At 39.7% G+C, this 56,762-nt stretch overlaps 2 protein-coding genes and 1 non-coding gene across 3 annotated transcripts; 1 reads left to right on the top strand and 2 right to left on the bottom strand.

Annotated features, from left to right (window-relative positions):
* Nucleotides 1–1,282: 1,282 nt before the first annotated feature.
* RPL21 (ribosomal protein L21) lies at nucleotides 1,283–6,075 on the bottom strand. Its single transcript, XM_038148853.1, has 6 exons — nucleotides 5,999–6,075; nucleotides 4,550–4,628; nucleotides 3,939–4,000; nucleotides 2,847–2,959; nucleotides 2,032–2,182; nucleotides 1,283–1,418 (listed from the first exon to the last, which is right to left on the bottom strand). The coding sequence occupies exons 2-6, from the start codon at nucleotides 4,614–4,616 to the stop codon at nucleotides 1,329–1,331; spliced, it is 483 nt and encodes a 160-aa protein (XP_038004781.1). The 5' UTR covers nucleotides 4,617–4,628; nucleotides 5,999–6,075; the 3' UTR covers nucleotides 1,283–1,328.
* Nucleotides 2,655–2,787, bottom strand: LOC119710706. Its single transcript, XR_005259615.1, has one exon. It is a non-coding gene; the product is annotated as a small nucleolar RNA SNORA27 (small nucleolar RNA).
* Nucleotides 6,076–19,387: 13,312 nt separating the features above from the next.
* USP12 (ubiquitin specific peptidase 12) lies at nucleotides 19,388–52,112 on the top strand. The gene is made up of 9 exons (XM_038147612.1): nucleotides 19,388–19,521; nucleotides 30,248–30,328; nucleotides 35,784–35,997; nucleotides 38,980–39,206; nucleotides 44,207–44,283; nucleotides 44,467–44,550; nucleotides 46,903–47,100; nucleotides 48,851–48,929; nucleotides 49,463–52,112. Exons 1-9 carry the CDS (start codon nucleotides 19,474–19,476, stop codon nucleotides 49,562–49,564), a joined length of 1,110 nt encoding a protein of 369 aa, XP_038003540.1. The 5' UTR covers nucleotides 19,388–19,473; the 3' UTR covers nucleotides 49,565–52,112.
* The last annotated feature ends 4,650 nt before the right edge of the window (nucleotides 52,113–56,762 follow it).

Below are 56,762 nucleotides of genomic sequence, written 5' to 3'. Positions count from 1 at the left end.
AGATGGGAGCTTGGAGAACCTCAAACATAGCAATCTGCTCACCGGAACTTGGAAACGCCAGCCCATCCAACCTAAAGCTCATCACCCTTAAATACCAGCCCAAACCAGACTCTGAATTCAAGGTCCAAAACCTACACTCCATGAGAATGGGAACACCCACGACTGAGAGTTAGGTAAACGCAAACCTCATCATCTCTGTGCTTCTTACTCCCACACTTACAAGCCACCCTGCAATTCACTGTTCAGTAACTCTCAACAGTGAACACCTACAAGCAGCTTGAGGTCACTTGCTTCTCTAGCACTTCTCTCTCTCTACACGTAGACATTAGTTTTACATCACTTACTGAAGGCAGCTGAGCAATGCCTGACATGACACTTCAAGGTAAACTATTATCTACCTGCAACTACAAAACAAGCCTGAGACTGCGCGCTTCCAAGGCTAACCAAGCAGATTCCCTTCAGCAGTCTCTAGCAGGCTGCACACTGCTGCAAGCAAAGCTGACTAAACCAGCACTGGTTGGTAAACAGTCAGCTGAAGACCATCTTCCACTTAAGAACTGCACAGGTGGCACTGGGCTTTTGTGAGACATAGGTAAATCTGGGATGAGAGGAATTCACTGCGACATTCATCAGGCATGCAATGACCGTATAAAATGCAAGTGTTTAGCAGTTACGCCAGCCAATTAAATTGTTAAAAGTCATAACACAAAGGCTGGCAGTTTTGGAATGAAACCCTCGTTTCTAAACTACTACTATTTTGTAAAAATGCTTATTGGCATGGAGATGCTGTAAACGTTATTTTGCAGGTTACAATGGTGGCAGACCAAAATTTGCCTACAGACGTTTCCCTAGAGGTTGTTTTTAAAAATGGTTTAGACAATTCTTTGGTATTCATGAGGCCCCTTAACTAAAACCTTGCATCAATGAAATCTGAAACACCTTATCACTTTTCCTACCAAAAAAACAAAAAAAAGAAAAAAAATCAAGCCTTCAAGTGGCACTGGGCAGTTCTTGATACAAGTTCTTAGTTTGCTGGTGAAATATTCCACGGCCCCTCATAATAGCTCATGATCATTACTAAGCACTAGCAAATATCAGTGTTCCTAGCATTTATCATCTATATGAATGACGGAACTTGTCAGCAAAAGCTGCGGATGATTTAAATGACTAAGCATCATGGTAAATGCAAGCTAAATAAATAAACTTCAATAAAAGGTTTCTAAAGCATCTGTTCAAACAAAAAAAGCCCCAAACCCAACTAAATGAATCAGCCACAATCACATACACTTGTCCAAAACCATATCTTTACTTTATTTTTTAAACATACATTATGCCATGAATTCGTAAGGAATTGGCTCCAGCAACTCTGGATCCTTGCCATTAGTTCTCACAAAGTGTGCTTCTCTTGGTGGAGCAGGCTGTAAACAGAAAAATAAAAAAAAATGAAAACTATGACATTACAGCTCACAGGCATCTTTTCAAAAAATAACATTTTGTCAACCATTTAGCACCTTATTATGTAAACATTACAGCAATTTTACCATTCCTAGTCTCATAAATTTGATTCAAGGAGTAGCAGTAAGTAAACGATCTGCCACAAAATGTGCCTGACTCTTGCTACTGAATTAAAAAACCTACGCTTTACTCTCTGCAGCTCACCAACCCAATGACCACGGAGTGATGTATCCTGCAGCTCCAGAAGCAATAGCCATTACCTCTTCTCTGAAGGCTGGTTATTAATGTTTCCTTCAAAGGTTACAACAGAACCTGTTGCAACTAAAAATTCACCTAAACCAAAGACTCTACTGACCCTAAAACCATCCAGAGCTGCTGCTGCAGACAAGCAACAGCACAGGAAGCACCCAAGCCTTTGTTCAGGCCTACAAGTACAATTTTCATCCGGCACAGAGCTGTTCTGCTCAGGCACCAAACATCCCAGACAGCCCAGATGCCAATACACTGCATGAGACCACTACTCCAAGAATTAAGTAATCTCCTGCTCGAGGACTGTGACCTCAAGAGAAACATTACCTGACGTTTCAGCTGAACCCAAATGCCTTTTTCTTTTGCTTCCTTTTTCTTCCTTTCATTTTCCTTCACACGCTGCAGAAAGCTGTCTCTGCTCTTGGAATGTTTAATATGCTCTATACGCACATTAATTCTCTTGGCCAGAATCTTGCCCCTAAGAAAGGCAGTCAGTTTTTAATCTTCACTTGGAAAAGGTCACATTAAATCAAGACTTACAGACCCTACAGGACTAACTCCATAAGCTCAATTACAGGCCATTTTTTTTTAAAGGCAGTATCTCAAAACACAACTGCAGACGCACATCAGATATAACTTACATATAACTAAAAGATGTTTATTATATAACAATGTAATATATAACAATGTGCTGACAATTTCAAATTAAAATTGTGGAGAATATGTAGTTTTAGCCTCTTAGCATACAAACAAGTAATTTTATTACCAATGCACAGCAGTCAAGTTCCTGGAACAAAAAAAACCCCCAACTTGTCTTTTTTTGACTAAACTGTACAAAATTCAGCTGGATACACCTACATACTAGTATTTATTATGTGCATCAGTACCAGCACACTGGCTGAGAAGCCCTGCTAGGTAAAGTGACTTTAGGTGCTGGTAAGAGAAACAAAAAATGTTTCCTCTGACAGGATCCAAGTCAAATGAGCATCATTTGCTTGGGTTATAAAAAGGAAATACACTTTACCCACCTTGAATGACCAATCAAGACAAGAACTGTCTAATTGGTAAAGTGAAAGGAGGGTGCAATTACGATTCAACTTTCTCAAATACCGAGTTTCAATACACAGAATTTCATTACTTACTTAACCTGCTTGTTAACAATAATGCCCACGGCGTGCTGAGTAACATTATACACCCTTCCAGTCTTGCCGTGGTAACACTTGTGCGGCATACCTTTTTGAACAGTACCCATGCCCTGTTAAGAAGTAAAAATACAAGGGAAAAAAAGGGGGGAGGGGAAAAAAGTAGCATCAAGGATTTTTCTTTAAGAAGTAATTTAAAGTATACATTTCAAATTAGAGAATTATTATAAAACATTCCCATTTTATTCTAATGTTGGAATTTTATCACCATGCATTTTGCATCTGAAGACTACCAAATTTTGCTATGTCAGTTCTGGTAGCTTTCAGTGTCGGTGAAATGACAGATCACTTTGCTCACAAGACAAGCAAGCAATCACAAGAGACATTCATCATCAAGCTCCAGTGCGTGAGGAAGCGTCAGTTCTGAACAATACATTCTCCAAGTCAAACAACAAACTGGCAAATTAAATACCATCTTCTGTGTGACTGCTACAAGACCATGGCATTCCAAATGAAACCAAAGGATTCAACCAAGTAGGAATCCTTGATGAAAGGCTTTCACATTCACTGCAACTCAGTTGTGAAAGTACAGTTGACTTTAAAAGACAAGTTCTAAAATATACCAAGTGGCAGGAAATGCTCCTTCACTTTCCCCCCTTTATTAATGTATATGATGAATCCTCACATTTATTTCTTGATTTCTAGTTTTAGTATAGCTTTGCAATCATGTAACTATGAACTGTCCCACCACAAATCATGGCTCATAACAGAGTATCTACTAAGTGACTATGAAAGCTGTGCCAGTAGCCAACTCAAACACTGGCTATGGCATATTTCACTCCCCTTCTCCAGCTGAACACACCATAACAAAGCACAGCCAAATTGTACGTATCTACAAACCCCAAATACACCAGCATGTGACACTGAAGTGCTAATACTGGTCCGGTAGCGCTGTCATTCCAACACTGCTCCCTAAGCGAGCAGCAGGCACTTGTGTTCACACACGTGACCCAGTAACAAGAGAGTCCACCCCAAGAAACTGGAGACTGCTCAGGACCACACAGCTTTTAGTCACAGCACTGCAGAAAGTACCTTGATATCAACTATGTCACCCTTCTTGTAGATCCGCATATAGGTAGCCAGAGGGACCACTCCTGTTAAGAGATACAAATTTGGATACTTAGGAAGCCCGGAATTTCACACACACATAAAAAAGGATGGGGGACACAGACCATGCATTTGATACAGTTTTCTTAAATACCTCAAAAATCAAACCATGTTTTTTTAAAGCAGTAATTACACACTTCACACACTTCAAATTTTTTAAATGCCCAGCTAAAGAAAAATTAGATTTGTGTTCCTAATTGGAAATTGAAGAGACATTAAACTATTTAATTTATCAATATAAATGCAACTGCTTATTGATCAGAGGAAAAATCCCTCTATGTTTCAAGTAACTGCTAAAGTATTTTCCTCACCTTCAAATTAATTTCCAAGCGCTGACAAAATTAGCACTGTCAAGCAATAAGACCAATGCATGTGCAGCAAGAGCTCAGAGCTCTGTGTACAGTTCTACAGTTTTTAACACAAGTTGTCAGAAATCCCTTGGCACAGGCCCTTGTTTCACAGCCCATCCCCACGGACTGCAGCTGTCCATCAGGTGAGCAGCTGGATGCAGTGCTGGAACTGTAAGGGACACTCACCATGCTTGCGGAAGGGCCTGGAGAACATGTAACGCGTCCCCCTCCTCTTTCCCTTTGTGTTCGTCATTTTGGCTGGTTACTGTAAAAAATGAAGGCAAATTACTCAGGACTACTGCTTCACTCACCACAAAGCTGATGGAATTTTCAGGTATTTCAGATTAATGGAGTCTTTAAGCCTATTCAGAATGACATGACTTCAATTCAAGCAATGGAATTCACTTAGGCATCCAAAGAAATCAGAGCTTATAGGACCACAGCTTAACTCATGTTAGAACAGATGCCAGCAAGGTACTCAGTTTAACTCCTGCTTACAGCAAGGTCTACTGAGATCAAACCAAGCTACTCAAGAACTTTCTCCAGTCAAGGATCAAAAGGATCTTCAAGGATCAAAGAATATTCAGCATTAGAAGGGACCCACAAGGATCAACTCTTGGCTCTGTGGAGAACACTCGAGGAGTCACAGCATGTACCTGAGAGCATTGTTCAGAAGATTACTGAACTCTCTAGGGCTGGTGTTATGACCAGTTTCCCCAGGAGCCCATTCCAGTGCCCAACCATCCTCGGGGTGAAGAACCCTGATACCCAAATTAAAACCTCCCCTGACACATCTTCACGCCACTTCCTTGGGTCCCATCTCTGTTCACCACAAAGATCAGTGCCTGCCCTCCACTTCCACTCATGCAGAAGCTGTAGCGATGAGGTCTCCCCAGAGACCTCAACTGCTCCTTGATCTTACTTTCCCTCAAGACCTTACTGCACAGCCTTCCTAGGGAGCATATCTGGAGGCCTGGCTGTTGCCATTAACATTATTCCCCTTACAGCCAGTGTGAGCGTCTCCTTCTGACTTCAGCTGGTTGTTTCATGCTCCTTCCACATGCCCTTGTCAGGCACCAGGACAGATCCTCTCGCTGTGAGATGCACCTCGATGACAACCCTGCCCCGTCCCCTAAACCTCTCCTTACAAGGCATCCATAAGGCAGAATCTCCACCACAACATTTACAGGCCGCTATCACGTCTGACACAAGGCTCACATGCTCCGCAGGCCTACGCGGCCATGCCGGGGTTGTCGGCCCCGAGGAGCCACCCCTGTGCCGCCTTCCCTGCCCCGACATCCCGCCGGGGTGGCCGGGCCCGCCGCCACGTGCGGCAGCGCTGCTGCTCCGCACCTGCACCGGCCGCGGGCCTCGGCGGCCCCTTCTTCCCTCAGCACCCCCCTCCGTCCCGCCCGGCCCGCCGCAATCCGCCCGGCACGGGCACCCGCAGCCCGCGGCCTCCTCGCTCCCCCACTCCCCGCCCTAGGAAGGCCGCGGTGCTCCCATCAGAGCCGGCGGCTTCCCGCCCGTCCCCGCCGGCAACAGGACCCCTCCGGCCGCGTCCCCGCTCCGCGTCCCCGTCACCCCGCGTCCCCACCGCGTCCCCCGGAGCGGCGGAGGGGCGCGGGCGCTCACCGTGCGTGCGCTCAAAATGGCGCCCCGGCTCCAAAGGAAGGGGGCGGCGCCGCGCCCGCCCTTAACAGCGGGGCCTTGGCGAGGCTGCCCGCGCCGCGCCTGACGGGAAGGGAATGGCGCGAGGGACGGCGACCCCCGGGATGCTGATCCCGAAAAACAGCAGCGGCGCAAGGCTGACCCTGCCGCTAAAGCAGGGACAAGCGCCGGGGGGTTCAGGGCTGTGCGTGTGTTTTCATGGCAACGGGCAGAAAGCGATGCACAGGAAGTTCCAGCCCAACGTGAGGAAGGGCTTGTTTCCCGTGCAGTGGCCGCGCAGTGGAACAGATTGCCCAGAGTGGTTGTGGAGCCTCCCTCGTTGGAGATGTTAAAGAAGGGTCTGGATGCAATCCTGCGCCATGAGCTGTGGCATGGCCCTGCTTGAGCAGGGAGTTTGGACGCGATGCCGCACGGCGGTCCCTTCCAGCCTGACGCATCCTGCGACTCTGAGATGGGGGTGGGAGAGGCCTGGCAGCGGGGATGTCGGGGAACAGGGAAGGTGAGCGGGGTGTTGGTCAGGCATCCCGAGGAGCGAGTCCTGCGGTGAGCAGCTGGCCCGCCATCCTTAAGGAGTCAGGTTTGGAAATGTAAAACATAAGCAGCCAGCAGGGTGGTTTTACGACGTGAAAGTAGTAGGCCGACATTTAAATTCGCGGCAGTGAGAGGCTGCCGGCGCTGCTGTGTGTCAGTCACGGCTGCCCGACCGGAGATCCCGGATTCCCGGGCAGGGAAGCGGAGTGGGAGAAGCATGCCAACAACCAGAGGCGAAGAGGCTGCGCAGGTTTGGGTTTTCTTAGTATTGTAACGAGGTTTTCCGTATTACGGTGCCATAATCTCAAATTTGTGTGGCAGAGATTTCCACCAGATAAATAAAGCCCGGATTCTCCACAAAGAGCCCTTACAGTGGCACAGGTTGCATGGGCTGCGAGAGGGAAGGGAGTGGTGAGCAGGCTCCCGAGCTGGCAGAGTGACTCGCTGTGTTTGTGCATCTCTGGTATCGGAGCAGACAGGAATCACCATGGGAAGCTGATTGCCGTGAGTCAAGAGAGGGCCTCCTTCCTCCAAGCTAAACATGCAGGGACGGTTCAAAACTTGTCTGAGCGAGGAGTTGCCCTACTGCAGAAATTTTTGTTTTGAATGAACGAAACACTTACTTAATTTAGGGGAGGCATGATTACTTAAAGTGTGGTATAAAAACCACCTAGATCCTCCGACTAACTTCACAGTTCTGCTAATGTTGTCTTGCAAAACTCAAGCCCTTTCAATCATCACTTTAATATTTATGGATCACAAGAATGGATACAGAGGATTAAATTCACTATCATGTTCTGCTTGCAGAGCTGCCTGGCGGGAAGTGTTCTGACAGACAGGTCCTGTCTCCACATGAAACCTTTTGGAGTAAAGTGTTATATTTAGAAGAATGTGCCATCCCTTCACCATGAAAAATCTAGAATTTACAGCACCTGATATCTCTGCAGAGAAAAACCTATGTAATTTAATATGCATTCAGCCTAGGTACCGTGAAACTTTTCCAAGCATGAGGATCATTACAAGCCTGAACAGCTCTTTGGTGAGAAAGTGCATTGGCAACAGATTTCAGAGAGGATATCAAGCAAAGTAAAGACAGGAAGTCAAATCCTAAAAGGCATTATTGGGTAAAGGAAGCTAGGCATTTTCAGTGAGTGAGCTGAATGCCTTAATCTTACCAGTGATTTACACGGAGGACATATCTCCACATCCACCTGGAAGAAATGGGGAAAAAACACCACGTGTTAAAACCCGTGTCCACAAACAGAACACCTATGGAAACACATATGGAAAGTGTCATTGATAAGGGAGCCTTAACTGGGAACTTACTTGAACTCTGCTCTGTTTGTGGCCAAGTAACACATTCAGAATTTGCTACCTATTTTTTCCTGATTAAATCACATGACAGGTTGATTCAAATTTCTGTAATGTTTTATATTCATAAATTTACCTTGATTAGCACACTCCCAGAATCCTTCTTTAGTTCCACATTTCAAAGAAACAATCATGTTTCACAGCCTTTCTCTATTGAATCATTCCCTAGGCATGCTGAATCTGATCCAGAAGTCCATCCTATCCATCCTATCTATCAGTATTTGATACATGGTTTCCCAAAACTGAGACCCGATGAGCAGTTCAAGACTGCAAAGCCTCTACATGTTGCTCACAAAAAGATTTCTTAATAATGGCTGTCTGCAGCAGATAAAGGTGCACAATTTGTGGGGTGAGTTCTGGTCTGGAACCTGGAGCCAGCAGCCAAGCAGATGTGGGGGAAGACCTGCAGCTCTGCATTCCACACTGCATGTGCTCCCCTTACTGCCCTGCCCTGCCCTCTCAAAAACCCAGCCTAAACGGCTTTTCCCTGATCAAACCTCAAGTTGTGGGATGCAGACTCCAATTTCTCCTAGGCTGCAGGCAAGCACCACATCTGGTTCTGCTACTCAAGATGGTGAACACAAGTAGCAATCCACAGCTTAACACAAAGATCCAAAACACTCTGAAGGTCCCAGACTGGTGCTCCACCCATTGACGAACTCCGAAAATCTTTCTACCATGGTAAACTGTTTCCCTCCCACTTTGCCTGATGTGGAGGTAGAGCAAGACAGGGAAAACAGCTTCAGTGGGAGCCAATTCAAAAGTTGCTGGGGAAGGGAGCTTGAAAGGGAGGGCTCATTAGAAGTCTGAGGAGTGGAGAGTAGATAAACATCACTTTGTTTTTTTCAGAGTGGAAAGTACCATGCCAAGCTCCAACCGTTTTTAGTCCCCAAGTTCCCACAGTCAGGATCCTGGTGTCTTCTCTGGGAGAGCCCTATTTTTTTCTGACATTTCTCTGCAGCATCTGTGTGGATGATGTCTCTCTGTAAAGAATAAATGTGCTGTGATGATTCTGCACATGGGGTTGCCAGGAATCCTTCACTGAAATTTTAATGCACAGTGGGATCTGGCTTGCTCCTATGCTTAGCGGACTAAGTGATACACACAGAGATCCTGAGAGTAACATTTCTGTTTGTGTTGGGTTATTCAGCAGGTGTGTGGAAGGAATTTAAATTAATGAGAATTTGTAAAGGGCTTTGAGGTGAAAAATGAAAAATATTCCCCTTCACTAGGGTGTAGGTTTCCTGTGTCTCACAAAATGCATTCCTTACATGAAAAGAAAAAAAGATAGCTGATTAGGACTGGAGTAAAATTTTAACAGAAATAACTGATAATAAGTGTTAAAGAGGATTAAAATCTGCAGTTCCTTTTGTGATAACGTTGCAAAACCAAGATCCTAAATTGAAAATCAAGATTGTGAAGTTAATTGGTTACCCCATCCACAGAAGTGCAGCATCTATACTGTGCTTTTGATTGAAAAGTTATTGAACAAGTAATCTGTCACCTCTGCAGCTGACCCAGTTATTCCACTGTTCACTCTTTCCGAAAGGATCATGTTATGTGGCATCTCAGAGTCATGCTTCTGTCGCCTTTTATGGTTTCTTCAGCTCTCCCATGATTCTAGCCCTAACAACCAACCTTTTATTTTCTGTAGTTAGTTCATCTCTTTATCCACAAATCCCCTTCTGTAAATGAAAGCTTGAGCCTAGTTCCATGGGAGTTAAAATCAATGAAATTAGTGTCTAATCAACCAACCTCCTTCCAAAAATGACAGTGCAGACAAACTTCTTCAAAGGACTCACTGTGGAATTGCAGAAGTGCCAGCACAGGTGGATATACTGAGCTGCATTGCCAGTGAGGCATATCATAGGGAAAGGAATGGGAAAAATGACAGCCTTTGGGAGAAATAAAAAGGCAAAAACTCTATAGACCAGGAATTGTGATGTCACACATGGGTGGAAGTTTTCATTACACTTATGGTACTTACACATTTGTTGCATATTCAGAGTGTTCCTCGGTGCAGGAGGATTGACACCAGAGTGAAACAAATGGCCTTTTTTCTAGACTGCAACATGAAATCTGAAATACTGAACAACTTCCATCATTCCACTGATTATTTGATTAACATGGCATTCTACCCATACAGAAATCATTAGGAACTTCCAAGGAAGCAGTTTTGGAACTGACCATCTTCTTACAGATACCATTTAATATAAGACATTTATCAAACTTCGGATTTATCACACTTCATTTTAAAAGCAGTTAAGGTGCCTTTCTTTCCTTACAGAGTAACTTCTCAATCAACTGGTTTTATTATTCAACGTATCCATTGTTCAGTTATTCAACTGGTATCATCATTCAGTGTTTTCTCAAATTTCTTGTGTTACCACATTTTTTGTCTCTCTGTAACCTCTCCTGGGTCCAAACCAGTTACCCAGGAACAAGCAACTCCTTGTATTGTCACCATCCGCTTCACTGTACATTTACTTGTTTTGGCTAAAGGTGATTAGCCACTCCTACACTGATACAGCTGATAATTACAGAAAATTCCGCTCCTTTGTCATGGAGGAACTCAGCTGCTGCCAGTAGCAAATCTGCATAAGGTGGCGATTTTTGTGGGGATTTTCTTTCGGTAATGTACGGGATATAAGTATACAATTAATATTCAAATATAGTTTTAAAAATCTGATCTTTCACAATCAAACCTTGAGCCCTTTGCTAGCCCTCTTGGGTGTTACTAACTACAGTTTAAGAACTGGCTTAATGATTAGGTTGCTATTTTCTCTTCATTTATGTCTGATCTTTTGCGTACTTCTAGCTGGAAGAACAATGCTTACCCTTTTCTTATAATTATTTGCACAGAATATCTGCTGTACACTTTAATTTTACCAAACTAAATTCTCTATTCTCCTGAAGCCTCCACACACTTAGCAGGCTCTGTGCATTTTCTCCCATTCCCACACGCTTCTCTTGATTATCAGAGGTCCAGTTTATATACAACTGTCCCAGTTAACTTGCTTACTGTGAACCCATTACTTCTGAGATACTTTCTGCTGTGTACTGAGGATGATCACAATCATCAACAGAATAAAGGTGCTGTAGTTTAAAAAGGTCTGATGGATGTAACAGCACAAAGTAAATATGTGGGTGGAATCATTCTCTAGTCTATAAATACTCTATGGCATTCTATTAGCAAATTGGCATCTGAAGTATCCATTTGCATTTCTCATTAATTGCTCTCATCACAGTTATTAGCATAATTGTTTTTAATTACTTATGAAATGGCAAAGAACCTTGCTGGCATGAAAGGGCTATATAAAATATTGCTAGTTTCATTTCAGGTAAAGAAATGTTTTCTACTTAGTGTTAGCTGAACTCCAGTAAGCACAAATTTAAATTTCTCTTCCAGCTATGCCAGGTTAAATTTGCTTTTCTGTATGAATGCCTAAAGACAAAGTAGACTCCTTACGATTTTAATAGTGCTACAAAATGCTGCTTTTAATAATGCATGAAGTAACCAGAGTTATTGCAAACTCATTGTAACAATCTTTCAGTAAACATTATTGTCTTGACTCTTGATTTAAATATTTGGATGCCAAAAGAAACTCCTATCCTGCTTCCATAGTATCTTCCTGAAAGAAAAGAAAGGAAGAATCACATCCAGAATCTACAGGAGTATAAAGCACACTGTTATCTGCATTAGAGTGCTTTGCATGTGTTTATAATTCCACTTAAGTATTCTTTCCTACGTCCTTTAGCAGAGTTTGGATCTGTGGTCAGAAAATGTTGGCCTTCACTGAGTGATTTCCTTTCTCCCTCCTTTCCAAAGTGGGAAATGGTCTGTAGCTTCTGCAGTCTTACACATACCAGTATCTTAAACGATGAACCTGAGACAGAGTCCTTGACATCACAAGGTACAAATGCCTTATAACAATTGTATTTTTAAAAAGTACATGTGCATTTATTTTCACCCAGTTTTGAACATTTTCAGTCCTGCCATCATTTTCCAGCTTTCTAGCTGATTGAGCCATAAACTTGTTATAATAAGGTGAATTTCTCAAGTAATCCTCATCACCTGATCCCAGGAACTGTGGTTGCAAGGGAGCTATCAAATATCACAAGGCTTGCGATAAAATAATGAGAGCTGGCTACACTCTGACAACCCCTGTCAGTGAGACAACAACAGCTGCTCTGAACAAAAACTGCAGCCAGAAAAGAACAAATTAACGGTCAGTCAAGGAGAAGTGAAACAGAGAATTAGCAAAGGATAAACTTGACCAAACTTTGACCAACCGAAGATAGACTAGACCAACTTTCCCATCTATGTAATAGGAACAGTAGCGCATATATATGGAGCAGGGTTATTGTTAAGGATCAATTAATTGGTATTTGTGAAATGCTATGGAGTCCTTCATGGAATATGCAAAATAGCAATGTGAGCTAATCAGCATACGGGCTGCTCCAAGGTAGCTTCAACTTATTCAAGGGAGAGAATCACGTGAAGGGACAAAACAAGGAAAAATTCCCATGGGGCAAATGGCAATAAGTGCTGCAGGGAGAGAGAGGGAAATGAAATTGCAGGGCAAATGGAAGGAGGAAATGAGACCATACGGGACAAAGAGGTGATGTTTGGATTACTGCAGTATAAAGACACAGGGCACAAACTGCAGGAAATGGAGCTTTATTAGTTCTGCTGCTCTTGCAATAACTTGCAGTTAATTGGTGGGTTTGGATTTTTTCTTTGTTTGTTTTTTTTTCCTTTTCTGTTTGTTTGTGAGGTTTTATTTAGCTTTGTTTTTAGAAAAAAACTAAGTATAACCAGAAAAAAACAAATATAACCAGATGGGAATATTTAACTGACCATCTGCACGTACAGAGGGGAACTGTGGGTTCTCCAGGGTATCAATCTTGCAAAAGAAGAAATCAAAATTACTCTACTTCTGTAGTGCTGACAAAGAGAGCATTGTTTGAGAACTGATTGCAACAAGGACTTGAACAATAGCTTTAGATCAGCGGAAGCACAAAATATTGCTGTGACATATGTTTCAGTTACAACAAAAGTAATTCACCATCCGTTAGTGTCATGAAAGACACAAGCTATTAACAGTAAATGCTCTTTAACAAATTCATTATCTCCACAAAGCAGTTTCCAGTATTTTTTTTCTACCTCTTATTGGATATTTTTTCCTACTGCATATCTATCTCCGTGCTGGTTTACATATTCCTCCTTAGTCTCCCTTGTATCTTGGTACTGCAGAGAACTGATTAGTGGGGGAGACTGTAACGATACAAACTCTTCACCTGGAGGCTGCCTGTTGTCAGATGGTGCGTCACTGTTGTTATTCCATGACAGCTAATCTTGCTTTTGGGAAACTGCTGCGCAGATCACAAAAATAAAACCTTGCTGACTGCAACGGGAAGCGTTGCTTGGTATTCTGGTAGAGAACACAGAGACTGAGGAAGCATCTTGCACTTCTTACCTCTAATAATGGTTATTCCAAGTTAGCATTCGGGAGTCACTGACTCCCGAAGTTTCAGACTAAGGAGAAACTGGAGTTACTGAAACAGTGGCATCTCGAGTGCCTGGATCAAGGATCAAAGCTATTGATTTTTAAAAAGTTTCCATTTCAAAAGCATTTCATTACAATATTAACCCCCCCTTCTTTTTAAACATACTTGTGGCCCCATTTATTTGAAAGATGACGTTCAGAACAGTGTAAAAAAGCACACAGTTATTATTTTTGTGCCTAGCCCACATCCTTTTATATCAAGATCACCGAGACCCAAGCTATGTACACTTCTCTTGCAGAATACAATAACATCGTTCAAAAGAGTCACCATTTTATAAATGGACTCTTTTTTCTACAAATTGTAACTTTATTTCCAGTTAAAATTCCACCTTTTTTTAGAAGTCTAAAGACTCAAACAGTGATAACAGTTTAGAAATCTACTGTCATTTTCAACACAACTAAATTCTTACATTTTGCAGTCCATTGGAAATCTCTCCTAACTGATGTATATTTTATATTTGTAAAAAATTTTCTTGTTTATTAGCATAACATTTTTTATTTTCCCTTTTAGCTTCTCAGATGCTGGTTATCCTTTGTATAGCAGATTAATTGTTTGCTAGCTATACATATATGGCAAGATGCCCAGTATCAGCTGAGCTGTGAAAATCAAAGTATGAAAATATCTCCATGTGTGAACTCAGCAAGAAACAAATATTAACCTCTGCCTAAAAAGAAAAAAAAAATAAACCAAACCAAACCCACCAAAAACAAAAACCAACAAAAAACCAAGAGAATTTAACACCTTTACTGAGGAAATCTTTGATCTTCTAAAATGAATGTAAGGGAAAAAAATCATCATGAGCAAATTTCACCCTGCCAGAGAACTCTTGCCTAATCTATCTTCTTGACAGATTTGGTCTAATAATGATTATTTCTCACACCTCTTTGTAAAATATTATGAGATCTACAGATAAAAAATGCTAATAAATAAAATAATATTTATCTATTGTACAATTATACATCATAATTTTTACATTTTATATACTTTCCTATGATAATAATTTGTTCATATCTTGCTTATGATTATGACTAAGACAACTCATGCTTTTGAACCTATGAAGAAAATGTATCACATGTCTAACTACTTGCTCTGATCCCCCCATATCCAGGCAGTTTACCACCACCCCTGTCAGGGCTGCCAGAGAGCATGTACAACTGTTATGAAAATAGTTGTATTTTCTGAAAATGTACCTTCAATGTAATTTACAAAAATAATTTACTAATACAGACGTTTCACTGTCAGTCAGTACAAGATGGTTTGATAACATTGTTTTCGAAATATATTTCCTGTTGTCTCTTCAGTTCCCCAGAAGGATCCAATTTCAATTTTAATAATGTGTTAAGATTCCAGTCCTGTATTATTTATGCAGCACCAGATTTTCTTGTAATTATGAGATACGGGTTGGAGAAAACTTTCTTTTTGTCATGCTCTCATAGCACAAATCCTGGAGCACCCATTGTCCACAAAGTAAGGTGCATTTCCATAGCAAGGCTGGTTAATCTATCATGAGAATGGTGGGTGACCTTCACAGTGTCCATAAAAATACAGATGGTGAATTCAGATGGCTTTCTTGCAAGGACAAACCCACCTCCCCTCCACCTCCACTATTACGTCTGGATCCAAATTTAAGAGTTTCCGGAACAAGTGGAGGTATACAGAATCACAGAGCCATTTAGGCTGGAAAAAGACCCTTAAAATCAAATCCAAGCGTTTACCCAGCATTGCCAAGTCCACACTAGCCCATGTCCCTAACTGCCATATACGCAAAGCAACCTGTTCTGGCCTCAGATCTGATTGTGCTACGAGCAGAAGGCTGGACTGAAAATCTCCAGAGGCCCTGGCCAACCTGAAATATCCTATTACAGGATGCTCTTGCAGTCACTCTGTACAGTAGTCTAACAACAGGTGTGGTATGTCTGCATGCAGGTAATGCATCAATAGTCAGACCAGCTGGTGGTTGGACTGGCTAGCGGAGGGGTAAATAGACTTGTGGGACCAATTCCCTTGTCAAGCAACATTAATGAAAACCTGACATGCCCCAGATTCAGCAGAACCCTCAATAGTCACAGATGGATGATACAGGCACAAACACACCTGTACCATGCCTACTCTTCAGTTTCTCAAGCCAACCTACCCACACGCCCTAGAGTAAGCTGGGTGCTTGCCAAACCACAAGATTATGAAACAAGGAGAGGCACAGGTTAAGCAGCCGCAGTTTACCCTTGTTATATTTTCTCTTTGCTCCCCTGTGTCTCTGTACACTTGCAATATAAGTTCTTCAGAAGATAGAATGGGGTTTTCTCTTAGTGTCTCACATATTGACTGAGAAGGCGAAGTGCTGTGGCCTCTGACTTGTATTCTTAGATGTTGTGGTAGTACAAATGCTGTGCAACAACCGCAACTTCATGCTCTGAGAGATTTTCATGGCAGGGAAAAAATTCTATCTGTTCAACTGATGTACCTCTGTAAGAAAAGAATCCATTCTTTAGTGAAGCCCTTAGGAGGTAGTGTAGGTGCCATTTCTCTTGGCAGCATATTCCAACCATTAATGTCTTCCACTGTTAAAAAATGTGTGCCATTTATAATTAAAACTTGTTTCATTTCAGCTTATAGGTATTTTTCATGTTATGCCTCTCACTGTGCAAGATTAAAGATCACTGTAGACACCTTCCAGTCTTTTTGAAAAGTCAAGCAGATTGTGCTCTTTAAGTCTCTCCATACAAAGAATTTTCTTCTGCCTCAAACAATTTCTCAGCACTCTTTTGACAACAAGGACACCAGAGGCTAGTGCAGTATTACCACAAAAATCTGTTCAATGCCATATCTGAAGGGAAAATAATGTCTTTTCTTGATTGCCACATCCCTGGTTCCCTTGTTATATAGGCAAGGATTCACTTATTTGTTTATACCATAGCATTAAACTGGCCCCTGGCCACTCTAAATTTCTTTTCAGTCCCTGCTGTGCACAACAAAGCCCCTCATCTCTGCAGATGTGACCTGTTCACTGTATTTTTAAGTGACTCTACTTGAGTATATATTGAAATATAATGTATCTGAATGGGATGAATTTACCAAACAATTCAGATCTTATGATAATCCCGGAATAAATTTAATTTCTTATTTAGCTACTCGTTCTATCTTGACAGCATATCAATTTTGCTTTCTCAGTGCTGAAAATACTAATACCTCTATTTGTTTTTCCCGCTGTTAGGATCCCAGCGCTCTCCTGCCAGCTTTCCTGAGCAACTTTACCCTTCAGTGCTGCTGTTCATGGCATCTCATCTACCAGTTTCCTGAATAAACTTGCCTGATCCCCTAAATCCAGGGTTGATAATCTCCTCCTCTCCTTCCTCGGCCTGCACAGGATCATGTACTCCACTCCTCAGTCACTACAGCCCAGGCTTTGATAACCAAGGGATTGATTACTACATCCCTAGTTCCTCCTTGGTAGTGAAGAGCAGATCCAGATGCAAAATACTCCTGGGTGGCTCACCCACAATTAAGAAGTTATCCTTGATGCCTTCCAGGAATCTCCTTGATTGCTTGCATCCTAATGTGCTATACTTGCAGCAGATATCAGACAGGCTAAAATTATCCCCAAACCCGTGGCTTGTGATCAAGAAACTTCCTTCTTTCTTATTACAGCTCCTCTCAGCAGATTGGCTGGCCAGTTGGCAAAGATGCTCTGGTTGCCTTTTGTCGTCAGGCAGCGATTCAAGACTGACTGATATCTTTTCTCAGATCAGGTTGGTTACTGTGCTGATCTATATGAATTGCAGTCATTCTGTTTTCAAAACACTGTAGCCTCAAGCATACACAAACACATGCACAGTCCTGGTCTACCCAACCTATTTTTCCTTAGTTCACCAAATATACTTCATTTTTGAATGATTCCATTTGCCCCAAAGGGCTTGATGATGACAATTACAGGATGATTTTCAATTCTATTCCTCATTTTCTGATATTTTACTCTAGTTTAATGGTTGCTCGGACAGAAAGTGTTTCTGTATTTCCCCTCATTCTATGTGCTGTGAGTTCAATTTGCTTATAACACGGCAACTCAGTTTACACAGAACAAAATCAGTCTCTCTGTATGTTACTAATTTAGCATCTTCCCAACTGCTCTTAGTCTCTGACCACACCTGCCATATATTCTCCATGCTTTTTGAAATGTAATCCAACAATTACTGAAATAACTCCAAAATAACTGAATTTTTGCCTTGGAACTAGAGACAGAAAGAGCACTTCACAAGTATATTTTACCTTCTTTCTCTAATTTATGGGCAGGAAGAAACTTCTAGGCAATCTCTGATTTTCCAGTTGAGTGCCTTTCAAAATTTCCTGCAGTATTCTCTGGCCTGAGCGGTTCCACTTGATGCCACATAATTGGTTCCAAACTGCATTATCTCCCAGATAAAGGTATCAGCTTCTGCAAGAGTGCAATTGCTTTTTGTGCTTTTCTGCTTCAGGGAGACAACACACTGCCTTATTTTTTTCATGTCATGTTTTGAAATTTGGTCCGCTCTGGATGATAGAGGACTATCTGTTGTGGTGGGTCTGATTAATACTGTAATGAATTGTTTTGTAGATGTTTCTGGCAGCAAATGTATTTCAGTAGATGAACTGCTGGATATCTGAAGGTTTGACACGTCTATCCTGCTAAATACCCATTCTTGTTTTTTTTTTGCTCAAAAATGGCCAATCCACTACTTTTGTTGCTATTCTTTCTCATTCCCCTGATGCTGTCCTCCCCCATGGTTTCTGTGGCAACAGTTTCAGAATGTATCATCCAAGAGGTGTTCATTTTCTCAGCCACTCTACTTTTGAAACATACAATTTGAGATGACAGGTATCTTATAAAATGATTTTATGTGATATAAAACCATTTTCAGGATATTTCAGGTTGCAGTAGAGTTCATTTATAATACTTTCCAAAGTCATATTCTTTATGTTTCAGCTGAAGGAAAATTTACTATTCCATTAACTTAGTTGCTAAAGAACATTTACTTCTGAAGGTCGTAGAAACTGTAATGATTTAATGTTATAGATATTAAAACACTTTACAGTGAATAGATTTATTTATGATCAAGACCTTGTGTGCATTGACATTGTTCTTAATAATAATGCATCTTGATCTACTTGATTTTTGTTATATATGAAAAAAGACAGGGTGGCAGATATCTTGGCTAGCTTTGTGCTTCTTTAGTGCAGGTATCAACATCTTGAACAAATCATCCAGATTTCTTCTTACAATCTGCAGACAGACAATATGGTTAAGCTCTTTCTCAAGTAGGTCCCTCAATTACCTGGTATGACTACTCTGCACATCAACTTTATTTTCCCACATGTCTGAGGCTGGCGCACTGTGGTCCCTTCCAACCTGACCCATCCCGTGATTCTGTGGTCAGATATTGGAATAGGTTGCCCAGGGAGGTGGTGGAGTCGCTATCGCTGGATGTGTTTTAAGAGGCGTCTCGATCGGGCGCTGGGTGATGTGGTTTAGGGGTCACAGCGCTGGGTGGACTGAAGATCTTAGGGATCTCTTCCAACCTTGACGATTCGATGACTCTCTACAAACTCTGCTGCCACTGGCGGATCTGTCCGTTTCCTCCGTGCCTCCCGCGGCACCGGCCGAGCCCGGCCGGCCCTGGCGGGGCGGGGCGGAGGGCGGGCGGGAGCCGGGCGCTGACCCGGCGGGAGGCGGGGCCGCTCGGGCGGGATCGCTGGGAGCCGGCGGGCGCGGGCGGCGGGAGCGGGGCTGTGCGGCGGCGGTGGGAGCTGCGCGCCCGGCCGCGGGGGCCCCGCGCCGGCGGGGGCGGGGGGCTGCCCCCGCCGCCTGCCTGCCTGCCTGCCTTCCTTCACGCCTCCCTCCCTTCCTTCCCTTCCTTCCCTTCCCCTCCTGCTCCCGCCCGGCCCGGCTCCGCTCGGCTCGGCGCTGTGATTGGGCGGAAGATGGCGCTGGGCGGATGGAAATCCTAATGACAGTCTCCAAAATCGCCTCCATCTGTACCATGGTGAGCGAGGGGCCGGGGCTGTGCCGGCTCCCCGGGCCGGGGGCGCGGGCGGCGGCAGCGCTGCGGGGGCGGGCTGCGGGGGAGCCGGGCGGGGCCGCGGGGCGGGAGCGCTGCCGTGGGAGGCGGACGGGAGCGGTGCGGGGTTAATCGGCTTTGGGAGACTCAACCTGGATGCGGGCGGCGAAGCCGGGTCCCGGCTGCGGACGGGGCTGGAGCGCTGGGGGGACCGAGCGCAGCCTTCCCCAAAGTGTGCCGAGAGCGGGGGCAGCGCTCCGGGGCATCGCCTGCGGTCCGGGGCTGCCTGTTGCAGGCGTGTGGTGCTTACCGTCGGGTTTCTGCAAGCGCCTTCCTTCCCCCGACACACTCCGTAGCGTCCCTGCTCTCCCTCCGAGTGCTGCGCTCCCGAGCTGGGGCTGGAATCGCCCATCCACGGGCGGGTGCTCCCCGGGTTACCCGGACACGTGCGGGCATCCCATCCCGCCCGTGTGATCTGACTGGTGTGCATCGATCCAGGTCCCGATACGAGGCTTCTCCCTGTGATTGCTTTCTCATTACTCTCTCTCGTGGTGAATTAGAGCCATAAGCTGAAGCACAGATGTGATAAAGCTCTCTTGGGTTGTTTGAAAGAGGGATGGGGAGCTCAGTAGATTTGCTGATGGAGGAGTAATGAATTTAAGGAAGGAAATACCCCTTAGTCAGTAGAAGTTAGTGCTTGCTGTGGAAGAGATGTGCTGATAGTTCTTAGCAGAAGTTCTTACATTTGTGCCCTCTTCTACCTGTTCCATTGCCATGTGAAAGTTCTTGTTAACAAATGTGTTTCCACGGGGGAAGAGATGAATAAGAGGGAGAACACGCTCTGTCGTCTACTCTGCTAATTTACTGCCATTATTATGTCTCATCAAACAGTGGGAAATGCTTATGTTTCATATTATTGGAAACTGATTTATAAATCGTGCTGCAAAGAGGTTTGAATGTCTCAAACAGATATTTGAGAGGTGGCCTGTGAGAATTTTGAGTGAATATCTGTAAGCCCATAGGATGGGATTGCTCAGGTCGTGTTTAGTCACTGGAATAATGGGGGTTTTTTGACATAGGAGATGACATATTTTAGTTTGGAATTGGAAGAGTCTGACTTCTTGAATTTATCAGCTATATCTTTATCAGGTGTCATACTGACATCCTGATGTGGCCAGATTGGTAGGACATGTACCATGTGCTTCAGGAGTTTCTAGTCTCTGAAGGCAGGTTTTAGGTTGTTGAGGAATCAGTGTGATTGTTCCCTGAGCTGGGGCGATCTTATTGCAATTCTAGCTGACATCTTTTCACCCAGAGTTGGCTGCTGGCCTTTGTGTCAGCATAAATTCAGTGCTGGCCTCTTGATTTGGGTCAAGTGTGAGACCTCACTGCTTCTGGACTGCATACAATCCATAGGTCTGGACAAGTAGATAGTTTAAGATTATTCTGTGTGTGTGTTTATTAGAAGTGATGTTGTGTCACTGAGATTTAGGTCAATCCTGAAACACAGTTTTCAACTAAAAATCTTCTTATTACTGACTAAAGTGTCTGTAACCATAAAGTTGAAATTCTGATGGCAATTAAATACTATCTGTCCAATCGCTGTCATGTGCACTGAGGTGAATAAACTCCAGGCATAAGATTTTTGCCGGGCCTTTCTGATTCATAAGCTTTAATAGTACTGTGATAGGGGACACCTAGCATAGGATACCAGCTGTAAAAGCTTTTCAGCAGTTAATGTAAGATTGTGCTTAAAAGTATATCTGTAAAGATAGTGTGAAGGAGCATGTGATATTTACTGTGGAGTTGTTCAGAGCCGTGTGGTTGAGGCGAGGCAGATCTTTTTTATTCTAATGAGTCAAATACTTATGTTTAAGCATATGTTTTACAAAATTGAAGAGGATTATAATTGCTGAGTAATACTATTTCTTTTTCTGGCAATGCTTCTTTGTGTCAACACACTTTGATAAAGTGCCAGACAACTACCTAAGAATTCTTACAAGTTTTTCTTGCCTTTTCCCATGCCTGTTACAAGAACTCTCAGACTGTTCTTGTTAGTACAAAACCAGTAACAGGAAATTTTTGTCAAGAGACAGTTTATGCGTACACAAACTTAGCCTGCTGTAACACAGCAGTCTAGAACTATATTGAAGAAACTCTTCCATTGCAGTTCTGTATTTCATGACTTCTTTTTTTTTAGTCCAAATTCAAGTTTTGCTTCTGCTGATCCATTAATATTTTATGTATCTTGCCCCTGTTGTTCAAGCCCTGGATATTATAAAGCAGTATATTATGTTTTACAGTATGGACAGGTTGTGTGGGAAACAGTGAAGAGTGGTAATCACTATGTTTAGTTTATCTGTGGTGCCTTTTGAGGATGTTCTTCCAAGAGGACATCCTATCTGTGTTGGTTGGTACCTTTGTATATGCTGCATTAGTTCATTGATCGAACACCTCCATGTTCATCCCAATGTTAAGAGAGCTCTTTCTACAGTAATGTGTCCTAGTTTTGTACTGCCTTTTAGCTTCCTTGAAATTCTTTGCTGTGTATCACCATTCACATGCTTCCTTGTGCTGTAGTAAGTCTTAGTTACAAGGCTGGAGATTGTGGAAAAGTTCTGAAAATACCTTTGCCCTTGAGTGCTTTAGCCGCTGTTCTTGTTGCAAAATGGATGAGGTTAAAACTGTGTGGTCTAGTTTTTAAAATTATTTTTAAAGTGTTTGCAGTAAAAGTAGAACTTGGTCTTTACCCTCATCCATGAGTAAAACTGCAATCAAACCCTTACTTGACCGAACTGTATGGGATTTTTATGCATGGCTGAGGAGGGATAAAGTAACCTAGGCTAACTGCAATGAAGATGTGCCCCATGCTATACTCACAGATTGCATCTAGTACTTCTGCTTCTGTTGTCTAGAATCTAGGAAAGGCTTGCTAGCAGTAAAAAGGCATCAAGTCTTTGAGTAGCTGAAGCAGGGAGAAGATAGAAATTACATTTGTCGCTTACAAGCTATGAAAAGCCTCCAAGATGTCAGTCTCAGACATACACAAGGAAGTTGTAATGGCAGTAGTACTTGTTTTCAGTGTTTGTTCTAGAAAGTGGTTGATTATGTTGGCACAGCCTGAAAAAGTGTGATATTATTTTAAAACTATGCTAATCTAGAAGCTGTACCACTAGACATCAAAATCTTTGTGTTTTGGGTGTTTGTCTCTGTATTTCCTTCTCTGTCTGCCATCTCAGCATCTTGCATACAGGGTCTGTCACTGAATGTCTTCAGTGATTGTCTCAGCCCCCCAGCACTGACATCAAATACATAGTTGGTGGTTAGATGTTGATTGTGTGATGTAACAGTGTGTTCTGCGTGAGAACCTCTGCTTATCTTACAATGCAAATTTTTGTTCTGTTTTTGAGAGGATTAAGACGTGTGGAGTCACTCTGAATGGCTGGCCATTGTCCTTTTCCTGCCTGCCTCCTCTGGAGGGGCACTGTCACCATCACCCTTTTGTCCATTTCAGTCACATTTCACAAAGGCGAAGGTGTTTCAGAGGTACTAGAGTTGACACAAGCATGTGTGGGAAAAGGCATCTGAGAGGAAACAGACCCTGGAAGTGCTCAGCTGAGGGAAGGTTGAAGTGCACCTACCTTGAATGTTGTGGCAGAGAGGCTTTATAAACACTCCCAGTTGCAGGAAAATTTTCTAGCCACCTGTGGCTGAGAGAGGTGTGTATTTATGGGCTTTCCTACTGCTTCAGGAATTGTTTTTTTACAGTAGGGTTTCAAAACTGATTGTGAAATCTGCACTTAATGTAAATTGATGTTTGCCAGTGTCTGCAGCCAGCAATGGCTATGATGTACTCAATCCTGTCCTTCTAATTGCACTGTCTCCTCTGAAGCACAAATTATAAGACTTAAACATTAATTGATGATCAGGTTAACAGATTCCACAGGAAAGCATGCAGAGGACCCATGCTGGAAGAAATGGGAATTACAGCAAGGAAAGAAAAGTTACGGGAAAACAGCTTCAAAATGAGGAGGTGACGGAAAAAAGCAGCAGAGAAAGAAAGGACTAAAGTAACACAGAGGAAACCACAGTGTTGTGGGGTTCCTTTATCCAGCTGTCTGACTTGCTGGTGTGGCACAGTTGGCAAGAAGGAACATGGGCTGTGTCTCAGCCAGTGCATTGCACTCTGGCACGATGGCCTGGATCTGCCGTGCTCCAGGGACCGGAGTGTTCAGACACACGCTCTGTTGTGGTGGCTCTGTTGCAAGCCCAGGAGTTTTTGGAGAAGTATTTGTTAGGCAGTCGGGGTAGGAGCTTGCACCACAGTGAGGAAGTTCACCATCTGTTGGAGTTCTTATCAGGAGACACTTTGATGAAAAACATGACACTAAGATTCAAGCATTTGTCATCATTTTTCTAGCTGTAACATGCTACAATAAAAGATGAATATTATCTTTGGTCTTTAGAATACTGGGTTTGTGGCACTGTTTAGTATACTAATTAATTTAGACAAATTTGTTTTCAATTTTCATCAAAGTCAGAATTCGACTCTTAACATAAAACAATTGTCAAAATGAGACACAAAGAAAAAGTTCTCAAAGTTACCTGGTTGTAAAGCAGTATTTATACAGCACAGGGAATTATTTAGTTGATGTATTACTTATTTGGATGATTTGATTTATGTAAGTGTTCAATTTTCTTTTTACCTGCACATGTGTGTATATTCATCTTGCATGTTCTAAACACAAGGAAAAATGAAATACCAATTTGGACTCTAGTCTTGGCAGCAGAATTTTTAGCTGTGTCAATGGGAACAAGTGATCCTGTTACTCGACAATGCTTGAATATTTAGATTGGTCAGTTGTGTACTCTTTCTATTTACTTTTTACATTCCCGAAGCAACTAGTTTGCATTAAAACTTCTAGGAACGATTCTGAAAATGGGCAAAGGGGGCTTTTCTATTCAAATTTCTTGAGGGGAAGAAGTGTATAAAAGCCCTGTGTAAGGGCTAACTTTTGTTTTCATGGCTTAGGAAGATTGACAAAGTGAAATGCTTTTAAAAATGGTTTATTTCAGTTAGATCTATCTGATCTTTCAGTTGAGGAAAAAAAGAATCTAAATATTTTCTGTAGTGCAAAACCAGAGGGTTGTATTAACATGAGTAGACCAGAACAGAAAAAAAAAAAATTACCATCTTTTATAAACTCAAAGTCTTTTTATGATTCCATGAAAATGGGAAGTTATAAAAGCAATATATTTGTTTTCTGTGACTGGAATTATGTAAGTAATAAAAGCATATGGAACACGCCACAGGAGTGTGTTTTTTGCAGTTTATCAAAAACAACTATTGAGCAAATGTGTTTTCCCCACTCGCCCTGCGTTTTGGGTGAGTCTAATTTTTCTGAAATATTAACTTGTCTTTGACTTCAATACTCAAAAGGATACACCATCATACACTTGTCATATTCAAGGAATTGCAACTATATCTAGTTGCTGTGGAGGAAAATACATTGTGAATGTTCAGTGGGGCTTGAAAAGATGGGTTTGGTAGACATACCAAATGTGAAGAGAAATTAATTTTGTGCTTTGGTATAATTTTCCTTACCCAGGCAGAGGTGTTTTTACTTCATACTCAGAAAATCTTTTGTCTTGGCTGCACATGATAAGAGTATATAGGACTATATCTTATACTGATTAATGAAATAACACTATTAGGAAGTACTTAAGAAGCATTAACTGAAACTATCCAAATATTTAATGTATTAATAACGCATGTTCTTTTGAAAGAAATGAACAACAAGGATTATTGAATCCCACTCATATTTCACTGCTGCTTCCTGGCTAGAAACAGTATCAAAAGAATTGTGTTTCAGTTTTGGCTGCAATGGAAGCAACAAATAGAAGCTGATTTAAGATAGCTGTTCTCTTTGCTCTTAGTCCTGATTCATGTGAGTACACAGAAATGTAGGCATTCACATATTCTGATAAAATGTAAGTGGAAAAGTAGAATTCTGCATTTCTTCTTTAGCAGAGAATTCCTGTCACAGTGCATTAATTAGTGCACTGGGCTGTGAAATTCTGTATATCTTCACTGGTTGCATAGACAAGGAAGAATCTTACTAATCGGGGGAAAAAAAAAGTGAAAGCACTAGTGAGTGCTTCTGTACTGAGATTTATTTTTGCAAATTAAAAATAATTCCATTAATTTTACATTTGTTCAGGAACATTGCTATTCCTGATTACCGAGTCTCCCTTTTATTTGCCATGCCCTTTTGGCACTAGAAAGAATGATAGTTCTGTGTTGTGTGGTGGTATGGTTCATTTACCTATAGCTAAGGTCATATTTAAAAAATCTGTCTTACACATACCTGTGCAACATGGTTTAGTTATTTGAGTCACCTTTAATCAGTGTAGTGCCTTGCTTCTTGAGTGAGGTGGAGAGCATTTTAGGGAAGGATCTAGCATAGTGCATGTGTGAAGGCAGAAATGGATCTTCAGGATGCTGGTGACAAATGTAAGTTTTCAGAAAAGAAAATTGTTTTGAAGGTGAAATTCTATTTTTACTCAGGAAATGTACAGCTTAGTTAAAGTACAGGGTAAAGCTGTTAAACAACTGAAAAGATAACCCACCAAGCTATCAAGTGATCTTTATTCTAGAAAGGGATAGATCAAACCCCCCTATCCAAGGCCAATAAGATGTGTAAGCCTCCAAGCACGTTAGGCTGGTTATGAATCGAGGCTTTGTAAGGGAAATTCTGCTTGCTAGGTTGGATGCTAATGACCAGGTAGGACACTTTAAAACTGCAGTTGTTTGCCTGCTTGCTGCCATGTGTTTAGACAGTATTTTTAATGTAGAGTGGCATCCCAATTTACCATGCTTTGGTTTGCATTTTGGGAGCGGTCTTAGAGTGCACAAATTAGATGACTTTTGGAGGAAACTACATCAGACAACACAGATCAGCTGATGTTCAGTCACAAAACCAGCCTGTAAGTAATCTGGCAGCAATGCTCTGAAGCCAAGGTGTGTATGTCAGATCCTAAGCACCAACTGATTTGTTTTACAGATTGGCTCCAGCTATCTTATCCCTGTGTCAGCTGTTGGTGTGTCTCAGAAGGACTAGTTCAACATGAAACACCACAGCAGTGTGGCCTCTCAGGCTTTGAGAAAAGGCAGTAAAAAATGGCATTTAATGATATTGTTTCAGCAAGTGAAAAACTAAGCAAACAAAAAAACGCATCAGCATTTGTCTGTGCTTTTTGTTTTTCTGCCCTTTTCCATTGAAATGTATGGCATCAGTAGGCTTTTTAGTTTATTTTAGAAATTTGGGATGATGTATAATTGTAAAACATGAAAATCAGGAAAATACAGCTGTACACATTTCAAAGATAATACACCTTCCTATTCCACTGTATTTCCTGGGCTTTGATTCCACTAAACTGAAATAAAACCCTCATCTAGTTGGTGTTAAATGTGTTGATTTGTGCAAAACTCAAGATCTTAAAAAAAAAAACCAACGGTTGAGAAACTTAATTAAGGGACTTCTGTGGCAAAAACAGATTCTTATCCCTTCAATAAGAAATTAGCATTTAAGGCAAAATTTATAAATCCAATAGTATAGCTTTTTCCTTTAACTCGATGGAGGAGATAATTAATGTTCAACTGTTTGAACATGATTAAATAAAGATTACATTACTTATAATTTTGAAGGATGAAATCTGTAGTAGTTCAGTTTTATACCTTTCATTAAGATTGTGAAGGTTTTTGTGTAATCATTGATAATTTTCAGTTACAAATAAAAAGCAGATCTTGTTTTCATACTGTGTTCTTGTAAACACACTGTAGTTGCAGAACTTTCCACTTTTAAAGCTGGTTTTCATCTACCACAAGAAATGAGTGTTTTCTCTGCCTGTGCTATTGTGTCTGTGCTGGAAGAGGGGAGTAAGGAGTGCTTGGTTGTGCAGCTGCATAGCTTTTGCACTGATGCAATGAAAAAAGTGGTAAATCCCAGAAATACTGCAATATTATCATCCTCTTGGACTTCTGCTGTGCCTCTGTTGCTTCTCGTTTCTGGGTAATGACCATGTGTGCTTCCCCTCAGAACAACAAGAGTAATTGGAGGTGGATGTGCTGACCAAACTTAATGATGTTCCTTTTTTGTCCCCTGTGTAATATCAAAGCCAGGTTGCAGTGTGGAGACTGAACACCTGTTGTATGTGTTATTAAGTGAGCCCCCTTAAAAAGAGTTTTACTGGGGGATTTCCCCTGGAGATCCCAGTTAAGTGGCAGAGGAATAAATTCCCTACTCCACAGCATACAGCACAGCCTGAAATTTCCCATGTCTAGTTCCCAAGCCCAGCACCTCCAACTTGGCTGATGAAAAGAAAGGCACTATCACTTCTGCCTTAAACCTCCTATGTCCTCATGTCCAAGAGATGATTCAGTACCATAATATTTGGTGGTGCTGCAGTCTCCCCCCCTGCATCTGTATTTGAATAATGGAAGAGTCAGCTGGGACTGATAATGTGGACTGTAATCATGACTGGGAAACACTTTGAAGCAAGGGATAATTAGGTTTTAAAATAGCTTTTATGGGTTAGTTGTGAACACGCATTTTAGCGTAGTCTTGCTGTGTTTCTGCTCTTTGCAAGCAATGCACTGTGCTCAGTATAAATGATTACTTTGGAGGGAGAGATAGCATCCTTTATGACAGACAAAAGGAGAGCTGTAAAAGGAAGTCTGAGTAGCTCGAGGGTTTTACATTGGTGTAAAATATCCGTGCTGGTTTGTACTAATGTTCATAAACAACTGCATTTAAGCATTGATGGTGCCATGCTTTGAAGTCATGTGAAAGTCTGAGCCTTGAATGAAGCTTCTTTGAATAATCAGAAAAGCGTGACGATCTGGTAGTATCTCAGCATGTCTTTCTTATTGCCAAGTCAGATCCTTATTGTGCTACAAAACTAAATACAGTGTTCAGGTCTGTACAAACAGAAACATCAATGTTTATATCATAATATTTACCTTTCCAAGATGGAGAAAAGTACCTACTCCACCCTAGCTTTGAAAAGAGAAAGAATTTCCTTAATCCTGCTCTTGATTTATTTTTAAAGAGGTAGAGATTTTAACTATAGCATAAAAGGCCCCCACAGTTCCTTCTTTTTCCTACTTTATTTGTAATACTCACCTTGCTGGAGCTTGTGGGTGCATTTAAATAAGGCTGCAAAACTAAATATTCGGAGTCTCAGAGTGCTTTAATCTTAAATGAAGGTTTATTCCCCTTTTCCTCACCACTATAATCTCCATTTGAAAACACCTTCTAAAGTAATAAGCCCTGCAGCTAAATCCTCAGGAAAGGAGAGGCTTTATCAAACTGGGTAATTGGGGGGGATGTGACTGATGACAGCAGCTAGGGCCATGCTGTGAATGGAGCAGAGCTGTGGTGTGTCAAGCATGGAATTTTCCTGGCTTTTGCCCTATTCTGGTTGAAGTTGTTACCTCCTCGTGGGCCTCTGAGCACGTGCTTCCAGTTTCAGAACTGCTAAGGTACTTTGCATAAAGTTCTGCAGTACCATGCCACATCATCATTTCATTTTAAAGGTATACATTTTAACACAGTTCTAATGTTCATTCTGTTTCACTTCTCCCTGTCTGTAATTAAGCTGTGCAATCCTGTGTGCTGTTTTTGGTGCAGTCCATGATTTTGATGTAATGTAATTGTTGCAATATGCCACGTAATGGCTATTGCTGTATCTTTGGTGTAAAAACTGAAGTTGGTGGGATGGAGTTGCATGTGGTTTTAAGGTTCTTTGCTGTATATTATACTCTATTTTAGCTGCACTTAGACCCGCTGGAATATTCATGCTCATGTATTACGATATATATAAATAGATATAGATATACAGATATGTAGATAGCAGTTCTGTTGAGTACAAAAAGTTGTATACATTTCCATTTCTCTAAAAGCAATGAGTGTAAGAGCTAGGGTTGTTTTTTGTTCTCTGAATTTTCTAGCATACAAGCTTTTCTGTCTCTAAATGAAATAGAAAACAAGCCTTTTCTGTGAAACACAGTGTTTACTGCATTAGTTCGGTCAACAGCCACAGAGTAACCAAAGTCACATTCTCTGACTTCTTTTTGAGGATCAGACCCAACAGATTTTTTGGGTAAAGGCTGCAGCACTTGTAATGCACACCATCGCTAGCTGTACTGCATTTTCTTTTAGTATTGCAAAGTTCAAGGCATTTAGCAAAGCACTTTGAACAACTTTTATTTTCAGTGTAAGTGAAGCAGACCGGTCTCTTTGCTTCCTGTGAACCATCTGCATCTCTTAACTTTTTCTGGAATGTGCTTTACGGTATGAAAATTACATTTCTTAGAAGGAGCTCACCAGTTGGCCTTGTATGGCCTGATTTGCATCCTGTATTACTGCAAGTGTTACTAAAGTAATTGGACTCTGGAAATAATAAGTAAAGCACATTGAAAGAGTGTAATTGCATGAAAATACATAAAAATTTTATAACTTTGAGGTGCTTTTGAACAGCACATATTTGGAAACGTTTCTAAGGTATTTTTTAGTTGTAATCCGGTATTTTGCAGGGTTTTTTTTATGGTTAGTTGGTTTTGATTGTTTATCTGTGCTGAAAAACTTTTCTCCTCAGCTACTTTTGCTGTTGCCACACTAATATTTTGCTGCTTTTGATTTTTTCCTAGGGCACCAATGCCTCAGCTTTGGAGAAAGAGATTGGTCCGGAACAATTTCCAGTCAATGAGCACTATTTTGGTTTGGTTAATGTGAGTCTCCAACCATAACTTACTGCTTTGAAAGAACAGGAATGGGTTGGTTAAACAAGACTGGGATGAGTGAATGCTTAGAATTCTGAAAGATACGATCACTGAATATTCATACTATTGAAATGTGTTTTAGTATTTAGTATTTGGTGAAATATGCTACTGGATTGTTGAAATGGGCTCTCTATTGAATACTTTTGTTTTGTTTTATTAGTTGTAGGGTAATTTTTACATCACTTCCATGTTATTAAAATGTGTAAGTCTTAAAGAAGGCTATTTCAAATATGTAGCTTGTTCATAATATACCAATAAAGTAAAATAAATGCATTAAAAGAAAAAAAAATCTTGTGAAAGACTATGATGCTATGAAGTATTTATATCTGCTATATATATTAAGATAAAAAATATAGCCCAAAGAGGAAAGCAGAAAAATATATATTGATTGTTTGAATCAATAATTGGTTTTAAGGAATTATTTAACTTTGATTTCTGATTTTATTTATGAAAAGTGTATCTTGTTAGAAATTGAATTATACTGCTATGAAATACTAAATTAACTGGGCTTCAGAAACGACATAGTTAAAACAGGTTGATTTAACCAGAGCTATTGTCTTGCTTTTCTTAATGAAACTGATTATTTAAATGTTGTCCTGGTACTGTAACGTGTCTCTGCCTCCCGGGGCTTAGCACTGACCTGGTTGGAGAGTCTGCAATCTGAGCATGCACTGTGGAGTCAATGAACACTGACAAGCTGACTTCCATGCATCTCAAAACACCATCACTTAAATTCAAGTGATTTCTTTTCCTTTCTCATGAAAGCTGGAATCCCCTCTGAATGCTGTGTTACTTCTCTTGGAAGAGGAAATGCAGCAGTTCCACTGTTAGTGCCTGTCCGTTCTGCAGCTGAGCTGAGGCTTTCCATTTTTCCAGTGGCAGGGTTTCTCAAATCTGTTACTCTGTTGACTGATAAACTGTTTTCCTAATTTCCTGTCCAAGTCCAGAGAGGATTTAAGACTTAACAGTGAAATTGTGTTGTATACCTAAGCTTAAACTTCTACTTAGGTTGTACCCCTAAGAGAAGGTTCAGTAAAGGACAATCTTCCTAATATGTCATGAAGATCAACAAATTCTGGCTTTTTGTACTCAAGAGGGAGTAGAAATTTGAGTGGTTATCTGTTATTGCACTTGTTTAAGAGGCAGGCAGCTACAATATATCAGAGTGCTTTTAATTTTCTGTCTACTACAGGAATTTTGCTTATTTTAGCTTCAGACAATAACATTTTATGGGCTAAAATTCATTGAATTGTAACAAACAATAAAATGGGATCTCATTACATTTATGGCAGACCGGTGCTGGTTTTCAGGTACAGTGGTTGGCAAAGGAAATTCAGTGATGTTGATGCCTGAATGGTTTTCATGTCTGTTCTGCAGGTTGTTTACTAACACAGCACATACACACCATAAATGTGTAATAGACTTGCAGCATGTAAATCTGCTAGGAAAAATGAAAGTAACAAACTATAGCCAATGACTAGAAAGAATGACAGAGATAATGAAAAAAAATACTAGATAACTAGATAATAAATTAGTACTATTAGATTGAGAAGTGATAGAAATCATAGTTTTTGCCTTCATTGATTTCTCTAATTTATTTGTAGCAATTACAGGAAGTGAATCTCCTAGAGGCTTATTAACATTTACTGCTAAGTTTTTCTAATTTTTTTATTGATTTTGTTTGTCCTAACTTTCTCCAGGGTAATGGAGAAAAGGGAAATAATGTGGAAGTCAGTAGCTTTCTTCTAACTGTGTGATAGGTGGCCATTTGAGGTGTCTGGAATACAGAAAAGCATTTTAGATAAAGATGACAATCCTGAAATAGAAATCTGTCAATTTTCAGAGGTAGCATAAAAGAGGAGGAGGCAAAAGCACTGTCTTACCTCTTTTCCAGCTTTGTGATAGAATCTAGGGATTGTTCAGAGGACGTGCTGAAAGAGCAATTTGAAAGGTGAAAGAAGACCTAAGAAAGGGCAATTATGGGAAACATGTGGAAGACCAGATGGTTGATGGGAATGGAAAATTCAGCTTATACTTGAAGGGACAATATCATTCACTAAATCAGCAGGAGATATCTAAGATATGTGGTAAGATGAAAGCATTAGGAATGTGATGTCCCATGCATCTGGACAATCATGAGCATCAAGTCTGCTCATCACTCTTCTTTCCCTCTTCAGTGCAATAATGCAAACTGTTCAAATCTATGTGCTTCACAAATTAAATCAATCATTTTATCCAGTGAGGATGAAATAAGGTTTTTAAACTCAGAGAGCTGCTCTGGAAACTCTTCAGCAGTTTACCAGATTTCTGGAGCAGAAGGTTTGGTTATTCAGTCTCTTGGAGTGGATCCGTGTGTTTTGGAGAAATCCTTTTCACTGGAATGGCCCATTGCAAGAATGAAAAGTTGTTAGGGCTGCCAGCACATCAGAGCTGGGAGGAACCCTAGAGTTGCTCAAAGACAGTGTTCCAAACAGGCCTAAGTTGTTTTAAATCTCTTTGTAGAATGGGGTTCAGCAGCCACATTTCTTCCCAGTTGCATGTGCATCAGAAGAGTAAGCTATAAGACTATAAATGTTCATGGCTGTGCCGTGTTTTTGTTGCACAGTGTTTTTGTTTTGCCTGCTGTCTCATTTTTCCACATAGGTTTGGGTGTTGTAACTTTGCTTTCAGAATTTAAATGAGAACAAGAAAAGGTGAGTCTGTGTGTAAAATATGATGAATGCAGTATTTTTGTGAAAGGAACCAATCTGGTTTCTCAGAATCTAGAGTGGAAGAGCAGTATGAACAGATAAAAAAGAAAAAATGTGGATTTTTTTACATCTCTTAGTCATGCACCTCGTGAGATGGTCCCAACAAGGCACATTTTACATTTTCTAGGTACATTTTTACATTTTACATTTTCTACTGCTGTTCTGAGGCAGGCTGCAAGGACAAGAGTGAAGTCCCACAGTGCAGGGCTTGCACTCAGGTATTGTGGCTCTGAGGCAGTGCTGGCTGGGGTGGAGAGGAGGAAGGTGTCTCTTGACAGCCCAGCCCAGTGCTGAAGGTCCAGGATTAGAAAGCAGAGTGTAGATGTTGAGTGGGTGGTGGGAGCATGGGGAGACTGGAGCAAGGAGTTGGGTGTTTCTCTAAAGGTGGGAACTGAAGAAATACTGGTGGTAAGACTAGCATTTGTTCATTTAGCAAATTGAGTAGTTGTGTAGTCTAGAAACCTCCCAACCATTTCCCATTTGTTGCTTAGTACAGGTGCCTTTTAAATATTTTTCATTATTGGAAGCATTTATTTAAAATATTTTGAGTTTCAAGATGATAAAGACGGATGCTTTAGAGATAAAACAAATGTGAACTAATTAAATTTTCTTCATGAGTTTGCTTTCAAACATTCTTCTGTTGCCTGCTGTGTTTCTGAATCTGGTTGGAGAAAGCCTTTGATGAACTTAATCTGGTTGGTTTTATTTCATACTCACAGGCATGTAGGTTAACATACATTCATATTAAATAAATCTGAATTTTGTGTTCTGAGGTCTTCATATTTCGTCCATCTCTCACTGCATGGTTGCCATTCTAATTAATTTATCATCAGACTGCTCCTTTTTAAAATTTGAATCTTATGAAAATTCTAATTTGCTTGCTTTTCATCTTTTGACACTTGTAGAAATTTTAGCAGTTTTTCAGCTTGATTAAATTTTAAGAACTTTCATAGCACTTTAATATAGTTCTCTTTTATGGCTGTTTCTAATTATAAAATCATAAACAGCTTACAATATTAAATGTTTTGACAGAAGGTACTGTGTGATTTCATCAGCTTCCTTTAAGGTAAAAAGCCCCAGTTTTCCTCTTAAGTTCATTGAATTATTTGCAGATTTAGACCAAAAAGAAGCTAATATAAGCATTTTCCTAGCTTAAATAAAGAAAAATAAGGGATGGTAAATTCATCACTTTTTAATATGGATACCTTAATGATATCTTAATATTTTTTAAAATATGCTTCTTACTTATTTTTTGAGTGTGTCTTGGTTATTTGGAAAGTAGTTCTTCATATTTCATTCGTTTAAAATAGAGAAAAGTAATTAATTTTTAAGATCTGTAATTAAATTGCATGGTGCTCTTGTTTGTCTTAATTGGGAGAGAGCAAAAAGTAGTTACTTCCCTGTTATTCCTAAGATGTGAAAGCTTTAAGTTCTTTTTCTCTATGGAAGGAACCTGCTCTTAAAATATCTCTGAGGGCAGTCTTTGCTATCTAATTTTCCCCATCACAACAATAAAGTCTCAGAATTTGCTACCTGTATGTGCTGCTGTCTCTGCATAGCATAAATCTGAGTGCTATTTCCACATTTTGCAGAATGTGTGCAGTAGGTGCACGCTTCAATTTGCAGGTTGTGTGACTGCAGCTGAAAGGTTGGATTACTTGCTGGGGGCCTCATAAAGATTTTTCCCACGCTTTCAGTGTTGGGTAATAGGTTCCACTGGAGGAGAGCAGCATAAAGTTAGAATAGCAGCATGGAATTAGAATGGCTTTGTCCATTGATGGCTCTGCACACCTTCAGAGGAGTGGTGGGGATGTTTGCAGTGTTGAGGTGAGCTGCAGACAGTGTCAGTGACCTCAGGTGCCTACAGGAGTCTGAGGAGGGGGACATCTGGAGTGTCCCACCTGGAGTGTCCTGGAACAAAGTGGGTTATGGATGCTTTTCTTGGCTGATTCTGCTTTCCTCTTTCAGTCCAGTGGCTTGTCTCCTTCAAAGTGTGCGCATCCCAGTTGTGTTCTCTTTTCCCTGCAATCCTGATTTCAAGCTACTGACTGCCATGGCTTTGAATCCTAGGCGGGCCATGTCACATTGGCATTCAGGAGTTTCCTTAAACAGATCTTGTCACCCTGGAACGAGAACTGAAAATGTAGGAGCAGGTTAAAGTAGTTATTTCGGACTTTGATGACAGCTGTTAAGATTTGGAGAATCTAATTCCTGAAGTGTGTGAGGCACTCTCCATTTTCAGCTGCGTTTCTTTGCAGTACAAGGTCATGCTGTGCTTGTTCGTTGCTGTTGTGACTGATGCGTGGAGACAGATGTTTTTACCTGAGCATATTTTGGGAGTTGTGACATTGGGGGTATTTTTTGAACATTTTGACCCAAATAGATGTAAAATATTACCATTAAGTTAAATTTTAAGTGAGGCAAAATTAAATAGTATTGTTTAAATTAGCCTGGGTGTTTCATGTACTTACATGCAGTGTACTTGGTAATGCTTTGTGCAACGTCAATGCGTTTTTCTACCTTAAAGTCAGGAGGAAATGACTTGCAGAAAGTTGGCCCCTACTTATGCACACTCTTACAGCTTGGAATTAATTTTACCTCTCTACAGTAATGCAGTGCAATGCAAACTCACAGATCTCTCTCTTATTTTGTAGTTCGGGAATACGTGCTACTGCAATTCAGTTCTCCAGGCACTTTATTTTTGTCGACCATTTCGAGACAAAGTCTTAGCGTACAAGAGTCAGCCAAGAAAAAAAGAGAATCTCCTTACCTGCTTAGCTGATCTCTTCCACAGTATAGCCACCCAGAAGAAAAAAGTTGGAGTAATACCTCCCAAGAAATTTATAACAAGATTACGAAAAGAAAATGGTAACTTTTTTTCTTTTTCTTGTGTAACAATTATAGCAATTATGATTTAATTCTGAAGCTGACATAGTGTATGCCAGCTAAATGCCTACATATTTATGCTCTGTAGAGTATCTATATAGAAGATATATAGATACTTGGTGCTGTAGTATAAACAAGAGGTGGCATCAGGATAAGGGTGTAACCCTGGAGCACTTTTGAGAGGGAATCCTTGTTTCTCTCTCTTCAAATAGAGCTAAAGTGCATTGTCATATTGTCACTATCTGCTTATGAAATTACTTGCTAGTTTTGTTTCTCTGGGAGTTTAATATTTGTAAGCAAAATTCACTGTAAAACCTTTGTCCTTTGTTTTAAAGAAAATATTTTTGAATGGAGGAATTCGTCTCCCAGACTGAGTCTGTGGAAAGACTTGCCCATAAGAATCTAGATTAAAAACCCCCACCTTTTAAAATTGACTTAGAATTTATATATATGTAACTTGACCTACTTTTAAAACCACTAAGTAGTTTTGGCAAATTGTTTTTTAAATGTCATCATTATCCTAAATTTCAAGAGATTTCTAGGGATTTTCCACATTTCTTGTTTCTTATTTGCAGGGCTAATTCTTCAGAATGTTCTAGAAAGTTATTTGTGTTAAAATATAAATTAAACATTTTAATCCGCGGCTCAGTTTGGATACATTTTTACAAAAATACAACTTTTTTTTCCTTAAGAATTAATTATTATATTTAAATAAACTGTATGAGGTACCATACTTAATGCTGCTGCAATAGATGTGTTCATACTGTTGCAGTCTTTTCCAAGACCATGAATACAGACTGAAAAAGCATTTAAAGATGACTATCTCCATAGTAAAAACAAGAAATAAAATATTATGATGACACTCCTAGTTTGACATGGCTTTTCCAGCAAATGCACTCCATGAGCTGTAATGGTACTGTTAAAAAAAAGCTCTTGAGTGCTGTGCAATCACTTGCCTGTGCAGAGTAGAAAACTCATTCCCTTCTTTGGCAGGCATACTCAGGTAAGTGTGCTTGTGTTTGATACATTTACAGAAACAGTTCATTATAACAAACGCAGAGGATCATTCAGATGGAAAGCAGAAAGCAAACCACAGGAGCCATTAAGTTCATTATAGAAAGTGTTCTTTGTAATGTGTTATCATGCCACCGAAATTCTACACAGAGCAAGGCAATTGGAAGAACTTCAGTAGAGAAGTCAGATATGGAAGTTCAACCCTTGTCTTTTTGGGCCTCTTTTAATGATGATGCTCTCACCTTTTGTACAAATAAATAGCTACATCCAGGCTGCAATTACATGGGTATCATATATCCTATTAAGTGTAAGGGTATATAATTTCGTGCCTTATAGAAGAGTTAGTTTAAGAACCAGGTAGGTGTGCAACACCAGTCTAGAGTCTCTTCAGGCAGTATCCAGCTATACCAGGGTGATAACTGAGGACACAGTCTCAATGTATTCCAGACTCCAGAGCTGCTGCTCCATCTTTATTTGCAATGTCTGATATTGTACATCTCTGAACTGGAGAGGAGCTTTTCACAAGGGCATGTAGTGGCAGGACAAGGGAGAATTGCTTTAAACTGAAAGAGGCCAGGTTTAGATTAGATATTAGGAAGAAATTATCAACTGTGATAGTGGTGAGGCACTGGAGTAGGTTGCCCAGAGAAGCTGTGAGTGCCCCATCCCTGGAAATGTTCATGGCTGGGTTGCATGGGGCTCTGAGCAACCTGGTCTTGTTGGAAGGTATCCTTGTCCAGAGCAGAGGAATTGGAACTCAGTGATCTTTAAGATCCCTCCTAACCCAAGCAATTCTGTGTTTCTCTATTAATGACCTAAAGTTTAATTGCCTGGGAAGCAGCTGCTGGCTTGAAGTCAGCTGGAGGTGTACTTTTACATTTGCATAAAGTTCTAATTGTGATATGCAATTTTACAGCTTTCACTTTGCTGTAGTTAATGCTTATTACTGACTGGGCACAAAGCCCTGACAGGCCTGTGGTACTACACTGTGAAAAACCTCTGAAGTCTTTTACCTCAAGAGACTTGTAGCTCCTGCCCTGCCTTGATTTACTTGATTAAATATAGACCTTGCAATTGGCTAGATCAAACTCGCTTGTCTCAAAATAGTGTAGCAGTTCATTAAATAAAACTGCATGGTTCCTACTCTTGCCTGACCTATTGCACTACTTAACCTCTCCAAATGACCTAGATTAGCATCAGGGTTTCCCTACTTAGCTAATACCCTTGGACCTTCTTTTTCTATTTGAAGTTTGTTCCTGGATGCCATCAGGTGAATGGCTGTAAAGCTTCCCGGAGTGCCTGTATGCATTTAAAAACTTGAACTTCACTGAGTATCTTTTTCATTCATCTATCTACTCATGTACACTGAAGACCTGTCTCTTAGAACATTCTTGGACTGCCAGCAAAGTGAAATAATTGCACATTAAAAGACTTGTGTGATACTAGCTGGGGATATAGAATGCTTTTTAAATAGGCAGGCAAATTTCCTCTCAGCAATTCCTGGTCAGAGAGAAAAGAATAACTATTACTAAATCAGTTTTCCAAGACATAGACCTAAGCTTGGCAGAGGTAGCATAGCCCCTGTGGGAGATCCAGTGGCATCTGGAGGCTGGGCAGGATGACCTGTACCAATTCAGGTGGCACCTCACATCCACCTATGTTTAGGCCATTGAATCGTGCCCTGTATTTCTTGCAGTATGGTTCAGTTTTCAGGTAATTCCCATCAGCTGAGTGATTTCTGTCAGTGCAAGCTGACTTGCTGTCCCCTCTTCCCACCCGCTATTTTTCTGGCTTAGTTTATCAAGTAGGCATTTTGGGTTGGTGTCATATTGCCGTGAACGATTCAAGATGTGAAATCAAGGACTGGTTTTGAAATGTGACTCTCTTAAAAACCTTTCTGTAGTACAGCACTAATTGCTCAGTTAGTAAGCCTTGTGTTTTATCTCGCAGAACTTTTTGATAACTACATGCAGCAGGATGCACACGAGTTCCTGAACTACCTTTTAAACACAATCGCGGACATCTTGCAAGAGGAGAGGAAGCAGGAGAAGCAGAATGGGCGCCTGCCCAATGGCAACATGGACAGTGAGAGCAGCAGCCCGCCAGACCCCACCTGGGTGCACGAGATCTTCCAGGGGACATTGACTAACGAGACCAGGTGTCTGACCTGTGAAACTGTAAGTTCTCATGCGCTTTGTAAACACCAATGCTGCCACGCTTCAGAGCTGCGTGCTTCACGGTTCGTTTATCCCAGCAGACCAAGATATTAGTTTCTTTCTTCAGTGATCTTTATATTTGTGTGAATGTTTGTGTTTTTTCTTTGTTTGTAAGAACATTCCAGCAGCCAATGCGTGAATCGTAGGAAGAGACATTTGGTCAATATTAGGAATATGCCCAGTTGGATTTTTTGTCAGTGTGATCATAATCACCTTCAAAATTTAGATCAGAAAATTCTAAAGTGGTGTATTCTTAAACAAAATAAACTCTGTGATTTAAGGGTGTGAGGTTCTTCTCAAATTTAATGTCTAAATAATTTAATGTCGTGCTCACTGATACATCTCGTAATTAAGTATTATGAATCAGTTTCCATGGATTCCTAGTTTTTAAATTTAAAGCCGTTGAAATCAAGATACTAATGGTTGGCTTTTGGCACTTTGGTAGTAGACTGGGATTCTCCAAAAACACACCTTCCTGTTCTTGAAAAGTAATCCTTCCCTAAATGTCTGTCCACAGGAATTCTTCTAATACTACACCCCGAGAAATTAGCTTTCTCTGAGTATGCTATACTAAAATATTTTCGAGAAGTTCCACAATAAAGAATGTGTTTCATAAAAACTTAAAATTGGATTTTTCCAGCTTGAGAAAGCGTAAAAGCAGCACAGTTTGAAAATTACAGTAATTCTGTCATGGTCCATTCCTTAGAGATTGTAAAAAAGCTAAATGACTGGTTTTTGTATAACTTCATGCCAATTTTCTTTAACTTAATTAGGTAATGCAGATATGTCAGCATGACATCGGAAGGGAGGAATTAATCAAATCTGTATATTTCTCATGTAATTTCCTCAGTCTTCTAGAAATACCCATCTCTTTTATTTCAAAGAAAAGAGCTTCATAATGTCATGTATAATGTAACTGCAGACTATGGGTAATTTAGGTGTTCGTTCCACGCTACCATATTTTTTTTCTGGCAGATTTCCCCTCCCTAATAAGTATTTCTTGGCAACTGTCAGTTGTTTCTCTTCTAGTTCTTGAGCTGTTCCATTTTTTTTTTCCTTGAAACATGAGTTTAGCCTAAGTCTTTTGACACAACTGGCATCATTACCTTTCCTCACTGTGGCATTATGAATTACTGCTGTCAGCATTTTGATCTAGGTACCATCCTCAATGCAATTTTAAAACACTGATATGCTCTTTGCCAGCATATTTTATTAGTTATCAGGTCTGTCACAATTTTGAGAATTCTACTAACACTGCTTAGGCTTTTTTCCTATTAGCTACAGCTAATAGAAATATTCAGCTAATGCTGAACAAGATAATAATCAAAGTAATCTGGAAACTATTTTATCAGTTTCTGTCTTTTTCGTATATCAGCTTGTGTGTAAAACACAGAGACCTGGAAGTGAGCACTTAGAAACACATTTGGGCACATTAAATAGGTAATATTACTGTGAATTATTTTCAAAAATACTGAGTATATGTGATTGTTTTGATGTTTATTAGAAGCTGCTGGCATTTAGAGTCTTTCCGTGTTTAAAAATATAAGTTAAAATGTAAGGAATACTTGGAAATAGCTCATGTACAAGATTACAAACAATAATGGATGAATTACTGCTTCTTAATGACAAGACAACAGCCCTAGTATATTTTTTCATTTAAATTGGAAAATTATTGCATATTTAAATATAAAGCATAACATATATCTTTGCTGAAAGTGACAGCCATTATCTTCCAATTGGACAAACCTCCTCAATGTTCCTAAAATGAGCAAAATTTTATTCTGATGTTGGTTGTCCTGGTTGTGGAAAAGAGCATCCTTCCAGATGCACTGTTTCATTAGCCCATCTTAAAGAAAGAAATTGAACTATCTAAAGATGCATCCTCAGTTTAAGTATGGACAGTGGAATATAAGGAACGTAGATACGATTCTTTAACAAAGGTTTGTGTTGTGAATCAAGCCACTTTATTAAATGAATATGTTACAAAAGGATTGTTAGTTGTCTTTACATGTTTTTAATGTGGTTTCTCTTTATAATGCTTTCACCCTTCCTTGACAGAGGCAGAATAATGAAGTGAATGTAAATTTCATGGCTAATTTATAGAAATGATCTAGAAGTTAATTGGTTTTACAGATTTCTCTCATAGTTTAAGGAAGGATAACAGTAAACCAGAAAGTATTATAATTGGCTTCATTAAGATTAAATTTTGAACAGCTAAATGTGGCCAGTACTTCTACAGAGGAATATAGCAAATTGTCAAAGCCACCATATCAGTCTTCAGGTGATGGTCTCACTCTTGGGTTCAAATGACTCTACAAGGCATAAAATTCTTTGACTCAATTCTGCTTTGGACTGAGAGAAGGCAATAAGGAAAATCCCAGTGTTCTTTTTCGTATGAGTGCTACAGAGCCTTTAGCTCAGCTGGATTTTAATTTCTCTTTTTTTTTTTTTTTTAACCAAGATAAATCACAGACTTTGTTTCAGCTCCTTTTAAAACTACATTCTGTTTTAGACACATGGCAGTCTATAGCTGCAAGAGCTCGTTTGCCAGTGAGCAGATTCACATTGCCAGTGAAATTCCCAAGTGTGAGAAATAATGGATTCTGTGAGTGTCAGCCTTCTGAGCTTTGTGTTCTGTGCAGCTTTGGTCATCAGAGTACAGCTGAGCTGTGTGGGTGCAGATGATGTCCTTGATGTGGGAACAGCCCACCATCCTCTTCAGCCAGAGCACTGGAACATCCAAAGTCCTCACTATTACTCAGATGTTCCTGTTAGGAGCACTCAGACAGCTTCTTGAACACATCAGGGCTCGATTCTGCAAGTGCTGAGGTTTTCTGATCATGCCTATCATTTTTTTCATTCTATAGGTGATTGAAATATATAGCATTGCTGATTGTAGTCTAAGAAGCTTAGTGATATTTATTTGAAACAGAACCTTTACAAAAAGTGTGTGGGGAGGCTTGTAAGACTCTGGAGTGGCTTTCATTTTTTTTTTTTTTTAATTAAAACTGTATGAGTTCATGTTAGAAAAATCTGTTATAATACTAAGGCTCTTAAAAATTAAGAATAGCAATTTATAAATCACCGACATAAATGGAAAAAAATCCACTTGGCTATTCTTGCAATAAAGTCTTTAATGGTTCCTCATGGTCCTAAGTGCCTAGTGGGCTGGCTAACCTGAGTGAGGTGTTTTAAGGCCATATTATCACGGAAAATGGAAATTGTCCTTTTGCAAACTTCTGTTTTCAGTACCAATCTCTTTTTAACCGAGTGGAACACATCCCTTCCCTCCTCTCCATTGCCCTTACAGCTTTTGTGTGGGATAAAGCTGCCTGTGAAATCTGTATTGTTTCACGTAATTTTCTTTGATTAGACCAAAAGAGGAAGAATTGTCTAATTGCATGTCTGAATAACACTGATCACATGACTCCCTAATTCCAGCTGTCCTAGCTGAAGACTGCAGCAGCAGAGCATTTTCTAGAACTGATTTTTTTTTTTTCCTGAGCCGTTCTTAATCCCCAGTTACAATGATTTCCACCAGAGTTCTTAGTGTTATAAACGCAGGTCTGATAATTCCAAGAGTGATTTGCAAGGGGATATTTTGAAGAACTGACGACACAACTATACCATAATGCATCCTTCAATACAGGAAATTTGCAGCACACTGAAGTTGCAGGTGGCTTTTTTTTTCCCACTCTAAACGTTCTGGAAGTTTTCCATATGTGTTCTGTGATCTCTCTAAAAGTAGAAACATTTTACTTGAGCCATCTGAATATTGCAGCAGAAATGATGTGTACTGACATAGCAGCGTTTTTTTACACGCGCACTTAACTCTTGGAAAAGCTAGAGGCAGAACAGTGGGAGTCCAGTCTTCTCACAAGCATTAACAGAAGCTTTCAACCTAATTTCCTGGGTGTTTGGATTTGCCCTGTGTTTTTAATACTCAGATATGGTTGTCTTGAGCATCTGCCTTTTTTCTTTTTTTCTCCATGTACACTGACTGCCCTTAGGAGCTGTGTGTTTCTCATCTCTTGATTATCCGAGAACAACTTTACACATTTTTTTTCCCCTTTGTGAGTTGAAAAGGGAACGTAAATCTCGTATCTTTAAAAATCAGCTTACATTATTTCCCTGTACCTATTTCACTTTTCCTGCATTCAGTCAAGAAACTGCAGCCAGGTATCTTTTCTAAAAGCATTTACTTCTGTATTTAGACAGAGACCATTGTCATGAGTGACATTGAGAATATTTAGATACAGAGAGGACACACTAGCAGGCAGAAGCTAAGGTTGTCCATAACTGATTTTTAAAACTTTAATAGCATACTTGGTTTTCAGGGCAGCTGTGGATTTTTTCATCATTTGTCAGGGTTTGTGGTGGAATTTATTTTCTGCTTCTAGAATGTTCTGCTTTACTTTCTTGTTATTCTTACATTTTTATGAGAATTAGCTACTATTCTGCCTCTGTCAGACCGAGCTCCAAGCTCTCATTTGCCAAATTTACTGTCTGCTGTTCCTTTAAGAGTATGAGTCTAGCCTGGAAGAGGCTTCAAAATATTCATGCTGTTTATTTGGTACACTGTGACATGCAAATACATAACTTTCAGTTCAAGGGATTCAGAGAAGAGCACAAGTGAGAGCACTAAGCAGAAGAATCACAGTGATTTTGTTCTTTTGAAAAACCTGTAGAAGAAACTTGGCATTAATATTGTTGATCTGAAATCGCAGCATAATGACAACTGGCATTGTATAAACCCAGAGACTCATACACACTTCACCCTTCCTGAAAAAAATCAGAAAATACAGCAAATCTCTGAAATAAAAAAGCCACTTGCAAAAATTTTTAAAAGGATATTATAGGGTAAAAGATACATTCTGTCAATAGAAAGTGGTACTGAAAAACAGAGGCAAATTAGTATTATTTGTCTTAACTATATTCTATTGGGTCTTCTTTTCATGCAGGTAAGCAGCAAGGATGAAGACTTCTTAGACCTTTCAGTTGACGTGGAGCAGAATACTTCAATCACTCACTGTTTAAGGTAGGCACAAAAATCCAAATTTTTGTGGCTTGCCTTTACCTGTTACCCAGACAGCAGGAAATAAGCTGCCAGTTCTATCTTATGTAGATTGAAGTGTATTAATTTATGCTGATATTGTGCATTTATATGGATATTTCATATTAAAAATGAGTATTTACAGCTTTCTTTTTTTTTTTTACTCAGGGGTTTCAGCAACACAGAAACTCTGTGCAGTGAATACAAGTATTACTGTGAAGAGTGTCGCAGTAAGCAAGAAGCACATAAAAGGTACAGCACAGTGGGGGAAGGAGACAAATAACCCATGCATTCAATGAAAATACTCTGGTACTGCTTTTGTGTGTGTGTGTAAAGGAGACAACACCCTTTCCCCTTTAATTTTTCTACTCTTCTTCCACTTAAAAGTAACTTGCCTTCATTCCTCTTGCTAGAATTCAATGTGTCTCTTGCCATGAGTAGTGAGAATCCGTGTAAAGCATTTTGGGACTTATTTGATCATTATTTATTTTACAAACGAGAAAATGAATTCTCTTAAGACCAAAAATAAGTTAGGAAGCCAAGTTAAAACAAACTGTTGGTGACCAATCAAAGATAATTGCAATGGTGCAAAGTCATTGATTGCATGTGGCTTTCTAAACTTAGTTTAGTTTTGAAAATGAAATAATTTTTCCAGTTGCTGAAAGATTCAGTTTGATAGCCCTTTTTGTAACTATTGTTGCTGACTGAGTTTCTAATTTCTTGAGCGTGTTTGATTAGTTGTGCTAAACTGCTTGACAATGCTCCTGAAAATCATCAGAAGCTCTGTGGAAGCCTGAAAACCATTATGTTTGTTTAAAACCAATTCTCGTCTGCCTAATAATTCTAGTCTTGTTTACACCTTTGAAAAACCTGTCAATTTGTGTACGGTGTGGTTATTTATTACCTGAGAAAGTATTTGGCTGAAGGAGTGGGAGCTCTGACATGCTCTACTGGTTATACCACTGCTGCTGGTTATTTGGTTTACCATAGATTGCACACCCAGCTTTTGCATATCTCATCTGCCAAGTCTGCCCTCACACGTTGCCTAAGCTTACTAATTGGTGTCTGGTAGAGGTTGTGAATCCAGGCCTGGCCTGTTTTCTGTTGCCTGAGCTCTTTTTCTGTGTGGGAGGTAATGTGAGCCATGACCAATATGAATTGGGTTGACATAAACCTGTACTGTAGGCACTTCCATGGCAAAACACAGCTTTGATTGCTTATGTTTTGGGTTTCACGTGGGGTGTAAGTTCAGTTTCACTGCAGTCATACTTTTCTTCCATCTCTATAAAACAGTTTAGCTGTGATGGGGACTACTCAGCTAGCAAAGATGGTGTACCAAATTTCTTCACCGTTGAAAGAGCTCCAATTATCAAACACAGTTACATTATAAGGGGAGGACTTAGTTTTGAAAAGAGAGCAGAAATTGTAGCCATAATATAGTAAAAAATGTAACTCACCCTAAAAAATAGTTGCTTCTGTCAACTTTCTGCCCTGCTCCAGCTGTTTTCGTTTCCTAGTTCCCTTGTCGGCCGGTGAGTTATCAAGGAATTTGTCCACAGTCCCCTATCTTTTAAAAGCCGGTTGTCTTTTACAAATTTCCTGACATTCTGAAAGTGTGCTCTTAATAGACATGTCTGAAGCCTGGGCTGTATTGCAGAGACTTTTGAGCTGCCCTTTGGGGCTGAAAGTTTGAAAAGTCAGCACTGTGCTGGTCTGGGGCACTTGGCTGTGCCAAGAAGCAGAGCGCTCTGGTTTGGTTGTTCTGTTAGGATGGGCAGATTCACTGCCCAAAGATTTGGAAGTCAGTGTTTGCTGCCAGGCCAGCTGTGGTTGGCTGAGGAGGGTTTGTAGGCACTGATGTGAGATCTCAATACCTCGTGCTAGGGAAAGGGGCTATTGAGCCTTCAGTAGAACTAGGTCACTTTCTGGCTTTGACTGCTGTAAAACATTGCCGCAACATTTGTACCAAATTTCTGTGCCGGAGCTCACCCTTATCTTGTTTGGATAGCAGGAGGTAGGTGCATAACAGTGGGTTATTTGTGTCCCTTGGGAATTTTAAATGAATGGCTTGGAAATGAATGGCTAGGAAAACTTGGAGTAATACTTATGTGACAAAGTGGTGTAACAAAGCTTATTTGAAAGAGCTTGTTTGACTTGGCTGGTTTACTGGGAAATTCAGCTGGAACAGGACTTCTGAAATAGCTCTGTTGCAAAACCTGCACTGTACATCAGGTGGGATCTAGGTTTTGCTTTTGGAAAGCTATGGGTAGATAAACTTAAAAATTGAAATCTGTGCTATGTGATCTTTATGTCTAAATTACTATGTGAGCTCATCACAACTGTTTTTATATACCATATCTTACTGTTTTAAATACATTTTCAGTTCTCTCTCTCTTTCAGTGAAAAAAAAAATCTCCCTTTAGTTTAACAACACAATATACTTTTAAACAGCTGATTATTTTGGTTTCTTTTAATGTTTGCAAAGGTTTTTAAAGACTTCAGTAAAACAAGTTTCTTGTTTATTGATACCAACTGAATGTTTAGGATGAATAATGGAAATACTGCTGGGTTTTTTTGTTTTGTTGTTTTTTGTTTTTTTTTCAGGATGAAAGTAAAAAAGCTGCCTATGATTCTAGCTCTCCATTTGAAGAGATTTAAGTACATGGATCAGCTGCATCGATACACAAAACTCTCTTATAGAGTAGTTTTTCCTTTAGAGCTTCGTTTATTCAACACCTCAGGAGATGCCACTAATCCTGACAGAATGTATGACCTTGTTGCTGTGGTAGTTCATTGTGGAAGGTAATTACTCTGCTTTAAGCAAGGGATTTTTTTATAAACATAACTGTGCTTAAAAGAACAACACAAAGCACCCAGTGTCATATTAATCAATAGCAAATAAAGATCTCTTAAAAAGAAACTTATTCAGGAAAAAAAAGTGTTGTGGGGAAAAGCTACCAGTCCTGACAGAAATTATGGCCTTGTTGCTTTGAGAGATCATTGGGAAACATGGTGACTGTATTTCACATTACAGATCTTTATACGAACTTAACCGTGTTTAAAAAACCAACACAAAATGCACATTATCATATAATAATATTTTAAAACAGCTTCCAAGGAAAAAAGCTTTCTTAGGAAGGAAAGTATTATAGAAAGATTAATTTATAAAGCATTTCCTTTAGGGTGTGTTTTTTTTCTTAAGGCTTGAGCAACATGTTCTGAAATATATCCATGTATTATGAGTTTTGCTGATTACTTTGTTTCATTGCTTTCAAAATAGGACTGTTAGATTTGTATTTGATTTTGCTAGATTCAACAAATATTCTTGTAGCTTCAAGGCTTAAAACGAGTTTGTTCTACAAACTGCTTATTGAGTGGATAAAAGCTCCAAGTTAAAAACTTGAAAATTACAATTTGACATCTACAATCATAGAATAATTTATGTTGTAAGGTCAAATACTTAAACTCAAAGCACGGTAACTTTGACATTAGATTAGGTTGTACTGGTCACACTTTCATAACTAGGAATCCTAATTTCACTTTCTCTTTGGGCAATTTGCTCCGCTTATTCAGTCTTCTCACAATGACTAAAGAGTACAGTTGAGATAAATAGATCTCAAATTGGACAATTTTGGAAAATAAGCCTTTGTGCCATAGTTTTCTGGGACACTCTTGTTCTGGATTATAAGGGAAATTCTTTCTGGCCGTTCTGACCATTTCTGCCTTCTTGGGGACTTCTCCATTCTCGGAGCCATGGGCAGGAGGGAGATGCCCTTGCTGTTTTCATGGTGTTGGTGATCTGGTGCACAGACGTCTCCCTCGGGGTGGCACCTTCCCTCCCTGACCTGGGCACAAGATCCATGGGAGTGCTGCTGGGCAGTTACAGCAGTTCCAGAACCGCTTTAACTCGGTTGTGCACTTCCAGTTGTAAGGTTCAGCTGTTTCAGAAATTGTGCTGTTTCCTTACTTGAAACCTGATGAGAAATAAGACACTCCTAAAGTTTTGGTGGATTTGTTATTTCTGGCATAGTCATGGAGAAATTTCTTGTCTGCCATAACTGAAGAGGCTAAGCATTGTAACAGCTTTAATTGGGAGCCTTTCTCATTGCTGAGCTTCTTGAGACTCCTAAACTGCCAATTTAATTCAGTTTCTTTTTACAGTGGACCAGATAAAGAGACAGGAGATGAGCAGCAGCTCTACAAATTTTTTTTTTTTTCTGAAGATCAGAAATAGTTTGGGGTCTGTTCTGTCTCTATGAAATATCAGAATGCTTTATTGATTTCACTTCTCTGTCTCTGTTTAAGATTTCATTTGTATTTTCAGTGCCTGTGCTGCTCATTCCTTATTTAAAATTGTAATTCTTTATTTAGCATAATAAGTAAGACTTTATTGTGAGGATGATGTAAGTAGAGAATAAAAAAAAAGACACATCCAAACAGAAATTGTAGTGGTAGCCATTTTAATTACTGTTAAGTATTGCTTTTCTGCAAGAAAAATAATTAAAGGGAATGTGTGTTATAGTTTATGTTCTTTCCTAATTTTATTTTACAGTGGCCCTAACAGAGGACATTATATTGCAATAGTGAAGAGTCATGATTTTTGGTTGCTTTTTGATGATGATATTGTTGAGGTAAGCCCAACCAGAGCACGTGCACCCCAATTGTGGATCTGATTATATAAAGTAGAATAACTGGTGTGCTGATGAAAAGAGGCTTCAACCCCAGTCTAAATGAGCAATAATTGTGTGTGCAGAGCTGTGCCTTACAATTTGACTGTACAATGCTTTGAATTCCATTTAGGTTTTCAAAATAGACTCTTTTGTTTATGAGCACTGTCTTTCACCGTTGTTTAATAAACTGTTCTGTGGCAAGAAGGCAAATATTGATATAGATAAATTGGGTTTTAGCTTCCAATACGTAGGAACTTAATGCACAACACTCTAAAAATTTATATATAAAACATACGTAGCTGCTACCCTCTGTGCAATTGATGGCTGAGGGGAAGCTGAAACATAACAAGTTTAAGAATTATTTGGATTTTATTATTTTATGTAATTATGTGAAAGTTAATTTGGTTTGACCATAATGTTTAGAGTGGAACCTAATTTTATGTGTATGTTATGCAAGACCTTCCTACTTCAATTTTTTGTGTTTTTACATCCAGAAAATTGATGCACAAGCTATTGAAGAATTCTACGGGTTGACATCAGACATCTCAAAGAACTCTGAGTCTGGTTACATCCTCTTCTATCAGTCTCGGGACTGAGGGGGAGCTGTAGTCAAGAGAGATTCTTGTGTCTCACATCTTCTCTTTCCTGGAATGGAGCAAGCACTGAAGAGAAGGAAAGCAGGGAGCTCTAGGGGCAATAGCACAGTTTGCACACAACTAAGAAAAGAGTTTGGGGTTCTTAAAATGTTTGTATCATTTTCATTTTATTTGCTCAGGTGTCATGCTGACTACACATCCCCACTGCATCCCATAAGCGAAAAGAGAGAGATACCAACCACTCTTGCAGGAGCTTTCCTCTGGGGAATGCCGTCCCTGTGGTCCTAGTTCAAAGCCCATTGAAGCCTTCCATGGACTTCAGTGGCCTTTGAATCAGGTTCTCACTGCACTGCCAGATTGGTGCAGTTAGGAGCGTTAGAAATCTGTGTGTATAAAAGGTGTATACACTTTATACACTTTGTGTGTAAAAGGTCAAGGATTCCCTGTGAAGTTAGTTTCCTGTGCTTAAGTTTGAAAGAATGAGGTTTGGAAGGTTAACATGTAAGCAAGAGGTTATGTCTGGGCCCAACTCAATTGCCTTCTTGATGGAAGTGGTTTAACTGAAGGTATAAAGTGGTGTCAGGGAGGCAAGGATGCTTTGCTTCTCTGGAGAAGCTTACATTATTTATAACGTGTGATCGGGAACAATCAGTCAAGGTTATGGCTTTTCATCTCCGTATGGGGAAAGATTTGGTTTCTAATAGTTTATTTTTTATTTATAAATTATTGTAACTTAGGATCTTGTGTATTGTCCTTTATTCTAACAGCTATTGGAAATTTTATATATTCATTTGAATTTAAACTAATTATGTTTAAATATTAAAGGAGAGACAATAAAAATTACAATATCTGAAAAAATTTATAACACAGAAGAGAGATTTCCTTCTGGAAGAGCTGGTATCTAACTCAGGTACTTTATTTAATTAGATCAGAATAGACTCTTTCCATTAACAGGGGAAAAAAGTGATCAGACTGTAATGTAGAAGACTTAAATAATAAGAAAACGTTGGTGCAGTGGTGGTATACCAGTCTTTGTAGTTCTTTGATGATTTGTTAATGGTTCATACTCCAGGCAAATTAGAATGACTTGGATCGAAGTAAATAATTTTAAGAATATTATTTCCTCTCCTAAAAGCTGATCAACTTCTGTTAAACATTAAATTGAGTCTGAGTAATAAGAAGAAATAGGTTTGGAATTTCATGAGACTGAAGATACCACATTCCTGTGAAAGTAATAATATTGAAGTCCTGTGTAGTGGAAATTTTTGAAACTAAGCAGTTTACCTTGCTTTAGGTTTATGAAACAGCATTAAGAATTAAATCTTGACAAAACACATGATCTGTAAGAAATGTGAACTATTTGACATTCTTCACTTAGGAGTACATTGTCTGACAGTAGCTGAATGTAATTTCTGGAAGATCATTGGATGTGCATTCCAGATTATGGCAATCAGGTCTTGGATGTCCTTGTCACTCCCTTGTCAGCTAGTGATTTTTACATTACTGTAATTTTCTAAGGTTATTTTATTGATACTGTTACAACTTTTAAAAAGAATGTCTCCTGTCTGCTGCTATAACTGACTATTTACTTACCTGTATCTTTTAGCTCAGGAAATGACTTCACCTATTCACTCAGTTGAACAAATCTTGAACAGGGTCACTAAATAAATTGGGCTATTTAGCAACTGTCATACTATAACAAATCGCTTTTGTAAGATGCAGAGTTTCTAACGCCTTGGTTTGGCTGGAATTCTTTTATAGAAGATTATGTATCATGATTAAACTACCAGCATTGTAAAGTAAAGCCTAAATACTGTGGGAGGTACAGGAAAATATGATTGGATTTTTCTGAAAGGATTCAAATAATGTTAACATCTATTCTTGGCTTTCAATAGGAAAAGGGTTTAAGGGGTAAATCAGTTGAATAATGGTGCATGTTTGAAGGATGAAGTCCTTTGCATACTAAAGGTACAGTATTGGAAAAGAACTGTCATATTACTTTTTGCTAATTTGTTTGGTCTTTTTTTTCGTTTTTTTCTTATTTTTTTCTTTTTCTTTGTTTTGTTTTTTTTTCTTTTGTTTTAATGTAGTTGAAAGCTGAGGCTAGTTGATAAATGTTTTATACTTTAACAAAATTCAAAAAAATTTTGTTGTTTTACTGGTTTTTCTCCTGCTATGTATTTTTATAAGATACTGACTTTTATTTTGTATAGGGGTTTTGAGATAATATTCCAGTTTATATAGTTCGTTTTTCTTTTAGTGCAGCTGAAATAATTGTAAGTTCTTAATTAAACTGATGTCAGAAACTGCAACTTAAAACAGAATTAAAAGAGACAGAAATACAAAATATAACTGATTGGTATGTAAAACATTATAGGATTTTTCTTGACTGTCATACAGTGAGGAGTGTGGGAAAGTTGTCAGTTGTTGTAAATGGTGGAATTTATTTGCTGTGTAACTATGTAAATGTCAATTGGGATTGCAGTCCCTTATTTTGTATATTGGAGCAAAAAACTTCTATTAAATAAAGTTATGTTCTCTAAAGATACATACTGCATCCTTTGTGGAGCCCAGATGGTCAGTCAGCTGCCTTTTGTTCTTTATAATGTTTAAAAACAAAACCAAACTCTGTGGAACTTGGTGTATTAGGCCAAGTGCCCTGAGCCCTGGGCAGAGAGGTGTGTTTAAATACACTGCATTAAGTATCTCACTCAGTGTGTTGTTAGGGAAATCATAGGGTGGCAGCTGTATTTGGGGTGGTGTGCTTCTCTAGGAGTAGTTTTTGGTAAGTCCCTGGTCTCTGAGGTAGAAGAGAAGGGAGTTTTAAATGCTGTTCTTCCTGGACTTCTTCTCCCTTAAAAACGGATTTGTACCTTGCCACAAAATACGTGTCCGAGTTACCCAAGGGATTTCTTGGCTGGCCACTTTGTGGGAGGGAAAACAGAAGGAGAGAAAAATGGGAGAATTTACAATATTAACATGTGAGAGACTGACAAAGGACAGGAGTCCAGCATCACAGATACAAGCTGTAGCTGGTTACATTATCCATGGATGAGCTGGGATCTTTCTTCACTTGGAATCCACTCTTCTTCTGTAATGCAAGTAAAGCAACGTGAGGTTTCACAAACAGCTCAGACCCTGCCACATTTGTAGTTGTGACAACTGCACCTGTAGCGTTTCATTGCCCAGAAATGGTGACTTTAGGTGTTGGGGTACACGTATGAATGGTTAAATCAAGTTGTGTTTTCAGAATTTAGTCATAAATCAGATTGCATCTCCTTAGGTGGCATTCAGGTGGTGGTTGCACATAGGGATTTAGGGCCACTTCAGATCCCCCACCACAGTCTGTGCCATCTGCATGGGGCTGGCAGATTAATGTAGGATCCACAGATCTGTATCCCTCTATAGCAGCAGCTTGAAGCTGGGTAGGACATCCTGACTTGTTCCCTGTGGAAAAGGGTGGTGGTTTGTATCTGTGGCTTTGGTTTTTTGTTTTTCATTTTGTAGTTGGTTTGGGGTTTTTAAAAGTTGTCTGAGAGCACTTTCTTGAAATTGTATTCGTAGATGAAACCACCTCTTTGGTTACCTTTATGTCTAAAAGAAGGAAAGGTTTCAGTGCATGTTAATTACCTGTGGGCTGCAGTATTACACTGACAATACTTATGTGGCTTTTCTAAAAGTTTAAACAGCGCAGGTATTGATTGTTTGCTTCCAAAGAGCGGCTTTACTTTGTAAGGTTTCCACTTACCCCCCACATTTGTCCGAGTTGGTCTTAAGCTTGTGTCTTTAGTGTGTCTTAGACTTCTAAGACACACTAAAGACAGGGGGTTTTTTCCCTCTTGACAATGCAGTATGCACTATTAATGGTTTTGGTCTTACAAGGCTTCAGAGTCCTCTAACCTCTCACAGCATAGTGTGAGATGTATAATACATTAGTCTCTTTACCTGTGAGCCTCCAAGAACTCAATTATTACTGAATTAATATTCTGCATAATCTGTATTCAAGGGTGGTTCATTTTGCAGCAGCTTTGCCACTGATTGATTGCTATAAATGAACTCTGCAAGTCAACTACCATGCAAACAAACACGAGCTTCATAAATACAGAGATCCCTGAAATCCATTGTTTCCTGACTTAATGATAGAGTGTGGTGAGGCAGTAATGAACTTTCTTTGGTCTTTGTTGAAATGTATTCTTTGGGGAACTTCTATACTAAGAGTGTGTTCAATATGTAAGGACGATTGTAGATACCACCAGTTTTGAAATGAAGAGAGTAATATCTTTGAGGTTCTTAATAAAAGTACAAATAAATTATATTCTTTCTTTCTCTCTAGTGGCTTGTGATTGCTGCCTGCATAAGGCATTGTAAGGGCTCAGAAGAGGGCAGGTCATTGTTGTAGAACCCATGTTGGCATCATTAGGGAACTAATTACAGAAGGACCATCAGTCCTATCCTTGATCTGCATTCTGCAGGTTATGTAATTCAGGAGAGAGACTGCACAGCAGGAATCTATCTGGAAGTAGAGAGACGTAGCTTTACAATTATTTACTGACACAACAGATATGAAAGCAGCATTCCCCCAAAAGACAAAATATTGTATTTAGTGCAGATTTCTGGTATTCTGAGAATTTAGGGGATGCTCAAAACATCCTGCCATTCTAGGCTTTTTCATGCCTTTGTGTGTGTGTGTAATCTGCTATTTCAGTCTATTTGAAAGTCCTGTCTGTACACAGATATTTAAGGTTGATATGATTGTATTAATGAGTGCTCCTCCAGAAACAATTTATGCATATATAGAATGTAATATTTTACTGCTCTGATCTACAAAGATTTTCTGACTCTTCACTAGGACCCATTTGTGTATTTTCTGTAACTGATTTTAGGAAAAAAATAGTCAAGGTCTCAGAATATTTTATTAGTTGTATTATTAAGTGATTCAGTATCTAGGGATGCCTCTGCTCTCAAGTTCATCAGCTGAATTTGAGTGTCATCATGTCATAGCACAACTTGATGTGCATCAGCTGCTTTGAGGTGTGATTGTTATTTGTTTCAACTGTGTTTCACTGAGTGTTGCTTTGTTGCAGTGACTGCCGTGATCAGCTCTTACAAGATGTGCTAACAGCATTCAGCTGGAGTTTCTTATTTCCATGCTTGCACATTTATTTGGCTTTCTGGAGGCTTGTTATCCCAATGTTGTGTCACATCCATCTTCTCTGCATCTTCTACGTCAAGGAAGATTGCCGATACACAGCCTCTGAAAATGTTTGGTAAATCACTGAGTTGTATGTCAGAGATGAGATACAAGGTATTTGCACTGAAGATATCTGGTGCTTTCTGTTTTCTAAATTGTCATGTCTCGGTGGTGAAAGTACTCTTCAATATAAAAAAGAAAATTGGGATAATGGGATTAAAGAAATGCAACCTTGGTGTACCCTTTTCCTCCTCTTTTTAAGGAGACTATGAAAGGCATGCAGTGTTTCTCCCTAAGATTGCTGCATAATCAAAAACATGTTTGAAAAATGAAATCTCTGTTTTACAGAAGATACCTTTTAGATTTTTTTTGAGCTTATTTAGAGTTGCATGGCATGGCAACGTTACACAGGGGTCATCAGAAGCAGGTTATGAGAAGACAAGTTAGGAGCTAGATGGCAAAGAGGAGTCACTGCAATTGCTAATCCCAGTCTAACATGACCCAAATTTTGCAGAGTAGCCACCAAGAATCTTCAGTGAATATTGTGAGAAAAACTGCATTAATCAGGACTGTACTTGCTGCATATGCAATACTCTGAGACTCTTTTTCCATTCCTTTTTTTTTTCATAAAAGAGAGACAAACCATTTAAAATGCACAATTTCAATATTTATAGGCTGTGTATTCACTCTTTTTGGGGTTTTTTTGGGGGTTTTTTTTTGGTTTTTGTGGGGTTTTTTTTGTTTGTGTTTTTTTGTTTGGTTGGTTTTTTGTGGGGGTGTTGTTTGTTTGTTTTTAATTCTGGAAACTTTTCCTGTATGGAGAGCATTAAAGGGAGATACTACAAGTTGAGATCAACAAGTGTGTTCCTCATATATATCACAACACCAATGAGCCTCTTTTTTCCCGTATTTTGCATGTAGAATTATTCATAATTCACCAAAGGAGAAAAGAGACAAAAATTACTATAGTTTCTAAGTTGTTCTGTTGTCTTTATTCATTATTGGATTGTGTGCAAGGTAATATATACTTGTGGGGGTAAAAAAAAATTGAAAAATAACTTGGCCATTTAAAAAAAAAGTAGAGTGCATGATAATTTTGTGTTTCAGTGAGTAAAGCAAATTTTTGAAAAATATGAAGCAGAGAAAAGCTGCTTTTGGACAAATTTGGTTAATTTAACAATAATAGCATACCAAAAGCTTGTTATAAGGATTATAGTGAGATGAAAAAAGCCTTAGAGCCTTGAAATCTCTAAAAACGGTGACAGGCTGGCTGATGGGGCAGTCTGTATTCCACCTCCACTTATCAGCCTGCACTGTGAATCCGTGTGTCCAAAAACTGGCATCTCCTGGTGGTTTTGCTGTGTGTCAGGTACATCTGCCCACGTCAGGAGACACAGCTGTGTGTTCAGCTGGAAACTTCCATAAGGAGCATAGCTGGGATAATAGTGACAGCACAGCAATATCTGTCTCTAAGTTTTTGTCTCTTCCATTTTGGAAACTGAGAAGGAGGAATGTGAGAACGCAGCTGCCGAGTGTCCCCCTCACAAAAAGATAAATCTCGGATTGATATGGGGATGCTGAGTCCTGAGTAATTCAGTCCCACTTCAGTGTTTCCATCAAGAAAATGTGCTTCAAACAGCTGCCACACATCTCAGGAGGTCTGGCCTGCCTGGCACTTGTCCTGCTATGTTCTAGTGTTGCAGCCACCTACGTGAAGTGTGATAAAAATTCCATCTTATAAAACACTCCTTGTGAAATTAGTGGTAAGCCTGGGTAGAAAGCTGCCTAAACTGGTTGCCTGCTCTTCCTCTTGTGTGCAACAAGCATAGCAGCTTCAAGGGCTTAGCATATGCTCAGTTGAGACATAGTTGAGACATCTTGTTCTAACTTGCTCAGTTTGGTGGTTTTAACTGAGGGGCATTTCAGCATCTGCTCATGGCAATTGTCTCATTGAACCATGATCTGACTCCATTTTCCATTCCTGGCTGGGCGTGCATAGAAAACATT

The sequence above is a fragment of the Motacilla alba genome, chromosome 1 (genome assembly GCF_015832195.1).
Source record: "Motacilla alba alba isolate MOTALB_02 chromosome 1, Motacilla_alba_V1.0_pri, whole genome shotgun sequence".
NCBI lineage: Eukaryota > Metazoa > Chordata > Aves > Passeriformes > Motacillidae > Motacilla > Motacilla alba.
This window is presented reverse-complemented; position numbering and strand designations above follow the sequence as displayed.

Excerpts from the sequence above, each read along its gene's own strand:
- USP12 (XM_038147612.1), top strand. The coding sequence starts at position 19,474 with ATGGAAATCCTAATGACAGTCTCCAAAATCGCCTCCATCTGTACCATG. Across the intron at positions 47,101-48,850 it reads GTGGTAGTTCATTGTGGAAG|TGGCCCTAACAGAGGACATT; the intron begins GTAATTACTCTG and ends TTTATTTTACAG. Across the intron at positions 48,930-49,462 it reads TTGATGATGATATTGTTGAG|AAAATTGATGCACAAGCTAT; the intron begins GTAAGCCCAACC and ends TTTTACATCCAG.
- RPL21 (XM_038148853.1), bottom strand. The coding sequence starts at position 4,616 with ATGACGAACACAAAGGGAAAGAGGAGGGGGACGCGTTACATGTTCTCC. Across the intron at positions 4,001-4,549 it reads CAGGCCCTTCCGCAAGCATG|GAGTGGTCCCTCTGGCTACC; the intron begins GTGAGTGTCCCT and ends ATCTCTTAACAG. Across the intron at positions 1,419-2,031 it reads GGGTTCAGCTGAAACGTCAG|CCTGCTCCACCAAGAGAAGC; the intron begins GTAATGTTTCTC and ends TTCTGTTTACAG.